At 32.4% G+C, this 56,705-nt stretch overlaps 2 protein-coding genes and 1 long non-coding RNA gene across 3 annotated transcripts; all 3 read right to left on the reverse strand.

Moving 5' to 3' along the window:
• Window positions 1–1,824: 1,824 nt before the first annotated feature.
• Window positions 1,825–4,694, reverse strand: LOC139516570 (uncharacterized). The gene is made up of 2 exons (XR_011662984.1): window positions 4,217–4,694; window positions 1,825–2,400 (listed from the first exon to the last, which is right to left on the reverse strand). It is a non-coding gene; the product is annotated as an uncharacterized lncRNA (long non-coding RNA).
• Window positions 4,695–7,366: 2,672 nt separating this feature from the next.
• On the reverse strand, window positions 7,367–33,955 carry LOC139516576 (uncharacterized). The gene is made up of 30 exons (XM_071306754.1): window positions 33,832–33,955; window positions 32,608–32,649; window positions 32,073–32,233; window positions 31,435–31,683; window positions 31,112–31,264; window positions 30,551–30,746; window positions 30,095–30,341; window positions 29,777–29,942; window positions 29,297–29,470; window positions 28,861–29,010; window positions 27,995–28,570; window positions 27,377–27,720; window positions 26,641–26,823; window positions 26,166–26,427; window positions 25,651–25,795; window positions 24,941–25,198; window positions 24,329–24,586; window positions 23,873–24,107; window positions 23,181–23,397; window positions 13,590–22,499; window positions 12,876–13,208; window positions 12,432–12,594; window positions 12,068–12,252; window positions 11,368–11,618; window positions 11,113–11,206; window positions 10,528–10,615; window positions 9,757–9,959; window positions 9,181–9,508; window positions 8,062–8,261; window positions 7,367–7,776 (listed from the first exon to the last, which is right to left on the reverse strand). Exons 1-30 carry the CDS (start codon window positions 33,881–33,883, stop codon window positions 7,489–7,491), a joined length of 15,111 nt encoding a protein of 5,036 aa, XP_071162855.1. The 5' UTR covers window positions 33,884–33,955; the 3' UTR covers window positions 7,367–7,488.
• Window positions 33,956–45,061: 11,106 nt separating this feature from the next.
• Window positions 45,062–52,208, reverse strand: LOC139516577 (probable basic-leucine zipper transcription factor E). The gene is made up of 4 exons (XM_071306756.1): window positions 51,240–52,208; window positions 50,773–50,848; window positions 47,596–47,678; window positions 45,062–45,417 (listed from the first exon to the last, which is right to left on the reverse strand). The coding sequence occupies exons 1-2, from the start codon at window positions 52,099–52,101 to the stop codon at window positions 50,805–50,807; spliced, it is 906 nt and encodes a 301-aa protein (XP_071162857.1). The 5' UTR covers window positions 52,102–52,208; the 3' UTR covers window positions 45,062–45,417; window positions 47,596–47,678; window positions 50,773–50,804.
• Between the last annotated feature and the right edge of the window lie 4,497 nt (window positions 52,209–56,705).

Here is a 56,705-nt window from a genome sequence, read left to right on the forward strand (position 1 = left end):
CTTATTTTCATATCGTATGGTTAACATAGAAATATGACTAATCTGACAGATGACCCCTTGATTATACAGGGTGTTCAAACAGCTGGATGTATACATACGAAGCCTCGTAGGGTAAAAAGGGGGAATTTTGCCTACACATGCACCAAGCGTAATTGTCCATTCGTTTTTTTTTTATGGCAGTCCATATATCTAGCTCCCGTCTTACTTTGCATAACTTTCATAATTGATACTTATCTGCATGTTCTCATCTGTATTATGCTTGAAATACTTGCCAGTGATCATTCAGTATGCACAACTTTAATTTTCATTATGTGCAGTCATATAAAAAAAACGTAATTTCTGGGACTTTTATTTGTTTGACTATGTGGTATATCAGTTTATAATTATAGTAATTGATTAAGTCCGTACGGGGACATAATTGTTATCTTCTGTGTAAATTGGTCTCTGGTGAAGAGTTTCCTCATAAACAATGACACCCCATCTTCCTATTTTTATACCCTACACAAGGAAGTGGCGCAGGGTATAACATTTTTGACCCGTCCGTCCGTCCATCAGCCAGTCTATCAGTCCTGTTTCTTGTCATCACAACTCCTCTCAAACCGCCCAACAAAATTTCAGGAAACCTTTTTAGATAATAAGGACATACTATGCAGATGTGCATATCGACAGGAAATTATGATTCAAACTTTTTCTAGGAGTTATGCCCCTTTGAACTTATTTGCTTCAATATACTACTGCAAGTTTGTCATCGCATCTCCTCTCAAACCGCACAATAGAATTTTATGAAACCTTTTTAGATAAGGACATACTATTTAGATACACATATTTTTTTTCTAGGAGTAAGGCCCCTTTGAACCTATTTGCTTCAATATACTACTGCAACAGTTTGTCACTGCATCTCCTCTCAAACCGCACAACAGAATTTCATAAAACCTTTTTAGATAATAAGGACATACCATGTAGATGTGCATATCGACAGGAAATTACGAATTATTTTTCTAGGAGTTATGCCCCTTTGAACTTATTTGCTGCAGTATACAACTGCAAACAGCTTGTCATCGAAACTCCTCTGAAACCACACAACAGAATTTCAGGAAACTTTGTAGATAATAAGGACATACTATGTAGATGTGCATATCGACAGGAAATTATCGTGATTTAATTTTATTTTCTTAGTTATTTTATTTCTCTAGTGGCAATGTGGGGACTGACTGCCAAAGCGGGGCTGGCTTCAGTTATTTGCAATATAATCCACCAATGAGCAACCACCCTATGTCGGACTCTGTAACAATCATCCCATCAACCAAATATTTTGAAACATATTTAGAATTCAAGAAACAGACAAGTCCACGAAAATGAGGTTAAGTTCAGATAAACCCTGCAAGACAGACATATTTGTTATTCATTTATTATTTTGTACATAAATCACCCATTAGTTTTCTCATTTTAAATGTTTTAAATTGTTCATTTGTCATTTCGAGACCTTTAAAACCAACTATGCAGAATATGTTTTACTCATTATTGAAGTCCATATGGTGACCTACAGGTATAGTTATTTCTGTGTTATTTGGTCTGTTGTGTCTCATTTACAATCATCACATCCTCTCAATTGATATTTTAATTTGTGATAAGACATTTAATAATCATTTCATACACCAAATATACATGAAGATGACCTATTGATTACACAATATTGACTACTACATGTACCTATTAGTATTTATTATTTTTGAGTATATGTCCGACATGCTGACGACGGACAGTCAATGGTATACCATAATATGTCCTGAAAACTGGTGTTAAAAAAAAGGCTCAACTAAATCAAATTTTTGAAACGTGATTGATTTTATTCCTCTAATATCTATGAGATCAAATTTATAAAACATCTATTAATATAATTAATTTCAATGTACTAGTATACATGTAAGAATTGTTGCCATTTATACATCATGTACGTATACATGTACAATCATTAGCTGATCAGCTCTATATTTTCTTTATTTTTATTCTCCTTCACTGTTTTATTTATAAGAGTAGACTCATATATATGATCTGTATTCATCATTGGGACAGGTAGCTATATATATAGGTGAAGTAGGTCCTTTTGATTTGATTTTTTTAAAGGATTTTGACAGCACTAAAGCATATACATGTAGTTCCAATTTATAGTTGATCTTAGCTCCTTAAGTGGATTGTGGCAACATATATTGCATATATACATGTAGAATGTTGTTCTTAAGTTTCAGCACTTTACGCATAGTTTCCGGTTGCAAGACTAGAATATGATACTGGCTTCTCATGAAATTCTGTCAGTACTTTGCCATTAGTTTCCAAGTAAAGTTGAACATTCCAAGCTCACTCCTTCCATTTGCAATGTACATGTACAAATGTACTTGCAGCCTGAAATTAAATATCAGAGTAATTCTGTCAGAAAATCAACAATTATTGACATTCAAAAGCATATAGATGTAGACTAGTTCATAATGGTAATGTGTCCATGGGACACAGATGAACAGCCGCTTGCATATAAAGGATGAAAAGGGTGACACCACCCAAATTTGTACTTGATCTGAGTGTTGTTGTAGTAAGCATTGCATATAAGTTTCAGAACATTTGGATGAAGCAAACTTGTGTTAAAGAAAGGAACAAAATTTCAGCATTTTTTTAATTTGTAAAGGGGCATAACTCTAGAAAAGTAAAAGCGACCCCACCAAAAATTCAAACTTCATGTGTGTTTGTTGGTACAATGTAGTAAGCATATATATATATATATGCATTAATTGTGTATTAGTTTCATAACGTTGGTAGAGGCAAACTGAAGTTGGAGAACAGAAACCAAATTTGGGAGGTACATGCAAGTTTGATAAGACTGACAATGCAAGGGTAACCTTAAAAGAACTAAAATGGTCTAAATTAATATGTGTTTATTTGATAATAGGTTCGTTTTCATTTATTTTTGTTTTCCCTTGAGAAAACATAAAATATTTTTTTATAATTTAATTTGGTTGAATATACATGTATATCGAATTTCTGAACAGAAAATAATGAAAATGAGACACAAAAAAAATATAACCAAAAAATAAACCTGTGATAATACTGCTTCTATTGGTACCAGGATGCTTAAAATCAATCCAAAATAAAAAAAATTTTGAAAAAATGTATACACCCAGGCTATAGTTGTTTTAATGTCTGTGTCATTTTGGTCTTTTGTGGATAGTTGTCTCATTGGCAATCGTACCACATCTTCTTTTTTATATTATATACAATATATATGAACAGCTAAAAATCTCAAGTGACAAATACTTATGGCCGCATTCTGTACATGTTTAACCCTGATACTTCTATTACTAGACCTTAAGACATTTTTGTATACCTAACAGAATTAACGGGGGGGGGGGTTAATGGTAAACAAATTGTGATTGATAAAGATGAATCCTTAATTTGCCTCCTACTGTAGGGTTTATCATTTACAAATTAGGCCAATTATATCATATTCTCAAGAAAATAAAGAAGTCGATCAAACCCAAGACCTTAATAGAGGGGTGGACAGGGGTAAGGAGACAGGGGAATGAGGGATCAGGGAAAAGGGGGTATCTTTGAAATATATTTTGTCTTGGGGCAAGGAGATGGAAGAATTGAAGTAAAAAGGAGGGGGGGTTTAGAGTAAAATGGGAAGGGAAATATAGTTGGGGTCAAGGAGTAGAAACTGTCCCGATGGAAGTTATGGGGTACCCCACATACATATGACCCTAGTCCGAGATTTCTCTGACGTCCAACGGCTGTTTTGCCAGACAAGCTGGGGCTAATCTCGGACTAATATGAACCTAACTTGGCTACGAAATAAGTTATTAAAAATGATGATTAAAAAAGACTAATTCATTGACACTAACCATTGCTAACGGTAGCGTAAAAATGACAGTAGATGTCATCCCTTCCTCTTCGGCCGTTTGCACACGGATATTTTGCAAAACTGGCCAGACATGTTTACAACTTGTCTGTAAAAGGTAAAATAATCACATAAATAAGATACCAGCTATGACGATCTATAATATTAAACATGGAACAGAAATTGAGCCCGTGCAAGGTTTCAGCCGCAGTGATTTTCAACAGTAGCGAGTATTTTGAGACAACCCCCAAGTTTGTATTTTTCGTTATACTGATAACATTTGGCTGCCTAATATATCGAAATCTATGTTTTCTTATGTAATAACTCTACCTTCATCGTTGTATATTCGCCACAATGTCTGTTATGCATGTACATGGTCGTATTCATCAATATAGTATGCTGCTCGGCAATGGCGACCTTGAAATTCCTCTGGTCCGATAATGGCGCCAAATTAGAGGGAAGCAACTCGCGCCAGACAAAATTACCGTATTTCACCAAAATAATCAAAATTTCACTTTTTGATAACAAACAGTAATACGATAACCACATTTATATTCAGCAATCGTTTATTGATATAATTACAAACATTATTTTATTAAAGCCATCAATAAAGAATTCACAATTAAGTAATTAATGGAGTGCAATGAAATCAGACCTTATGGGGTAGAGGGGTTAAACAAAAGCTCGTAACTTTTTTAAAAGCCTGGTGACCCCCATTTTATTTTACCTTAAAATGTTCGAAAAGTTCATAGCTTTGACATATCTGTTTTTTTAAAAAATCTACCGGGGAAATTTTACGAAAAATCGATTAAACCAATATTTTTTGCCTCAAACTAAAATTAGAAAATGCAAAATTTAGACATTAATCTGAAAATAAAAGGATTTTTAAGTCAAAAACTACCAAGGGAAAGGTTTACATTTCAAATTCTAATGTTTTTTCACATAAAAATCATACTGACTTGGTTTTAAAAGTCTTTGAATTTGATGTAACGGTTATTGTTGGAAGGGTGGGCATGTTTGGAAATAGGGTCAAAATCGCACATTTCGCTTCAATTTGAGGAGAAAACGAGCCTGGTGACCCCCTTTTTTCTTTGCATTTTTGGATTCAGCATAAAAAAATCTACAGAATATGTGAAAATAAAAATGAGGGTGGGGCGTAATTCAAACTTAAATACCAAAAAATCTAACGGTTAAATTTAAAAAAAAAATTGCAAGAACAACCGACTAGTATACCACTCCAAATGCTTAGTTTTATGAAAAAATTAAACGACACATTTTTTTTCAAAATAAAAATTCTTCTTCAAATACTAGAAGCACAGCATTCACTTTTCGGGGCTGATTCTGATACCCCCTATTAAAGTTCTAGCAAAATTTTAAATCCGGAATAAAAAACTTACAAGAAAGGGGTATCAGTGAACTAATATTCACCTCAGCTATCATTATTAGCTATGCTATTGTCAATTTAGGATAAAATTTAATTTTTTTTAACAAATTCAACCCTATACCCATATTTCAGAAACTTCCAAATTTGGCCGATACTAGTATGTAAACGATGCCATATTTGAGTTGCCAAATCTTTTAAACCTATGGTTCAAATCTTTTAAAATTTTAACAAGATGTTTAGGTTGGCCTAGTTTATCAATGAAAAAAAATTAAGAAGAATTAAACGACAGGATTTTTTTGGGGTATAGTGTTGGGTACCCCCTTAAAAAAAAGTAATAAACGGAATCACAATGATAGACAGAAGCCAATAACAATCACTGAATTATAGGCTCCAGACAGAAACATATAGAATTTGGAGGGGTTAAGTTTGTTTGTGAGCGTTCATCTCTGCCATATGGTTATATAACTTTTTTACGGATTTATAAATCCGTCATTCTAGAGTTCCGTTCCTGATGAAGTTAAATCAAGAAGAATGCTTTTAGTGTACGAACTTCATTAAGAGTTGTTTTCATTTTGTAATGGTTGAAGCCGTAAAGGGTTAATCACCACACTTATTTTAAAAAAAAAAATCGTCAGTAATATACAATCATAACCAAAATTCTTTGATAATTAGTTTTTCTCAGAATAATTGAAAAATATCTAAATGAATTTTTCGTCAAATTTTCGTGCTGTACATTTTGTATATTTCTATGCAGAGTTTTGTAAAATTGTTTGTCGTCTTTTTTTTTCTTCATTATATTGTAATCTTCTCTTCGTCGTACCTTGTGGTTTTTTTTAAATATAAATTGACAGAGTCAGTCTCACTTTGTTTCATATATGAAGAATACTCAACATATGTACAAGTATTGTGTGTAAGGAATGAATGAATCGTATTTTGTAAAAAAATTAATGCCTACTATTGATTCAAACAAAATATCTGTGAAAGTGATATTGAAGGCCGTATGGTGACCTTAATAGTTATCAAAGGTACCAGGATTATAATTTAGTACGCCAGACGCGCGTTTCGTCTACCTAAGACTTAAATTACATTATCTACGTCATGTTGTCTCTGATGGATATATGTCTCATTAGCACACCATCTGATTATCAAGATGCTTAATTTTTATTGACAAACTATTTGTTACGTTTGAAGGTTGTGTTGTCCAACAATCAGAATTTCAATGGATATCAAATATACTCTTTTATTTGTCGACTTGTTCTTTTATTCCTATAAGGAAGACTTCATACAAGAGCTTTTCATAAAGAATGAAAAGACGCCAGTATTACATGAATAAAGTGCTTTTTCGGTAAGCATACTACATTAAAAAAAAAGGGAAAGATCAGGTTACTTTGATTCAGAATAAGATGTCCGGGTATACATTTTTTTTTTAGATATAACAGCTTGTCAAAAATTGAATAATTGTAGGATACTTTCGTCGACTTTAATTTGAGTTTTCAGAAAAATATTTTTCAAAATTGGTCCCGTTTAATGCAAAAGTTTTATTTGCTATCGGAGACAACAAATTCCTTGAACAAATTCTAGTAAAGCATAAATAGTTGCCAAATTTTGGTTTTATATAACATATTTTTTCTGTTTTTATTTGAACAATCAGATAATAACTAAGGACAGACAATATCCTGTTAGAATAAAGTTATAAGGTATAGCCAAACCTCCAAACCAAATCTTTGTATCTACGAAGGAATTAAGTAAAGGTTTCTACCAATTTGTGTTACTGAAATACCTAACTTACCAAAACATTGATAATAGATTGAATCCTTTTTTTAGCCGTGTAAAAATGTTCTTAATGTTAAAATTTTCATTTTTTTTTTTTACATATCTTTTTTTTGTTTTTTTTTCCCGATATTATTTGACGAGTTCATGTTTCTATAATTATTCAAACAATCTAAAATTCTACGCCTAGAAGACGACACCCTAAAAGCACAATAAAAACCAACAAGACAATTAGAAATTAATAAACAACCTCCATCTACAATCCATAACAATATTTTTTTGTCATACCTAGATCCATGTTAATTTTAAAAGAGTAAACAAAATACTTTATCAATGCTTAAAATTGTTTTATTTCATTATAAGTTTCACAACAATATCCAAAATATAAATTAAAAGTTAGTAATCACAGTTTGCTTTTTCATGGTATTTCAGAGTTTGAAATGTTCATTCAACATCTATCTTGAACCTGCCATGCGTTTCCTAGAGCGAAAGCGTCGGATGTAATTTGTTTATTTGGCATGATCATATCATCGTAACGTTCATGGTTCAGAGTACCAAGAAGTCCTCCTGTTTTACCAAAGTACCACTTGCTCAAATCAATGTCGACCATATTGACAGTTGGGTCGGATTTAACTTGGAATCCACGTCCTTCAATGAACACCTTACCATCTTCAGAGAAAACTGCAAATTCTGATGATCTGTAAGGTAGATCCATAACTACACCGTCGACACTGACCTACAAGAGAGAATGTATGATACGGTGAATTCTTTTCTTATGTTACAAAATACATTAATGTACATGCAAATAGTAAATATCTGATTGAGTAATACAGACATGCAAAGTTAACTTTAAAGCCATTTTATTATCTTTTCACTTCTCATACATGAATCACATGTTTAACTTTCGCAATGGAGTCTTGCAAAGCATATCCACGATATATATTTGTAGATATACACATACTGTTTCATATCTATGTACATATAGAACTATGAAAATATTCCTGTAAAGAACTATATTTACCTTTCCATTAGGTGATAATTGAACATTTTGTTGGTGAGAAGTCAAGATTAACTTCTTCTTTTGTCTGCCCAAATAATTCATAATGATACTGAAGTTGCCGTCCACATAATCTCGTGCAAGAACGTAGCTACATCGACCACTGAAGTCAAATTCCTGACCATCGAAAGTTGTAAAGTGTCGGCCATGTACTTTTGCACTTGCTGTAAAAATGAAATCAAACATCAAATTATTTTTTATTTATATCATTAAGGAAACATACAATAAAAGGAGTAGGTCCGGTAAGGACCAATTTTGGCCTCAAATTTCAGTCTCATCTGACGAAAGATTTTGGCTACTTTTTAAACACTTCAGTGTCTATTTCATATGATTCAATTAATTTATGTGAAAGATTTTAACTTATTAAGTCACTAAAAACGATCCGATTCAGGCTCAAATATGAAAAATCTACCAAATATGCAAAAGAATGTCACTTTTCAGATGGTTTTTGTCAAAAACGAAAGTGGCCGCATCCGTGTTCATCCTCAATCTTTATGTATGTTATGTATTATCATCAAATACACCTTCCATTTTAATATTTTGGATGAACACGAATGCGGCCACTTTCGTTTTACACGGAAACCGTCTAAAATTTAACTAAAATGCTGGAATTGTGAAGATTTCAGTAATTTAGCATGACTTAATGGTGCTAGTACACAATATATGTGCCTTGTATTGTCAAAAACAGCCCATATTTATGTAGCAGAACCATTCTTCTATCCAATAAATAACTAAAAGTTTACATTTTAACAATTTTGTAAAACTGCTATATTTTGGGGCCAAAAAGAGGTCTTACTGGACCTACTCCTTTAAAAAAAAACACACATGTAATTGTAGTTTTCTACTATAATTTTTTGGCCATGAGTATGATGAATATATAAAATATAACATTCTAAGTAGAAAACAGCACATCATGAACAAAATACGAAAATACAAACTCTGTTCACAAAACGCTGCTCACCAAAATTTAAAGTACATCTACTTTCATGCATTACCGTTACATCCTTGTTTCCCTTTATTGTACTTGTAACAAATCAATCGTGATTCTGAGTACAAAACTTAGAAAAATTTATGTTTACAAACCTGTCCAGGACATGTGTGGTATGTAATCCTCCACAGATCCAAGGAAATTTAGTTTTGGAGTTGGAAAGCTCATATCTGGAATGTATTGTCTCAAAGAAATGTCTTTTAGTGAGCTGAGTGTGTGTACATCAACAGGCAGGTACAAATCTACTTCAATATCTCCATTTAGTATGTCGTATTTAATAACTTTGGATTTGAGTACATTTCCGAAAATCTCTTTTAAAACAGACACCTCCTTTGTAGCATCTTTTTTCAATTCATCAAATATTTTGTCAACTAAAGCATTTACATTCTCTTCAAATTCCCAGTATTTGTATGCAGATGATCCCTTGAAAAGAATATGTAAATCTTATTTCACTTTAAATATTATATACATAAATGTTTTAACTTTAATATATGTTTGTATATTACATATCTTTTTTCATTTTTTCATTTTTGTTTTAACAATTCATAACATTGATGCTAATACATTTTCCGTTTGATTTCATATCGGGTCTACTCCAAACATGTATATATCTTTTGAAACATATTTTTAAAATTAGCCTTACAAATCGATCAACACAAGTTTATACCTACCATGTTGTACATTGGTGTTGGTAACGAGTTAACCAGTCTTTGGTTGATACCCTCTCTGATGTTATATATGCTTGATGTATACTGGTTGGCAACGTTAGACCATTGCTCATTTAATTTCATGTTTTTAAGCTGATCCATATAAGAGTTATATTTTGATTTTAAATTGACAACAGTTTGGTGATTTCCAACAGAGTTTCTGTAATCTGAAATTATTAGATTTTATATAGATATAAATGTATAACAAAAAGAGATTTTGAAGAATTTCTATACTTTCGTTGTAAAATTGTTTTTTAGGGGAACTTATATCAATACATGTTTTTGTTGATTATCATCTGCGTCTAAACAATGTGAAGTGTTTATGATCAAAGAAACAAGACTGATATAGCAGAACGCCACTCCCAGATTTCGTCTGCCTTGATCAAATTATCTGTTGTAAAATTTTGAAATTATTTTACATGAAGGAACTAATCTCTCATGAAAGTCGTCATTCCTTGTTCGAATTTGGCTTTACTTAAGGCCCTTTACGTGTGTAATAAACTTGAAATTTCCGAATATTTAATTTTTGTCATCAAGTCTCACTAAAGAGACATACATTGTCGACCTGTGCATCTGATGCAATGGAATTCATGCCATTTTGGCTATTGTGTAAATGATTTAAACTTCTATATACAGCAATACCTTATACAATTTCCTTTTTTTTTTTTTAATTTAGTTTGTAAGTTGTCCTGGATTTATTTAAACGAACAGAGATATTCAAAGGATAACATTTACCAAGTAATCTCTGATAAGAATTTGTTGAAATGCTGTTCAACTGGTCACCCATGTTGATATAAGTATCTTCTGAGTAGGCATCCAGTCTCTGAAACATACAAATAACAGTGTAAAATAAAACTTCCGACATTCTGCAGGTAAACAAAATAGTTTTCATATAAAAGGTGTTTTGGCGACATTTTCGAGTAATACAAAATTGAATATCAGTCGTACGTAGATACTGTGTTATATAAAGTTATATAAAAGTTAGTGACACATCCCTATTAATAATGCGAAGGAGTGTACACTGATAACACTGTACACTCGCAGCTGCTCCGAACAATTGAGAGATCACGTACATATGTTGATTATTGTTCTTAAACACAGGAAAGAAACATCTGGAGTACGAACAGATTTTAAAGTATTTATTCCTAACTGTGATTAGCCAAGAAATTAACAATTGAAAGTTACTACACATATGTTATCGTTTCTTTATCGTTTATACAAGGTTTTGGATTTTTTTTTAATACTAGTAGCTTAAACACGAGCATCATTGAAGAGAAATTGCCGTGCAGTAAATTTGATACCGTTAAAAATAATAATAACCTTTTGTAGTTGTTCAAGACTGGTAATATATTCATCAATTGTGTGTTTGACTGGGCATCTCCCCCAAGCTTCATTTAAGTCTTCTGCATATTCACTGAAAAAAATATAAATAAATATATCGTTACACATGTGTGAGTCTTTTAGCATATTAGGTTCATATGTTTTCTATTATACTCGCACTGCTGTTCAGTCTTAGAAGTTTTGTTTTCAAGTGAAAAATTAAGATTTAGTGGAAAGATTTTAAAAGAAACGTACCCGATTCTGTTCATGGTAGTATCAACTGAATTACAAATATCTTGAAGATAAAAGGCATTTCCTGCTTTCAATGTTCTGAGTTCAGACAGTTTTTCATTAATGGCATCAGCATAGGACTTGATTTCTTCTGTATAGGCAGCTTGGAATAATCGTCTCTTATATACTATTTCTTTGTTAATTCCATCAGAAGACTCTTCAACGGCCATAGCAGATCGTATTCCATATTCTTCAATTCTTTTTGTTAGTTCAGCCTGAAAGATTAAAGAACATTTATACTTGTTTTGGTCATATGGTGATAACAGCATTAACAGAAAGCAAACCGAAACGAATGTGTATGTGAATGAAACTTAGGTTCGACTGAAACTGAATGCTTAAAACATTCACCTTTGTAAAACAAACTATTCCTATTTTCAATCTGGCATGGTTTGGGTTGCTACTTCTTTTTTGTTCGACATCATGGAATTTTTATCTGTCTTTGTCCTAGGTTGATCGTGTTTTTCTTGTATTGTTCAATGTCTTCTTAATCTTATATTTTAGGTCTACCCTTTGCATTTATTTGGTCTTATTTCTATAAGATATAAACTACTCTGTGGGATGATTTATAAGACATTTGCTCTTAAAGAGATTTTTCTTTTATTCCTTTTCGCTATCTGTATATGACTGATAAATCTCAAATTTGTTGAAAAAGTTACAAATATACCTTGAGATCACTGATAATTGTTGGACGCCAGTGAACACGTGTATGAAGAATCTTAGAAGATTTCAATCGCAGATTTAGCAAGCTGTCTACTGTTTTCTTCTGATTTACATTTCTGAACAGTTCTGCAGATATTCCTTTCTCGTCTGAGAATTTAGCATTCACATGAAATGTTTTATCTGGGTTTTCTGAAAATAGAAAAAGATAATAGGATTAAATAAATTTTCTGTTTTAACGAATATAAGATATCACGTTTAAAAGTTCAACTTAAAACAAAATAATCTTCTAGTATCTATCCATTTTGTAACGCTTGTTTTTTTTATTTTTTCCTTTAGTATGGTATTGGTATTTGATAAGGATGACTTACTGATATCGTAGTTCATGTTAAAATCCAGACTCCCATCATTAGGATCAACTGTCAGCTCTGTATTGATTGGCTTGGTATCATCATAAAGATTTTTGATCGTCAGTTTGAAAGGTGATGTCTCAACACGAGCATCTATTTTCATTGTTTTGATTGGAGAACGAACCTGCGGAATAAAAGTCAAACATAAAGAAACGTTAAAAATTCTTGTCAACTTTTTACTTTGACCATTCGTTTATAGTATATAACAATAGACTTTCAGTCAGGTATTTCACTCTATATACGGAAACACATATTCATTAGAAAATATTTATGAACAAATTAATATACAAATATAAAAAAAAATATATTAATTTTGTTTCTTCCATTATTCAACCAGTATGGAAAAAAATGAACAGAAAAATATTCACACAATAATATGTTTCTTAAGTCTTAGTAAGTCAATACCTGTATATTGAGTTGACGTTTGAGTTTATCAATCTCGGTTATTAAGGCGATGTTCTTTGTTTGACGTCTTGCTGTCAGGTATTGGATATCAAAATCAGCTGAGAGTTTGTCGTTAGATTTTCCGAACATTGCTTTAGTTTGGATGTCCACTGTAGTATATGGATGACTGATACCAAGTAAGAACTTGTAATTCTCCCCACGACCTGATACATCTTCTAATTTTGAACTCAAGGTAAAAGTTTTACGAGAATCTTTTGAGTATCTGAATGCAGTACGGCCATCATAAATAACGTTTCCACTTCCAATTAACATTTTGTAATCAAGTTGAAGATCCTTTAAAATAATAAGGGCACTTCTTTTAAACTGTATGCATGAGAGAATAAAATAAATTAAACTGTAAATGTTTTTAAAAGATTTTTCTGTGCCTTGGAAAATATTTAATGTTGGTTTGTACCTAGAATATTTGTGCTATAAGACTATTGTATAAATAGGAAATATTCATATAACTTATAATACAGATAATTTAATTACTTATAGCATTATATTTACTGCAGTGCAATATATACTGAGATGAAATCTTTAGTTTAAACAAACGAGAATATTCTCTATCAATCACTTGTATTTCAAAAGACATTTATCTAATTGAAAAACATGTATTTTGATAATTTTAATTAATAAATTTCTATATTCTAATAATAAGTATATTTTGATTACCTTTCCGAGACTTGGCATTTCTAAACCCAATGATAGTTCATCTCCATAATATCTGGTCTTAAATACTATTCTTTTGTTTTGGTCTCTCTCTGCATCCCACGACAAATCAAATATTTGACTTGACTTATCATAACCTGATGATACAGTTGACAATACAACTGTCCTAGATGGTAGCTGTAGAGTGTATTTTGCTTGTCCGTTTTTATCGTGTATTGTTTCAATTCCATGTGTTCGGATATCATCTTTTTCTATAAATAGAACAATTTTGGACGATTCATCAGGACGAAGATACGATGCTCCTATGCTGTAAGATTTTGACCCACATATACCTCGATAGCTTGCAATCTGTTTTTTGTCAGACCAATCAGAATTGAATTTCACATCCATTCTGCAACTGCTGTCTCTATCTTGCTTGTTCCAATTTACAAGCATGTATGTTTCTGAGGAAAGCAGTTTATTTAATTCAAACCTCATCTGTCTTGGTTCGTTGACATTAATTATCAATGTTATTTCCTTTCTTTTCTCAGCATCCATTTCAAAATCAACATCGTACAATGTTTGTTTGTTGATTTTCATATTTGTTGCTACTACCAAATGATTTGTTTTGCTACTCCAGTCGAATTTTACATATCCATTAGCTGTTCGGAGTGATTCCCAAGGAGTAGACACTGTTAGTGAACAGTCTGTCTTCGTGAGAGATGCATCTATTGTTATTCCGTTGCGGTCAGTCCAAAATCCTTCAACGTGAGATTTCAATTCTCCAAAAATTTTGTCATTTTTCATGGATATCCGTATATTTCGCAAATTATATAATCCAGTTTTAAGCGTAAGGGATCCATCTAATTCATCGAATCTTTGACCAGTAAGGCGTGCATCAAATTCAATATCAAATAAGTATGATGTCTGTATATTCAGTGCAGCATGGTATGGTTTTCTTGAGGCAGATGCTTTAATTTGTGTTCTCTCATATCCTTTGATTGGTGTATCAAGATTTATGTTGATTGAGGATGGAGTTTTTTCCATGGCAATAGTTATCTTTTTCTCTCCAATTGCAGCATTTCCGGATAGTGAGTAGGTGTCATCTTTCATTTTCATGTCTGCATTGACGGAATATCTGTTTTGTGGTGTATTAAGATTTATGTTGATTGAGGATGGAGTTTTTTCCATGGCAATAGTTATCTTTTTCTCTCCAATTGCAGCATTTCCGGATAGTGAGTAGGTGTCATCTTTCATTTTCATGTCTGCATTGGCGGAATATTTGTTTTGTGGTGTATTCAATGAAATATCGACAATTTCTTGTGTTATCTTGAGATTTCCGTTAATAAGAGGCATATTTCTACTGAGCGCCAAATATGCAGATGAAGTGAGACTGTCTGTTTTGAAATCATGCCGATATCTACCGTTCAAATGAGGAATTACATTGAATGGAGTTTGGAGTTCCACATTTAAGTACATACTTTCTGGTCGATACATTGTGAATCTAGCATTTCCTTCAATCTTTTTGTCGGGTGCATATTGAAAACTTCCGATTGTTGTGAAAGACTTCACAGATCCAGTATGTTCAATCTTGATATTTACATCTCTTAGCTTCTCAAATGGTGTTTGTAAGCTTAGTGAACCCTCGATAGATGGAAGGTGTTTAAAGGATGCATCGGCTTTGATTGTCTTGTCGGCATGTGTTGCCTCAATGCTTGTTTTAAAATTTGAAATGTAACCATCATGTAAAAATCTAAGTTGAGACGATTTTACATTTCCAGATAAAGTGGTTTTAAGTGCTGTGACGAAGTCTATCGACTTTACTCCTAGTCTGACGGTGGTAATTTCTTCAATTCCATTCAATTTACCAATGGATGCCTTTACTGTTGTTCCGAATGAATTTGGATTTCCATTTACGTCATATTCTATTTTGATGTCTTCTAGAATAGGTGTTGATAGCAGCATGTTCCCTTTGATTGCTTCTGAGGACCAATCATGGTTGACTTCTCCTCTAATTTTTTCTTTTCCGTAGCTAACAGACGATTCGTATCTGAATGCATGCAGACCTCCATTTCCGTTTATAATCACCTCAAAGTCTTCAGTTAGTGGTGTTTTTATACACAGTTCGATTTTTAAACCAGTTGATGTATCAATTTTGCCATTAAGTTGAGTTTTATGTTTTCCTATTTTCGCAACTGCCTTTCCAGAAATGAGAGACTGTACATTTGATAATGTTAGTAGAGCCGTATTTCTTTCATATCCAGAGAAAGGTGTCTCCAACGTAAATGTAAGTTCACTAGAACTATCAAAATTTGTTTTTGCGTTGATTTCTTTGTCATTTAGAGTCAGTTTGATGTTTGAACGGAAGTTTTTCAAAGTACCTTTGAGTTCATGTGAAACTGATGCTTTTATGTTTTTGATAGGTGATCGTATGTCAATATCTATTTCTAAACCATTTGGTAAATCTAGATAGAAATTTGATAAAAGTTCATGTTTTTCTTCACCATATTCAAGCAAAGCCTTGGTTTTGAAGTTTTCAATTTCTCCATCGAATGAAACTTCTAGCTGAATATTCTTAGATATTGGCGATTGAAGAGCCACATTTGCAGATAATTTTGAGGTAGTGTCCATATCGACAGTTAAAGCAGATCTTTTATCATTGTATCGAACTTCACCAGATACGTGGAATTGTTTCAATGTACCAGTACGCTTAAGTGTCGAAATAATTTCGTGTTGTTTACTTCCGCTGTAGGTTGCACTAGCTTGTGATATGAGCTCAGATGAAGTGCCTTGATGGTCAAGGAAGATTTCCATATCATCAGTGAATGGTGTTGACATACGTGCCTCTAATTCAATTCCACTAGTAAAGTCGGTTTTAGCTGAAGTGATGAATTTCTTTCCGTTATATGTAGCATCTCCCGATAACTGGAATTTTTGTAGTTTACCAGACCATCCAAATGTTATGACGGCTTCATGATGTTTGGATCCACTATATGAAATGTCAGCTTGTGACTTGAAATTATTAACAGAGCCCTTATGGTCAATTATAATTTCTATGTCGTTGGTAAATGGAGTTTTCAAAGTACCTTTTGTCTTAATACCGTCTGTGGAGTCGAATTGTAGTTCTGATGACACTCTCTTGGTATTATAAGATGCTTCGCCGGAAGTTCTGAAATTTGTCATGTCTCCATTATGCTCAAATGCAGCATAAACTTCATGTTGTTTCTTTCCGCTGATGGTTATTTCTCCCTTCGTTTTAAAGTTCAACATTTCCCCTCTATGGTCTACTTCAAATTCGATATCTTTTGTGTATGGACTTTTTATTTCAATTCTGCCTTTTATTCCTGTAGATTTTTCTAATGTTGCTTCTACTGATGCTACCTTAGTATTGTATGACAATTCTACAAATACTCTCTTGTCACCGTTCTGGAGTACAATATTGGCTTCATGCTGTTTTCTACCGTTGTAACCGATCTCTCCATGACTGATGAAATTATGTAGAGTCCCTTGGTGAGAGACAGAAACTGTTATATCATCAGTAAAAGGTGTTCTTAAAGTTACTGTTCCCTCTGGATCGTTCAAGATATCCAAATTCACATCACTCGAAATTGTTTTTCCGTTGTAAGTAGCTGATCCCGACGACTGGAATTTTTTTAATTCGCCTTCAAATTTGAAATCTGTAGTAACTTCATACATTTTAGATCCTCCATAAGTCACATCAAATTGATTGTTAAAATCGATCAATTTACCATTGTGTGAAAATGATACACGAAGGTCTTTGGTCAGAGGAGTGTTCAATGAAACTGTGGATTGGACTCCATTTGTACTATCAAATGATACTGATCCAGTTACTCTCTCTGTATTGTAAACAATATTGGAGCTGGTGGAAAATTTCTTAAGTAATCCATCGTGACTAAAGGTAACAGAAATGTCATGTTGTTTGCGACCACTGTATGTAAGATCAGCCTGCGTTTTAAAGTTCAAAGGTTGTCCGTTGTGGCCGATAGAAAGAATGATATCATCTGTGAAAGGTGTCTTTACTGTTGCTCTTCCTTCAATTGTTAATTCAGATTCAAGACTGACTTGGACAGATGCTGTCTTTGTGTTGTATGTGATATCAGCAGAGGTTGTAAATGCTTTCAGAGCACCAGTATGTTTGAAGTTAACAAGAACTGCATGTTGTTTGCGACCACTATGTGTAAGCTCAGCCTGAGTTTTAAAGTTCAAAGGATGTCCAGTATGACCGAAAGACAGAATAATGTCGTCCATGAAAGGCGTCTTTAGTGTTGCTTTTCCTTCAATGTTCAAATTTGACTCGAAACTAACTTGAACAGCTGATTTCCCTGTGTTATAAGTCACATCAGTAGAGGTTGTAAATGCTTTCAGTGTGCCAGCGTGTTCAAAATTAGCAAGAACTGTATGTTGTTTGCGACCACTGTATGTTAATTCAGCTTTTGTTTGGAAGCCATATGTGTTTCTTTGTTCTTTGTCACTGCTGAACATAAATGAAAACGATACTGGTTCACTTATTGGCGTTTCAATTTGTCCAGTTGCTTCAGTCCTTTCTTGTATTCCTTTTGGTGCGCTGAACGAGAATTTTCCAGTAATTTTTTTCTTATTGTATGCACCGTCAAAATTTGTTCTCCATGTCTTGATTGATCCTTCAGCATTGAAAGAAATTTCAAGTTCGTGTTGTTTCTGCCCACTGTAAGTAAGCTGGGATACGGATGTAAAGTCCATCAGTTGTCCTGAGGTCTCAGTACTAATGACTACATCACTTGAAAATGGAGATTTCAAAAAGCCGCTTATTCTTATATCTCTTACCACATCCACTGATACCTGGGCAGACCCTGTCTTGTAACCGTAACTCAATTCACCATTAGATAAAAACCGTTTAATTTCTCCTTCATGATTTACCTTAAGAGTGATATCTTTAGAGTATGGCGTTTTCAGGAATGCCCTTGCATTTATACCTCTAGAAGTTCTCAGTGTTAGCTGTCCTTCTGATCTCTTTCCATCTTGTACATATTCACCTGAACATTCAAAATCTCTCAACTGTCCAGAATGTTTAAATGACATTTCTGCACTACGGATAATTTCATATGGAGTAGTAAGTGTGGCTCTTCCTTGAATTCCATTGTTGCTTGAAAATTTGACTATCCCATTGATCTTTTGAGAATTTATGTCTATATCTGCTGTGCTCTCGAAGTCATTTAGTTGTCCTTTATGGTTAATATTGAGTTCACCTGACCTTAAAATATCGAATGGTGTTTTCATGTTCAGTCGAACTGAAAGGTCATCGTCAGTACTAAGATTAAGATCTGCTTGAGCTGATTTTTTTCCATATGCACCTTTGATGTTTGAAACGCATCGTCGAAGGTTCCCGCTGTGTTCAAATGATGCTGACATGTCAGGTGTAAATGAGGATATAAAGTTAGCTTCTCCGTTCATTTTTGGTTCCCTTTGATATGAAATTCTGCTGTTTAAAATATCTTTTCTTCCATATGTTAATGAAACTTGGTTGTTGAGGGATGACTCAAAACTATGCGATAACGACATCCTTACAGGTTCATATTTTGGAGTAAGAAGGGTAAATTTTCCTTCAATTGGACCAAGACTAGAGAATGAAACGTCCAATTGACTTCTTTTCTTCTGGAGAAGAGTTTCTAATCGTGAGGCAAAATTATTGGAAGTTCCTGAGTGTGAAAGTTTGCCTGTCATTTCTTCATATTCCTGGAATGGCGTCTTGATATCAACAGAAACAGTTAATCGGTCATTTGTGCTGACTGATGTATCTAGTGTTATAGTTTTAGAATCAGAGTAAGTTATTTCAGCTTGAGTTCGGAAGTTATTTAGTGGGCCTGCATGACTGAGTAACGCCTTTAGATTGCCATAACTTTTTACCGGTGTTTGAAGAGTTGCAGAAAGGATCAATGGTTGAGATGTAAATTGCAAATCACCAATAATGTCTTTTTTGTTCTTTGAAACTTCCAGATGACATTTAAAGTTAGAAAGTTGACCGTTATGTGTATAGAAGGCTCTCATCTTTTCATATCCGTCATGAGGTGTGTTGATAGTAAGCTCTGTAACTAATTGTGGATCAACCTTTGATTTAACATTGGCTCCCCAAACATTTTTCCCGATTTTCAATTCCGACTGACATTTGAAGTCCCGTAAATTCCCGTCGTGTGTTACAAAAGCGGACATTTTTCTGATGCTCTTGAATGGTGTGGATATTGAAACGTCTGCCTTCAGATTTTTGATAAAGTTGAATGTCAGGTCTCCTTCAATTTCCTCCTTCTTTCCCCATCCAATCTTTGCTTTTGTCTTGAAACTTGTACTTTTGCCTTTGTGTACAAAGAGAACTGTGATATCATCCATGATGGGAGATGCAACCTTTAATGTTCCTTTCATTCTTTTGGCATTTGTCATTTCTATATCTACATTGATTGGCTTATTCTTCCCATATTTTATGAGAATGTTAGAATTAATGCTTTTTCTATTTCCACTGTGAGAGAAGGAAGCAATGGTATCTTCAACAAGAGATGACTTCATAGTGAAGGAACCTTGGAGACTCTTTCCATTATGGTAACTGATATCCAGTTGATGTTTTCCATTTTTGTCATACTGTAAGTAAGCCCCAGATAAGAATTGATTCCATGTACCTTTGTGGCTCAAGGTAGCGGTTACTGGATGGTAATTAGGAAGACGTATTGTGACTGCAGCTTGGTAGTTTTTGTTGTATTCAACAGCAAGCTCAGCATAGTAAGATTTTCCCTCTGGATACTCCATCTCAACTTTCGTAATGCATCCTTTGACGGTAGGTTCGTGTGTTATACCGGCTGTTAAACGTTGTAATTTTTCAAAAGGAGTTGCAATACTGACATCAGCACTTAGCCTTTGTCCATCTAAAAGGGTTCTTGATGTCAATGATACGATCTTTCCTGGTAAGTATTCAACCTTGATATCGGTTCTCGATTTGTCATTCTCAGGGCGGTTTGAGAAGGTTATTTCACTGGCTGGAAGTTGTTGGTATTGAGTTTCGAGTCTTACATTACCAGACACACCACCAATTCTGTTAAATGTAGACTTGAGTTGAATTCTTCTTACAATTGGTTGTAGTTCAAAGCTGGTAGAGGAGGTCATTGCCTTCGTATTTCCTTTAAATTCCATCTCTGTTCTAAGTCTTCTAAATGATTCAAATGGTGTAGATAATGTAACCAAAACATATTTCTGAGATCCGGTTTTCAATCGTCCTTCTATTGCAACCATTTGTTCACCTTTCAGTAAGAGATTCCCGGTAGCAATAAGTTCACCATTTTCAGTTTTAAGATGACCTTCACTTGTAAAAAGGTTTTTGCTATTGTGGCTCATCGAGAGAATGGTGTCCATGGAACTGTCTCTATGTAAATGACTAACCATAAGTTGTCCTTTTCCAAATGGAGTTGTGGAGGTCAATGTATACTGAACGGATGCTTCTTTCCATGCAATATTATGTCTGCCCTTAATGTTAAAACCATAATGCTCTCCATTAATGTTGGTTGTGATCACTGTTGTAATATCGTTGAGTGTATTACTGTGTTGCCATGTAGAATCGTATTGGCTTGTTGGTGAAGAAAGAGCTATTTTACCGCTCTGCTGAATCATAAGACCTGCTCTATCATGTGTGAGTTTACCTTTGTATCTGTATTCATTTCCATTAATATTAAGAACTAGGCTGTTTTCGTTAGTTGTATCCTTACTTTGATGACTAAGATCTAAAGATACGGTTTGGATGGATCGAATGTTAGATTTGACACCAGCATGTCCCAAGTATATGTTGTTTTCTTTCTTTGCAGATGCATCAACCCGTATAGAATTCTTGTTTACCTGAACAGTTACAAGGGACTTCAAGGAGTCTTTAGCATCATGGGAAAATTCTAGGGACGAGGTTTTAAATTCGTTAAATGGTGTCTTGATGTTTAGAGATCCTTGTAATTGACGAATGCTCACTGGTTTTTTCAGGGAAAAGGCAGCCGATATTTGGTTATCTGGTTTCCAGTTGACATTAAAGTTTGTTTCATATTCGCTTGGGTCTGACAAATGGTTCATGCCAAGTTTAACATATCTTAATCCTTTTGCTGCAGTATGTACTGTTAAGCTGCCATCGATTTTGACTTGATCGTTACCATTTTTCTGTTTCAAAGATGCGTCAATAGATAGTTGTTCTTTTCCGTCAGATTTTATGTCAAAATGTGCATTTTCGTTTTTGCGATTTATGTTGATTTTGTTATTTTGCAGTGGACTTCTGAATACAAGGCTTGCATCAATATCTTGAATGTTGTTGTATGTGAGTTGAGTGTCAACAAATATTTGTTTGTCCTTGTCTGCATTAGCATCCCATTGAATGTCCAAATGTCCAACATAGATCGGTCCCTTCTTCTTTGCCTCAAATTCACCTTTGACTTTTCTTGAAGGCACAGACACATCACCAGAAAGTCGTAAAAATGCTGCTTTTTTGTATTGAGAACCAAATTCTACCGAATAGTCATTATTTAGTCGAGATTTGACACGGAAGTTTCTTGGATCTAGGTTGAGCAGTGCTTCAAGATGGACTGGCTTCTGTCCGGACATACTTATATCAGAGCTGACGTCATACTCTTCATCAGAAAGTTTAAGATCACTTACAACTTTTGTTTTGTGTCCAGCAATGTTTGAAATCAACTCATTGGTATATCTCCTTTTGTTCTTCTGTTCAAAATTGTTCGCAATAGAAAAGTCTTTATCATTCCATTTCAGACTTACATCCCCAGTTAAGGATGTAAATTTTTTGGACTTGTTCTTCATTACCAATGCAGCAGATACTGATTGCTTCTTGCCGTATGATAACCCAAAATTAGAATTAATACTCTTTGGATTGTGAGAATGCTTTCCTTTCAGTTTAAGATCTAATCCCTGAAAACAGCAATATGATTATGTCATCATTTCAAAACTTTCTCATACTATCTTTAAATCTTGAAAGCACGTGGTTTTCTACTATTCCATCATTATTAGAATTTTAAAAATGTATATATACAATGTTATGTAACATATCGATTATCAAATAATTTCAATACAGTAAACTCAGGTATAATGAGTAAGTCGCATTTAGAAGTATGGTCCCGTTGGTCCTTTTGGTCTTGGAGGTCCTGCGCTTTACCAATACATTTTTTTTTACATATTTACATAACCGCTATCAGTGAGGCATGACTCTGATTTGTTAACCGGTAAGTAATTGAAGTGTACTCTTAAAGTGTTAGGAAACTGCAATTAAGTTGTTGTCGATTGTAACTGCTGTCTCTCATAACCTTTTTTTTTTTTTTTTCTTAAATTAGACAGTTTTCATTTTTTATTTTCACGCTTTGTCCTGTCAGTTGCTTAAATTCGCTTGATATGGACTCTGATGAATAGTTGTCGCATTTGTAATCATATCGCACCTCCTTATTTTACATTGATATAATATTTTCCATAAAGCATTGCCCTCTTTATTTTTAGACCAACATTACATTAATGAATGTATACTATCTAAATCAAAAAGGATGATAATGGATAGAAAAAATAAACATCTTATGGTATTCTATGTTATGGTTTTCTTACCAGAGCCAGATGTCTAATATCACCAGTTATATCTAATTCAGATTTCTTCCATCCCAGTTCGTGACGTACTAATGACGTAACAAAGATACGCTTGTTTTCATCCTTTGGTTTTGCACCATATCTAAGATCAAAGTTCACTTTTGTCAATCTAGCTTTGTTGTTCATGTCTGTGTTGATAACAACATTGTAGTCACCATTCTTCTTGAAAGTTAAAGATCTGTTAATATAGAAAGCAATATTATTCCATCTTTTTTTCTTCAAGTTTAATAATTGCATTCCTAGAATTGGGTTCTGAGTACCACTGACTGACTATACATCATTTACTAATTGCATTTTTGATGTAAAACATAGAATTATGTATCTCCAACCAAACTAAAACTATAGTTGAAAGGGGCTTTATATTTGCACTCAGTATGTCTGCCTGTTCATTTGTGATTAAAATTTACAAGACATATATAGCTTGTTGAATATTATGTGTTAATTAAACCTTATGGTTTTACTGTGAAGCATATTAATATATTAATTGATAATTGTCAAAATCTTAACAAACATTTCGGACAGACTCACTGCATTTTCCGAATATTCAGCGATATTAGAGAATTCTAAATCGGATAGAATCAGTTACATGGAAGCTAAATAAAATGTACCACTAAAAATGTAAAATTGCATAGTATTTCTAAATGTATACATACCCTTTGCCAGCCAATGACCAGACACTCTTGGTGAAACCATAATTGATTTTACTGTTGACTGTTATTTTGTCCCTGCTGATTCTTGGAATAACGTAATCTAGATTAACTCTGGTAATTACAGCGGTTTTCTGAAGTACAATATTTGAAGTTCCTTTTGCTCTTAGAAGTGGAGTTCTGATGTCAACTTTTGACTGATACCTGGCGTTTGATTTCCTTAAAGTTCTCGTTAGTTTTGCTAAAACAGACATTAAAAAATTCTATGTTAACTACTATTCTATGGGATAGCTACACTATTTTCAATAGTTATTTGTACGATATCTGGGGTTCTTATATTGCACTAAACATAGTATTTTAAAAGATTGATTAAAAATATAAGAAGATATATGCTTGATGTAATTGAGACTTTATTCATATTGGTTTACGTTTTCACTTAAATAAATTATAAAAATAACTTACTAAACACTTTTACGGTTTTATCCAAAAGCCTGTCAAGTGTAATGTCCACCAAAATAAGAGAACCACTTTTATATTCCATTGATCCTCCAAGGGCTGTGACTTCCTCCTTTGGTGTACGGATGGACAAATAAGGCATTAACTTTGTTGCTTTCTTTGTTTGTGTATTCTGCAATCTGCTTTCAAAACTGTAATCCTTCCCAGGTTCAAAGGAGATGGATGTTTTTATAGAAGACATTGCTTTCTTGGAAATCAGGTTTACTGTAAAGAACATGTCAATTTATTCTAATATAACATTGAAAAAAGATATCGAAAATATTAGTAGTGTTCTATTTTATATTTATCAACTTTTATTTTCCATAAGTCATTGATGGTATATTTTGACCCGAACTTGATACATTATATATTGAACAATTTCAGACAATAAACTGACCAACTTGTTATGCTTACTTTGGGAAACGTACCATCATGTATTTAAATATAATCAGGATTATTTTTGAATAGTTTTCTTTAAAGTTTGATTATTGCATTAACTTCAATTTTACAACAGTTGAGGTATAACTGCACACATAATGTTTGGCCAGAATATATATTTACGGTTAACCTATAACCTACCTTTTGACTGAATGGGTTGCTTAGATAGCCCCTTTACGGTCAATTCACCATTGAAACTTTTGCCGACAACATACTCTACAGAACTGCTGAGTCTGATATTTTCCTTATTTGGTATGATGATTTCAATGTATGGATTGTAAGTATAAAGCTGTCCTTTCCTTGTTCTGATCCATTCTCCAGTCACAGAGTATTCATCTTTGTCGTCGATAACAATTCTTCCAGCCACTTGTTTCTGTTGATTGTCACCAACCAATGCTCCTAAACATTTCAATCTTATTTAATGTTTGGTTTGATTTCATAAATATTCATATTATTTGTGTAAAAAATAATGACATTTGTGTAAAAAATAATGACATTTAGGAATATTTCGTCGATATTTATATTACTAAAATACATAGAAAAGCAGACATATATTTTTCAATTCTGAGCACAATGGTCCACAATTATACGTACATTATAATAGTATGAAACTTCTAGTTTAAATTATAAAATTGTCAGCTGTCTTTTCACGTTATACGAATGAAAGCGAGTTATGACTACAAAGTGCAAATCTTTTCATATATATCTTTAAGAAAAATCAGTACTCAGTTTTTTTATAACAGTTCTTCAAAATAGAATAAATTTCTTTACATTGAAGGAAATATTTTTAGCACAAATTTTAAGCAGAAATTAAAACGGTTGATGTCTTTCCTATAATGTCATTTATTTACCTCTAACTGAAACTCTCTTCCATGGTGAGATCATGCTTATTTCAAGCAGAGGGTCAGAACGAACAAGACAATCAAAACTCAATTCACGGTCTACCTTAGAACCTGGGGTGCTAAAGGCTACTCTAGCTCTGGCCTCTTGTTTATCCTGTAATAAAACGTAGAAGTTATATAGTGTATTTAATCATTACATCAGTTCCCTTTATGCACTTGACACAACTAAAATCAAAATATTTGCGTTTTGATTTCTTTATTGTTCACTTGAAAGTTTGAGTCAGAAATTCAGTATTAAAATGATAACACTTTTAGTAAATGCCTCAGACAGACAGACCAGAGCGATGGAAGAAACTCTTCATGCTTTTCAGTTGTTTCTTTGAAGTTTTTAATTAAACCATGTGTTTGCCGATTTTTTTAATGTGTTTGATATCCTCGTTAGGTATAATTACCTCAATTGAATTAAAGAGATAGATCAGTTTTCAAAAACGCAGGTCTTATTTTAAGTATTGTTATGGCATTACCTTTACAAATTTGTATTCCATGTTGTAACTTTCATGTGTGTCACGTTTTAGAAGAGTGAGTCCAGCACTAACTGGTCCTGTCATTGGAAAGTATGGAGCATCGGCTACCAATGATGCGTTTGGATACTGAAGTTCAGCACAGAGTTCCAGTCCGGTAATCTTGGCAAGTTTGTCTCCAGAACATACTTTCTTAGTCTGTCTGTTAGCAGTAATCATTTTCTGTTCTCTCTCGGATTCACGATGGACAGTGAAGAAAGCAGTCCTGTTGATAATAGTCACTTTCTTTAAATTATTATATTTTGAGTTGCATTCCCAACTTATTCCTATTACATCGGGTATCTTTGATGACTATGTATATAGATTTAAGACAAGCACTCTAAGACTATTACTTATTTAGAATTCCAAAATAGGAAAAATAATAATAGAATGTTTTTAAAACTATAAGTTATTATAAAATATTGAAAATAGTACATACTTGACATTGAAAACTTCCATTTTATCAAATGGTGTTTTGATCTGTGCACTTAGTACTTTTCCATTTTTCAGTTCTACGTGTCCTTCGAGGGAAGAGGAGGAGTGCATAGTGGAAACCATCTTTATTCCACTTTTTGTTACAAAGGCATCTACGCTCATCATACTGTTGATCTGGACAGCGCCACTGTGGAAACATTGAAATATCAGCGTTTAGGATCTTCGACATTAAAATGTAAAATCACAAAAATACTGAACTTAAAGGAAAATGCACTATCACTGAATAATATACTTTACTAAAATGAAATAAATCTAACGAAGACTGATTATTTAAATAGTTATTGAAAACACATACTAAAATTGAGAATGGAAATGGGGAATGTGTCAAAGAGACAACAACCCGACCATAGAAAAAACAACAAACAACAGCAGAAGGTCACCAACAGGTCTTATATCAATATACTATATTAGTATACATAAGCACAACAAAAATTATGTTGGGGGTGGTTATGGTAGATTTTTATGGTTATAATATACTTTAAATTGCTCTTAAATATTTGTTGACTACAAGTGTTCAAATTTATATTAACTCTCCCCATAAGCAACACGTTCCAATAGATATGACCAACTGGTTGTGTTTAGTACCGTACAAAACTTTTCCTATTAAACCAAGTTATTTAATTTGATTTCGTCTGCAGATTGTTTCCAATCTTTTAATATTCTAGTAATACTTTACTAACCTTGGTTTCATATATCCATCCAAAGAAAGACTTGGTGATCTATCTGTTATTTTTGTCAAATCCATTTTACCAGAGGCACGTAGATCAACGGTAGCTGATCCATCAATGGTCAAATTTAATGGGAAGCCAGCCATTGTTGGAATGATGATACTGCTATCCAAGAATACGTAGCTCTTTGTGAAGGAGTATTCTTGTTTCTTGGCAAGAGTGGTAAGAATGTCAAGAATATTTATTGATTTACCATCAGTGATATCACTTAGTCCGGTGAATCTTGTAAACAGTAGCTCATTTCCAAAAACTCTCATGTACAGATCTCCTTTTAATGAGTCAGATTCTGTGTCAAACTACAATAGCATATTGATCTTAAGTAATAAGGTAAAACAAACTTATTTGGTCTCTTATGGTAAGTTGTCTCATACCACATCTTCTCCTTTATACTAAATTGATACAAGTCATATCATACAAACCAAACTATACACGATTATAAACTTTGCACTATTTATCTACAAAAGATTTCTTAAATTTGTATCCCAAAACGATATTTGAAATAGGGTTACATTAAATCTGTGGCACATTTTCAGACTAGATATTTAACATTATATTAATGATAAAATTTACCTGTCTGTCAATGTCTTCCATTTTTGTATTACTGATTCCTTTTATGTTCTGTTTTGTGACTTCTTTGACATCATTTTCCTGGAAGTATCCGTTAGGTCCAAAGTAAGATTCAAGAAAATATTCAAGGCCCTCCATTCGTCCACCGATTTCTAATAGGTTGACGGAATGTCCAAAAAGGTCGAATGTTATGTTAGTCATGGCAGATCTTGGTAAGAAAGATTTTGAAGACCACACAACATTGCTGTCAATAGAAGCTCCAGTATTTAGTTTCTCAAGGAAGAAGGAGCCTTCGTAGTTTCTGGAATATTTCAGTTTTTCAAGATCGAATTCTTTCTTCAGCGCCTGGTCGTTGATGATATTCTTTATTTCTTGTTTCAGTGGGCTTGAAGTCTCCATTAAATTTGTTAAATGAGACCATACATAAGAACCAACTTGGTTGACCTCTTCTGATTCAAGTACATTTCTAACACGAGACAGGACATTATCTGAAGGGCATGTCATAAGAGCCTGGTAAGAAGCAATTCTCAATTCGGAATCCTCGTCTTTGTTCCTGAAGATTGCCATGACGTCGTCTCGCTGCAATATAGAACGCAATTTATATATTCATTATTATAGACATTGTAGTTCAAAATGTATGATGCTATACACAAGAATAAATTTTGTCATTTGATTTTGCCATGTTATTATGGACTTTCCGTATCGATTTTCCTCTAAGTTCAGTTTTTTTGTGATTTTACTTTTTTCTGTATTACTATAAGTATTATTGACTTTTATCATTTTATGATTCATTTACACTGAAAATAAAATATAATTTTTTAGGTAGACTCAATATAGACATTTTACAAAATTACAAATTGAACACTTACGCTTATTGCGCATGGCATACGACGGAAGGCTTGTATAGCAGAAAGGCGGACTTCAATGGGATTCTCTCTCTTGGTCATACAGTTAGAGATGGTTCTAATGGAATTACTAACGAATCCAGCATTTCCAAGTGATCTAAGACTACGGATCACCTAAAAAAAAGTTTTAAATTAATCTTAAATGCTACATGAACTTTCTTTAAACCAAAAAAAAAAAAAATACTTTACACTTCTGATTTAATCAACTATAGCATCTTTTTATTATTATAAAGTCATATAAAACTTAAATATTTAACAAAATTATAATTCCCCAAAAATAGAAGATTGTGTTTTTAAGTCAGTATTTGAAATATCAATTTTTAATTCAAAGCAAAAAAAGTTTCATATAGGTAAATCATACATTAAATAAGGTCAGATGTCACCATTATACTTCACATACCTTGCCAAGATTGTTTTTGTCTACGTAACATCCAACACCAATCTTGTCTTCTATAGAAGCAACAATACTTGCGATGTCCACATCATTTTCACATTCATTTGTCTTGCAGTAGGCATATACGAGTGAAGAAACACCCAGCATAGCCTCTTCATTGTCCTCAGATGATATGAGTGGCTGTTCATAAATGAAAAGGAAAACAGGGTAAAAACCTGTTGTAACTAAAACCAGTATGAGCATGTCTACATACTATTATGTTCTTGAGACAAAGTTTTTAATTTTAAAGTGATGAGTTTAATAATGTTGACCTTCAATGATAGAGGTATTTTTTATTAAAATATCACAATATGGTTCTTAATTTTGACAAATTATTTTGTTTATGAAATTCAACTATATTCAAAGTTTGATTGAACGCCGGAAAATTGAATACATTAAGTCACATCTGAAGTAACAGATATTTTTTCAAACAAACATAAGACCTACTTTGACTTCATTCAGCATTTCTTTTGTCGGGTCTTTGATGAATGATAAAGTTGTTAGCCACATATTTGCTTCGATTCCACGAACTTCTTTCTTGTTAATCAAGTTAGTAATCAGTCTCAGTGAAGCTTTTGTTCCAAGCATTGGAACGGCATCAAGGAAGAATTTTCTACAAAGCAAATATTAAAATTTTCATCATTCCAATAAAAATTCATCCTTTCAAAATGTATTTAGAATTCTAAAGCTTCAGATACAAACTTAGTAGCAAGTGTTTCAACTGTATTTAATATTTGACAAGAATAACTGATAAATGCCACTTACTCAACTCTCTTTTGATTCGATGCACAGAACCTGGTTCCTTTTACTTTTCTGTAAATCTGTTCCAGATCATCACTTTCTAAAGCCTTCATCAGTCTAACCAGTCCAGAAAACAAAAGTGGAGTATCTGGTTTCACACTGTCAGATGTGGATACACAAATTTCATTCAGTTTACTCATGACATCCCCGATTGTACCTCTACCATCGTTAGAATGCACAAACGTCAATGGAACGCGGTGTCCAATGGAAACTGTAATACAAGAACACTGGTTCTTATATGAAACTTGGAAATATTTCTGTTGAAATACATTGTAAAAATTCTGTTTACATTTATCTGATTAAAGAAAGTTTAATTTTAATAGTTTGATAAGAGAAATATTTTTTCAAAATTTCCTATTTTCAATTAGAGTCAAATATCAGAAAAAAAATTCAGTGATATATCTTTCAATGTTTTCTTACTTGAGCTAGACGATGATACTCTTTCTGTTACATATTTCAATGTCTGTTTGGTCTTTGTTATAGCACCACTGGATTCCCTTGAGAATGGTCGGAGAACATGTTCTTCTTCACATACACTGCTCTGTAGTATACCAGCCTTGCTGATGTCTTGTGAACACTCATGGGTACCTTTTATCAGTGGCAGAGACTGAATTTCCTAGAAACGTATATCAAAGCCCATTGTGGTATACATATATTTAATAGAGCTGTCTATGCATCAGTTATAAAAAGTTGCGTATTATTAATTCCTTATATCTTTTGTAAGATATAAAATATAAACTCATTTAAAGTAATATCTATGTAAATACTTGTAAAAGAAAACGTCTAAAAAAACTTTTCTGGGTGAATAGGAGTCCTATTCAAAGTCAATTTCTATTCCAGTTTAAAGGAAACTCATTTTCAGTGTTATTAGAAATCGTACCCAAAGCGACCCTCCATACAGAAACAGATGGACAAATTTATTAAAATATACTATAGAATAAGACGTTTTGGCAGAAAGATAAAATAATAATTATAACTTACAGATTGAATTTTGTATGGTGTTCCCTGCATCATTGTATTGTATCCATGTCTGTCTGTACATCCAAGCAAGTCTTTGCTCTTCTTGATTGTTCTGGAGTACCATCCATTGCTAGATACAGTATAGGCTGCTTTGCATTCCCCAGTGATGTCGGTCTGTGAAACAAATCAAAACAATATGAATATAGTAAAAGTGTTGTGTATATACTATTTTTCTCTGTATCTATAAAGATTAATAAACATTTGCTATAATTCCCCTTTAGCTCAAAACATAAAGTTGTTTTTGTTAAGTTACTTGAGTGAAACTATGATATAATTCTGCTTACCTCTTGGACTGTTTGATCCTGTGTCAGGTCATCCATTGAGTTTTGAACTGCTGAGAGGATACCACGTTTGATGTTTAGTACCCATGTTTTCTCAGGTATGGATGTACAAAGTTCTTCAATGCGGCCATCTTGGAAGGAGAATGCCAAAGGAGATTTCTCAAGGTTAGTTCTGAACTCTCCACTTTTGTCGGCATCTATCAGTGTTTCAGGCGCTTTAGGGTCTGATTCCAATAGTCTAACATTGTCAAGCTATAAATTTGAGAAAAGAAATTTCCATATTGAACATGTTCAATTTGTCAAAACAGCACCACAGATAAATTAACATAGAAATTTAGGTATTCGGATACGAGAAAATTACGTCTCGTTAACTTAGGCAAAGTTTAAATAGATGAATTTGGCTATTCGTTTTAAGTAATACGGATATTGTGTTTTTACGTATCAACCTATTCTTGGCTTATGAAATGTTTGACTTTATCCTTCCTAATAATGATAAACTTATGTGGTATTTTCGTGTATTCCCTACCCTTTAAAGTTAATAAATACATGAATATCTTTGATAGTTGGTAATATAACATTGTAATTTTTTGGAGCGTAAAATAAATCAATTCTCATTTGAAAAATAACTTAAAGTATTTTACCCGAAGATTCATTTCACATTTTGAGACGACATCGATGTAAACTTTGGCAGTCAACTGAACTCCGGCTTTTTCCTCGGATGCTCCTTGTACTGTTGTGTCGACGTCGGTTGTGTAGTCATATTCGTAGGTTTTTCCGGTTTCGTATCCAAATTTCTTTGTTTCTGCAATATATGCATGTATGATATGATTAAAATATCTTTGCTATATCTGCATGATTCTTAGATACATAATTAACAAACCTAATAATGAAAACATTATATTTATTTTTACGAGCTTTAAAATTTTTACTGTTTTTGCAGTTTTCCTTTTCTTGACTCAAAGATAAATTCAAAAGGACTCAAAAGGGGATGTCCATATAAAAAAAAAGAAATAACAAAATTATGGTTTTTAAACCAAATGGAACGATTGAAAAGCAACTGTCTTATTTCTGACTTTGAACAGGGATTTTCCGAAAGAAAAAGAAGGATTTTAAAACTGAGAAAACTGTTTTTCCACTAATTTTATGCTTAATTAAAAAAAACAAAAACAAACATACCTGTACAACGTGTTGAACATGATCCTGTGTTAATAATTGGTCCTGGAATTAGAAAAAAATTAAATATCTACTTTGAAAAAATATGATAAAAAAACATCTACCAGACACCAACTAAAATGTTTACAAATGATGATCATGCTAATAATATAAAAAGAGTATACATTAAAAATTAAAGTTTAGCTAATTTATAGACAAAATTCATCAAAATACTACAAAACATTATGTGTTTTTGATGAGCTGTCATTGTAAGGCTGCTGTCCCTGCCTAGTTATTATTCAAAGTCTCCATTTCTTCTCATTCAAAAAAAATGTATTTCACGTAAATATTGTCAAGATCTCATCAACAAAAAAACTCAAAACGTCCGTATAATAAGTAATAAAAATATTTATGAAATAGTTTAACATAAATATTGAACGCCGATCTAATTCAAAAGAGGAATTCCTTAAAACGGAAAAAATCAAAATGTATTAAACAATTAAACGAGTGGAACAAAAGTATTATACTCCTCAGTTGGTATATGCATAATCTGAAGAAAATTGTTGGTAAAAGCTGGTTTTATAGCTATCTAAGCCTCCAACTTTTACGGCAGTTGCTTATAATGACAAAATTGGGTGCTCATCCCAAACAGACATATTAGAATAATAAAGGCAACAATAGTATGTTCAGTGTTCATAGTTCGATTAAGCAAAATCAAATCAGGGAAACACATCAAGCGTACTTTTAGGAGGAAAGAAACGAACGACAATATACATAGAAACGGATTGTAGGTAACAACTGTCATATTCCAGACTTGATGAGTCTTATGTAGACGAAACGCGCGTCTGGCGTATAAAATTATAATCCTGGTACTTTTGATAACTATTGATCCAGGACATTTTAAGAGAAAACGAAGGATTGGACCTTGTTACATTGCTAGCTAACACATTCATAATACTTTAATTATTATAAAAGCCTAGTCGATCAAAACTAAACGCATCTGGGCACAAGATTGATGGGGAAGAACACCAAAGTGACACTTAAAATAATGCAAGTAATACAAGTCATAAATCTTATGACATTTTTTTTTTTGTAAATTCAATACGGATGAAAATGAAAAATATACTATTTGAAATGTACCGCTGTTTAAAAACACATTATTTCTTAGTCATTTTTAAATAAAAAATGTTATCAAATAAAAATAAACACTAAAACGTAAATCACAAAAAAAAAAATATTACAACTTACCCGCCAATGTCGATGCCACTAAGGCAAGCAGTAGGATAAACGTACGCCCCATTATGGAGCTGGCGGATTGTACTCGGTCGCAGTTTTCTAAAGCAATGTGAGGTTTAGTCACTTATATACTACTCCAGAGTACAAAGTGACATTTAACTAATGCATTTTGACCAGTAATTAATGCTGACATATTCGGGACTTTGTAACCGTGTCAGTTATCTTTTATCGAGATGTATTTACGCAATCAACATGTGAATGTTTATTAAAAGTATAGGTCGATGTACTGTTTAATTTTTATATTTACATTTGATTGTTGGGAAATATTTTGATAAATAATCTATAGAAAATAGAAAATATATGACTTTCTGATCATGAGCTGTTCCGATGTTAATGATTATTATTTACAATACATTTTTCAGGGTAATGAAAATCTCCTTAAGATAAAAAAAAAATTCCAGATGAAGTTACTAAGATGGAAATATAATGATATAAATTTGTTTAATAACAGGCCTTAAATAAGAAACCTTAAAAAGGAGGGTCCCTGTTCAATTAACAGTCATAAGATTGTAGTTGTATGATACTTTTTTGTTCTTACGCCTGATGAATACTACTCAACTCATTGTATGTCGTATTGTTTCGTACTTCTTTTTACGTATATACAACAGTGCAAATTGAAATTCGTGAGGATACACGATCCTCATACGAAGTCCAATACGTACAAGTAAAACTTAAAAATTTCAAAAAAAATTACTAAATGAAGTCCAGTTAATATTTATAAGTGAAACTTGGTATATCCAGATTTTTATTTACTGAGGGAATCCTGGATTGGATTAAAGTTATAAAAGGATATATAAAATATTTCTTAAAGCTATAGTTATTATGATTATCAGTAAATTGTACTGGGTTCATTTATTATGATTACTGTACATGATAAGTTGGAAATAACAAAATGAATTAAATAGTAATAAAATATAAATATCAATACTTTATAACGTACAAAATCTGGTAAAAAACAAAAACATGAATTGATTAATATAGTTATTATTGAGAAGCTAAGATTCCGCAGAGTATCTATTTTCAAAAATTAGCTGAAGCACTTCAACTAGTATTTTTCATGGATGGTCGGACCACAGCAGCTGTTTTGAATTGAACCCAATTTTCATGTTTTTTCGATTTTTTATAGATGATTTATTTTGAAAACAGAGGGGAGGGATTATTTTGGTTAACTGTTAAAAACAATATGTCCATCAATCAGTTATACGGGTGGAGATGAAGAAAAATACCTTTAAAATTTGGCTACACCTAATGTTTTTGAAGTCTCCTAAAATCTATTTAGTTTGACAAGGTAAATGATGTCTTTAACACTTTAACTTAAGGTTGTATCTAAATGTTAATTTCAAATACAAATTAAAACAAACTGAAACTGACTTAAACTCTCAAAATTTTGTGGTGATAACTGTTATTTGACCATCAATTAATAATTTCTCATAAAAGAAACTCGTGTATAGGCAAGCACGGTTAACGTGATATTTTCATCCTCATATCCAAAATTAAGGGTCCAGAGAGAAAAGAGAAGCTAGCAAGTGATGAGAGAGAAAATAAGGGGGGGTGGGCGGTTCGGATTTTAAAAACATGTCAAAAGTAGAGGTTGCTGGCAAGTTCATTATATATCATACAATGACATGTGATAGCTTTTGATTTTGATAACATTATTTTGTTGGTTACTGTCCTATTGTTGTTGAACCGAAACATTCCTTTATGCAGGATAAACCAAAAGAAAGCAAACAAACAGATTTCGACCCAATTTGATCAAACCCGATATCGATATAGTCCATGTCAGATTGAACGCACGTAAAAGTTGGATGCTCTCTGCGTAAATCATGAGTCATATCAAATCTCTGCTCGAAAGTACAACTGATATAAACTGTTATCAATATGACATAATTTTACATGATACATTGCATCTTCTATCTTATCAATAATTCATATTAATAAACAATAAATCAACACATATCATAAAATGGGACTTTTACAAACTTTCAGTAAGTTCAATAGTCAATCGAGTTATGAACGAAAGAAGATGAGGGGCATACGTCAAAGACAGCACACAAACGCACCGACTTATAAAATCTACAAATTGTTGTTAAAGAAGTAAAGCACAGTACTTTTTGTCTATTTTCAAGATCAAAGTGGCACTATGATAAGAAGTGGTTTAATCATTTTGTTATAACATTAAATCCGCCGAAATTGCCCGAATACCTTTAATAGTCTTTTGCGTATTGATGTTTGACAGAGGAAATAGTAAGCTGTGGGAGATTTCTTCTTTTATTCATTATTTCAGGTTGGTCATCAGTCATGGATCTTTCTAAATTATCTATGTCATAACTTAAAGGTTTTTTTATTTAGATGTTTTTCCATTTAAGAACATTTATTAAAATAATTTAAAAACGCGAATAAATGTCACAAAACTGCACATGTGTTATAGGTGGTATAATGGTTTGAGCTGTTTAATGCGGACGAATCCTCCGTAAGAAACAAATGCATTAAAGACTAGTATTCGAGATTAGTATTGAAGTATGACTTTTTAAACTTTGACCCAAAATAGTCTTCTCCCCTTTTCTTCTCCTCTGAGACATCATAGATATTGGCATGGACGATTATTTCCTGTTGTTTCAAAAAATAATATTTAGTGCACTTTAAAAGAAATGTGGAAGGACAATAGAAATTAACACTGAAATATTAATAAATTCTAAAAATGTATACTAAGTTTGGAAATAGATAATTTTGTCTTCGGTTGGAATTGGATGCGCCTGTCATAAAAGTGAGAGCATTAGCTATCTACAAAACCAGATTTACTCCACCATTTTTTTACATAAGAAACAGCCTGTACAAAGTCAAGAATTATATAACAGTTGTTATCAATTCGTTTGATGTGTTTGGGCTCTTGATTTTGCCATTTGATTTGGGACTCTCCGTTTTGATTTTTTCTCGGAGTTCAGTATTTATGGATTTACTTTTTTTCTTGTACCTTCTAGAAAACATGTAAATATTTAAATTGTAGCTTGTTGTTCGGTGTAAGCCAAGGCTCCGTGTTGAAGGCCGTACATTGACCTATAATGGTTTCCTTTTTTTAAATTGTTATTTGGATGGAGAGCTGTCTCATTGGCACTCACACCAAATCTTCCTATATCTATTGGTAGGCATTATAAGCAATATTATGGCATGGTTTAAGCAATCAACAAAATGCGTGTTGGGCTGTTAATGTATGTCAGTATATAATATGTATTGTCTTCTATAAAGGAAGATTTCTCGATAAATAAACTCATCATAGATTCCATGATTAAATTATGTGTTTACGCCAGACGTGCGTTTCGTCTACAAAAGAATCATCAGTGACGCTCGAATCTAAATAGTTAAAAATGCCAAATAAAGTACAAGTTGAAGAGCATTGAGGACCAAATTTTTTTAAAAATTTGCCCAAATACAGCTAAGGTAATCTATACCTGAGGTAGAGAAGCCTTATTATTTCAAAAAAATCAAAAGTTTTGTAAACAGTTAATAACAGAAGTGCTGACTACTGGACTGGTGATACCCTCGGGAAATAAAACTCCACCAGCAGTGGCATCGACCCAGTGGTTGTAAATAAACTCATTACAATTACCAGGATTTAATTTTGTGTTTACGCCAGATAAACTATCCTCACTGGAATAATCTTTCGGTCTGCTTTTCAAAATTGTCAGGCAGTTGAATGTACTACTTCAAAATATATTTTGACGACTTAACAATTTTCAAATAATATTTGCAATTCACACTGCCATTATTCTGTGTTGGAACACATGCGCATTTTGAAAGAACGTATTAGGTTGAACTCAGATTTATGACGCGTTTAAACTGTCCCGTCAACGACATTCATTGTGACCACCAGTTTACTTCTGTATGCCTCATTTGTGAAATACATAAAAGAACAGAGTTGTATTGTCCCCCGAGTTGCATGTATTTTAACTATCTAGGTGCAAGCCTTAGGCCAGGGAAATAACTGAGGGTGCATTTCTTTCTAACACAAACGATGCAAACGGCTAAGCGCGCACATGTTTTGGTCATTTCTTTGAAACATACGTTTGCAAAGTTTACATAAACTTTGACAAACTATGCAAACGCTTAAAATGTGTCTGCAGTTTGTCGTTTTTCGTTTGTCGTTTGTTAGTACAAACGCTGCGTTTGCTTCTAACTTCAACCTGATTAAACGAAGTATTTGTTCCTACGTTTGTAAAAAAGTTTGATTACCAACATGTGCATGTTTTATTTAAAGTTCAAACAGGGTCATTAAAGACTTAGCAAACGATGTATTTGTTTCTACTCATGAAGCGTTTAGAAAACGGCAACAAACGCGACACAACGTTTACAAAATTTTGGTTAGAAAGAAATGCGGCCTAAATAGAACACTTTTTTTTCTGTAAAACAATTAACAAATATTTGAGAGAAATGAAGGCTATAGAGTATATCAAATCAATTCCGTTATGATTACTTTTTTCCAAGGGGTATATAACTCATTAAAAATAATTGATCGGCGCTGATTCTCACTATATTTTTTTTTTATTTCTACAGATAAACACAAGCGGATTTTTTAAAACACTATGCAAATCTTTATATAGATATTAACATTTTTATTCATTGAAATGGAAATGTCCCTATATATAACGTACATTTTTATTGAAAATTATTTATTTCTAAAGAATTGTTGTACATATTAAAGAGCATATTTAAGTAAAGGAAATTTTCATAAAAACAGCTTGTGTTAATCTATCAAAATAAAAAAAGTTTGGTGTCTATCCAAAGGATTAAATTGTACAAAAAAAAACGAAATTGTTAGTAAATGTTTAAAATTCAGACCCCTTTTATCTCTTCAAGGAGTATATGCAAGTATATTTTTTATTATATATATATTTGAATTGCTGAGGTGAAAAATAGCATGTGTGCAAATTTTCGTAAAAAAAACATCATGGGATCGAAATTGCATATCATGATGCCCTTGACGTTGAGTGTAGTAAAAGCTTTTGAAATAAATACTAATTACAAAATGATTTAATAAATATTATTGTCTATCTTTAAATTCAGTAGTTCACGTTGCCGCAAGACACGTACGTACAACCTGTAAAAAGGCTTTAAATGAAATAACACAACAAAATGCTTTTAAAATCAATGGTTCGTAAAAGGGGGAATATTTGCAGGCAAACATTGCAACGAAGTCCAACTGACATGCATTTCATGTAAACTGATGCTTAAATCGCACATTAGTTTTATGGATATTTGACGGTGATGAATGATATGAACTTAAATTTCGTTGGAGCATTCATACAATGTAGTATAGTCATGATATCAAAGTTCAAGCATTTTTAACTTGACATAATTTTTTTCCTTTTTTTTTTCTTCATTTTTCAATAACCAGTACATTTCACCAGTATCGTCTTAGTGTGAAGTCCACATTCGGGAGTACATCATCTGATTATTATATCTCAGTATAACATTGTACAGAGCAGTATCTTTGATCACAGTTAAATATAGTATGTTGAAAATTAATCTATATTTAACTAGTATATTTCCGCAGGTTTGACAAATCGAAAACAGTCCACAGTTCAAGTGACATAATTTAGTATCTGTTGAGTTTTTGTTTCATTAGAAATCATAGTACTTTCAGCGTATTTCTTATTTTTTTAATTTAATCTTGATCACTACCAACAAATATTTATTATGTTTCCTTCAAACAAACTCACACTGTGTGTTAGTATTGTGTTTTTAGTGGTGGATCTAGGGTGTAAAGGATATACGAACCCCCCCCCCCCCTTTTTGGTCTCCAATATTAATTTTTATCATTTTGTTCAAGATTTATATGACTTTTAAGCGGTATATATACTAGTCAACAAAAGAAACGATACACCAGTTTGAACTCAAATTTATCATAAAATATAATAAATTAGAAAACTTAAATTAGCAAATGAAAAACATTCATTTGCAAAGAGAATGCTGTATATGATTAAAAGAATCTGACCGAATTGGAAAGTTCATAAATATCATGTTATTGCACACGTGGGGTCAAATTTATTTGCGGAAAATGATGGTCAGCACTGAATTTCTTAAGTGAGAATTAAGTCAAATGTCTGTGGAGGCATTCAAAATTTTAAGCAGACCATGTCAAGATTTTCAGTTTTAAGTACTTGTATCGATTTTTGAACTTTTAGGTTAAACTACAATTTTTGTAATTACATGCATGTGGAAAATGCAAATGTCTTCTATCGTTTCTTTTGTTGACTAGAATGTAATCCGCAATGGCGGTTTCAGAAATTTTCATAAGTGGGGGCCCACTGACTGCCTGAGAGAGGGCCCGCTCCGGTCAAGTTACAGCGATTCCCTATATATAATCAACCAAGATTTTCCAGAAAAGGGGTGCCCAGATTCTCTGACACCCCCCTTTCACCGTCTCTGGTCCGTTTTATTACGCCCAAGCAATGATTTCTGTTTCAATCTGTAACCTTTTAAATTAATCTACTTAAAAACTTACATGGAGTTAGAACCCCCCTTTTTGACGACCAATGCTTTTAATCGAAGGGGCATATGGTATGGAAACCTTCACCCTTAAAAACGGCTGGATCCGCCCTTGATAACACAACTACCTCCGGTTTATCCAACAAAATAATATCGGTATAAAAAGACAGAGGCGGATTAAGAGGACCTGCCTCCTCCCACACCCTTTCTGGTGAAAATTTGGTAGAGTATATAGGGAATCACTGAAGCCTGACCTGAGCGGTTCCCCCGTGAGGCAGTCAGTAGGCCCCCATTTATGAACATTGCTGGATCCGTCATTGGAAGGAGTAGAATGGCAATTTCGAGGATGTTCGGCTAATTTAATGTTGCTGACAAGCCTGTTGATACTCCCCTAAAGATGACTGGCTTGGGTTAACTTTAATTTCGCAATGACATCGAAATCATTATCACAATTGAATGGAGCTCCCATGTGCAAACCTCAATTTCCTTGCTCCGTCTTAGGTTATACTTTTTAGAATTACAAGCATTTCTATGTAAACACCTGTATCAAATTAACCCTCTTTTTCAAGTGGTAGCCTTAATTTCCTACAATTTCTCCTGGTCGAACCCACTATGACGGGACCTTGTTATCGTAATTATTGCTAATTTGTCGTCGTCCTGAACATGCATAAACTTTTCCCCAATTGACGTCAAATCAAAAATGCTAAACTCGACCAATAACGGAAGTGACAATTGTCAAAACAAGCACCTAGTATCGGAATTGATGAATGAACCACTAGGGAATGAAATATACGCACGTTATGTGGTCTTAATCGTATTTGATAAACTTATGCTGCAGTACATCTTGATGGTTTCTGAGAAGGTTTGAAATACAGACGCAAGTATCTATCTGGGAGAGTACGACCTTCATCAGGACCCTTAAGTGCATTTGAAATTACACAAAGCAACAAAGTCTTTCAGATAAAAGTGTAATACATATTTACTCGATATCATCAATGATCCATGTAACTGCAGTTACTGTCTAATGACCTTATTTAGATGGACACGTTCACCGTCTTATCGATTCATTTCATACACCAAATAAATTTTAGTTGTTGCTTATGGTATTTATAAGAAACAAACTTGAACATTAAAACATGACAATGACCAATGAACCATTCAAGTCAATTTCAGATGAACCCCGTCAGACGGTAATATACAATGTACAACACACAACCTTCTATACAAAATATGTTTCAGCTTATTCTCATTGCATTAAACAACCAGATGCTCCACAGGGCGCAGCTTTATACGACCACAGAGGTCTAACCCTGAACAGTTGGGGCAAGTATGGACACAACATTCTGAAGCTTGATACAGCTCTGAATTTTGATTGTGATTAAATAGTTGACACAACCTAGGTTTCTGACACAGAATAAATGTGGTCTAAGAACTTGAACTAAAAATTTTTGAATTGGACATTTACCTTTTATGGTCAGATATCCAAAATCTAAATACCGCACATGGTTGGATTCAGCATATCAAAGAAACCCAAGAATTCAATTTTTGATGAAATCAAATAATTTTCAATTATGGACCCTTAAGACCTCAATGTGGACCAATTTGAAAATCTGAATACATGGTAAGACTCAGCATATTGAAGAACCCCATATATTCAACTTTTGTTGAAATCAAACAAAGTTTAATAGTTGACCCAGATTTGGACTAACTTGAAAACTGGGCCCACAATCAAAAATCTAAGTACATGTTTGGGTTTAGCATATCAAAGAACCCCAAAGATTCAATTTTTGTTAAAATCAAATTAAGTTTAATTTTGAAATCTTTGGACCTTAATGTAGACCAATTTGAAAACCGGACCAAAAAAATAAAATCTAAATACACCGTTAGATTTGGCATATCAAAGACCCCCAATAATTAAATTTTTGATGAAATCAAACAGCTTTTCCGTTAAAAGGTGTTGGTTCACTCGTCACAAACGAAATCAAACAAAGTTTAATTTTGGACCCAAACTCCCCAAACCAATCCCAACCTTCCTTTTGAGGTCATAAACCTTGTGTAAAAATTTCATAGATTTCTTTTTACTTATACTAAAGACAAGTATTAAAGTGCAAAAACCAAATGTCTTGGGACGATGATGAAGACGATGCCAACACCAGCGTTACACCAATATATGACCAAAATATTTTTAATTTTTGCTGTCGTATAAAAAGATCAGACAACATAGAACTAAGGATTAACTATGAAAATTTAATCAGGCAAAGGTGAAACCAGTCTGACAGACATATATCAATGGTGGATCCATAACTTTTTATAAGGGGGTAGCACTGACTACCATAAGAGTGGTCCAAAACAGTCATGCTTCATTGATTCCCTATTAAAATAATCAACCAAAAATTTTCCACAAAAGGACCAAGGCACCCCAGGATGTGCATGTAGCCTTTCTAACAGTGATATTCATAGTTTGTTCTATGTTGTGCGGTTACATCACTGTTCCAGATTAACAGAGGGTTAGGCGCCTGCAAACAGGTTTTACTCCGCCAAATTATGTTTATACATGTCCTAGGTTAAGAGCTTGAAATTCAAAGGTTGTTGTTTGTTGCTGAATATCATATTTTTTTATTGACTCCCACATAAATTAAGCAGTTAGTTTTTCTTGTTTGAATAGTTTTAAATTTGTCATTTTGGGCCTTTTGTAGCTTGCTATGCTGTATGGGTTTCGTTCATTTTTGAAGGCTGTACAGTAAAATAAAGATGTTAACTAAGATGTCAATTGGTCTTTGGTAGAAAATTGTCTCATTTGACAGATAATAGCTAATGCAGTAGGTAGATCACAACATTCTAAACATTTCTGCTCCTTCAGATTTGAACTTTCTAACGCAGTTTTAAAGATAATGGACAAATCTTGCATATTATCCCTATATTATCTTTTAGCTCTGCAATGATGGTTTGCATATACGGTCACTCAGTCAGGGGTACTACTTGTACAAGTTCTTTTTATTTACTTGAAGAGGCAAATAATTTTATACATCTACATATATAAGTAAATTTGTTATATACATATTTTCTTTATAAAATTTGAATAATCTGCCCTCAATTTTCTAAAAAAAATTAAAGTACAAGTTTTATTTGTTGACAAGTTTTTGGGAAGTAAAAACATGCCTTAAACAATTTCTCTCTGGTCAGCACATACTCATTCATTATAGTTCAACTTTTCATCTCAGCACTGGTAATTCAAATGAGATTTTCATTGTCCTTGAATTACACTTGAATGATTAGTAAATACACCTGCAAAGGACAGTTAATTAAAAATTCTATTAAAGCAAACAAGTCCTGAGAAATTCAAGAAAAGATAGTATGACTTTTTTTACTTGTATTTAAGTTAAAAAAAAAACTGGTTGTCTAAGGGACATAACTAAGCCATTAAAATAATTTATCTATACAAGTAAATAAAATGCACTTTTAAAAGTATATTACAAATACTTATATATGTACATGTATATTAATATTTACTTCAAGTAAATAAAAAGAACTTGTACAAGTAGTACCCCTGACTGAGTGACCATATCTGCAAATCATCATTGCAGACATGTGTTGAAGACCGTACTTTGAAATATAATGGTTTACTTTTATAAATTGTGACTTGAATGGAGAGTTGTCTCATTGGCACTTATACCTCATCATCTATGGCTAAAATAGTTCACTTGACGGTCACTAGATTTTTTTAACTAGATTCCTCAATAATGATTGTGGCCAAGGCCCAATGATTTCAGACAAGAAGATTTTCATAGACGCAGACAGATGCCAAGTGAGGAGGAAAGCTCATCTTGCTCTTTGGGCCAGGTGAGCTAAAAAGGGTAAGAGGAATGCCTCCAAAGATTTCACTATATAAAAAAATACCTGAATTTACTGTGAGTTTACAGCATCTTGGAACCATCTTAACTCTGAAGTTCATATATAATGAACAGATGTGTTACACACAGTGTTTCCCAATCTTTCATTGGGCTTCAATCAGCAACTACAAAACCCATGATTGTAAAAATAACTGCCCTGATTTAATATTTGTTTTCAGAGGAAAGATACAAAAAGAAACTTATAAAAAATAAATAGGGAATCCATTGACACAGATGATACCCCCGCTTGCATATCATATAAAGTTATAAAGGGACATAACTGAAGAACGGTAAAAGGGACGCTATCAAAATTTATACTTGATTTGACTTTCATGGTAATAATTTGTATAACGGAAACAAAAAATTCAGCAATTTTTCCATTTGTAAAGGGGCATAACTCTAGAACTGTTAAAGTGACACCCCCAAAATTAAAACTTGTTCTGTATTTGGTGTTAAAAAGCATTGTGTATAAGTTTCACATTTGGTTGAGGGAAACTAAAGTTAGAGAATGAAAAATGAATTCAGCAATTTTTCAATTTGTAAAGGGGCATAACTCTAGAAGAGACACCACCAAAATTCAAACTTGATCTGTGAAAACAGAAACCAACGTTGATATTTACGTACAGACGAACAAGGGTAAAACACGCAAAAGACAGGACTATAATACAATTTAGTTGTTTGTCATTCACACAGCTTTTTAATGATTTGATTCAAAATTTTATTTGTGTGTGCTGTTTCTTTAAATTCATTTGTTCTGTTTTTGTTCCACTTGCAATTCTTATACTTAAATATAAACACTCAATCCCATATTAATTCACAATAAGTTTTCAATCTTATTATCTACAACGGTAGAACATTTACTCTATTGTTTTTTGTGTTAAATATATTTTCAAATAAATTCTGTTAAACAGCTAGTTTCTTTCTCCAGACAGTTGTTCTGAAGGCCTCTGCCACTGTTTGACCTCCAGGTGGGTGTTATGGAGGTCTCTGCCACTGTTTGACCTCCAGGCGGGTGTTATGGAGGTCTCTGCCACTGTTTGACCTCCAGGCGGGTGTTATGGAGGTCTCTGCCACTGTTTGACCTCCAGGCAGGTGTTATGGAGGTCTCTGCCACTGTTAATACTCCAGGAAGATGGCATTAATGCTTTTGCCACTACTCCCCAAACTATGAAAAAAATACAAACTAACAACTATTAAAAGTTCAAATTCAGATAAACTTCCTATTGTAATGTTCACAAAAAAATTAATATACATTTAAATGCTCAACAATAAGTCTCTTTTGGGATTCAATTCATTTCTTTAATTACAATTCATGAGAAAAATTTACCATACATTGAAAAAACAACATGAAAATAAATACATGTAATGGTAAAGTCACATTTCAGACCAACTACATTTGTACAATTGATGTTCTTCACAATACATAAAATACTAAAAATTACAGGATTATTTCACTATTTGATAAATTGTTTCATTCTATATTGAATACTGTAAATGCAGAAATTAATGCAATAGTTTTATTATTGCGAAAAAATGTGAAATGGTTATACAATGTAATCACATTAACTTAAACTCGCATTAGAAATATTTTTGAGTTGAACAGGATCTTTCTCAATATTGCATGAAAGTCTAAAATAATCAAAATCGCAATTATAAATGCACACAATATTTTCTGAATTTACAGTAATATTTGTCTACAACAATTTGATCTACTGCTAGTGTTTCACCTAGAACTTTTTTGAAGGACATGGCCTGTTCTTTAAATTTAAAGCATTATACCGGTAGTACAATTGCTTAAACATACAAGATAATTAATTTTTAAAAGATGTGTTCAAAATATTAATGCATGTTTCATCAACTAGGCATTGCTCCTTTAAAGGAGCTGCATAAAACAATCATGATACAATCTCATTTTCACTAAATGATAAATTTTTAATATTAAGAAAAATTTCAAGCCTTTACTGTTTATAAAAAAAAATCCAAAAAAATCATAAATTCTATCTATAAACATGTCTCACTTTTTGGCAAATATTCCGAAAGGACAAACAAGGCCTTCCAGTACCTCAGAAATTTTCATCTTTTCAAAATTTGGTAAAAATGCATTGAATTAATGTGGCCTTGTTCTTTAAAAATTATTATGGCATTCATGAGGCTTCATCCAGAGGCGGATCCAGGGGCAGGATTCTGTGGATTAGAACCCCCATTTTTTTTTTGGGGGGGGGGGGGGGGGTGTTTGAAACTCCCCCTTCTGAAAATGGCAGGATCTGCCACTGTCCTCATTCAACATAAGGTATAATTTTTAATATTAATCTGCATTATATTTATATAATTAAACTGTTTACTGCAGTAAAAGTAAACTTAACTTTTTTGTTAAATAGATTTTTGGTATGTTCTCTTACAAGTAAAATAAAAATTTCTAGGCATTTATTTGCAATTTAGTTTCATTCAATAATATAATACTGATCAAAAGCTAAAATAAAGCTGTTTCAATGGTCATGATCATAAACATTCTCATTCATAAACATCGTAATATAAAATTAATTCATTGGTCATTTAAACTGTTATAAAAATAAGAATTGAAAGAATTGCTATTACATGTAGACTGTAACATAAAGGAGTAGGTTCAGTAAGACCCCTTTTTTGTCCCAAAATATAGCTGTTTTACAAAATTGTTAAAATGTAAACTTTTAGCAATTTATTGGAAAGTAGAATACTTCTATTACATACATATGGGCTGTTTTTGACAATACAATGCATATATATCGGGTACGAGCATCATTAAGACATGCTAAATTACCAAAATCTTCACAATTTTAGCATTTGCGTTAAATTTGGGACGATTTTCGTCTTAAATAGAAGTGACCGCATCTCTGATCATTCTTAATATTTAAATCTAACTTTTAAGTTGTATTTGATGATAACACATAACATATATAAAGATTGAGGGTGAACACGGATGTGACCACTTTCATTTTTGACAAAAACCATCTGAAAAGTGGCATATTACATGTTTTAAGGCATATTTGATAGATTTTTCATATTTAAGCTTGAATATGAGCGTCTGAAATGACTAAATCAGTTCAAATCTTTCTTACAAACTAATTGAATCGACGGAAGTAGACACTCAAGTGTTTAAAAAGTGTACAAAATCTTTCATCAGATAAACCTGAAATTTGAAGCCAAAATGGGCCCTTACCAGACCTACTCCTTTTTGAATCAAGGTTTTAACAGTCAATCAGTAAATATTTTTTAATGATCACTGAAAATTACCCCCCAATATATACACACTATGGACATCTACATAAATGTATATAAAGAATTGTCACTATATACTGAAACCTACCATTTGTATCAATCTTATATATAATGTAATCGCTTCTCTATTTAAGATATCGCTTCTCAAATCACCTGAGTTATGGTCATCAACTGAAATAAAAACAAGAAAAATCATATTAATTTTTAGTCTAAAAATTTGTAAATTTTCTGTTTGCAGGATTTTTATATTTGGCATTTTTGCCTTTTCATTTTGCCCCTAATGTAACATGGGCTTGCACATTGCACATTATAACTGTAAGAAGGAAGAGATTGTTTTTGTGTTCAATAAATACTGTACTGTAAGGTTGGGCATTCCAATATTTTTATGTATAATCATTGTTATTATCAGATATGATGTATAAAGTTCAAGCTTAGAACTTCCAATGTACTTTGAAATTATGTTTTCATTTTGGTCATATTTCAATTTTTATTTCATCATGTTTTGGAAATTTTCCACCCAAGATTTTTTTTTTTTTATTAATATTGTGGACTGACATGATCTGGTTGTACAAGATGAACAAACACAACATGTTATATCTATACTACTAAACGAGAAGACCTCATTTTGTGTGTCGCTTCTCTTCCTCCCAAAATAAATTAATCATCATGCTTCTGTGTCCCATAGGTACCCTGCATAGTCGCATTTGTTATCCATTCTACTGACTATTCAGTTTGGGTTATTTTGGGAGAAAAACGAAAATAAAGGCATCCGGATATTGATTCCGTATTCAAACCGACTTTTAAGTCAGATATGACTTTTTTTAACATTGAGAACCAATCGTATGATAGATAACAAAAGTAAAAAATAAATTAGCCAATCAGGGCGTTGTTCATATCATGGTTTTTAGATCTTAAGAACCTACTATTATACCTCGGTTTAAACTTGCACATAATTTTCATAAGTACTCGGACAGGGACAAGACAATTATTTTCGCCTTTATCTGCATGTATACTATGATTAATATACTACTATAATATATAGAGACTGTCTATATAATATAGCAGTGATGGCCATGGAGAAGAAACTTAGAATTAATAGTTAATAGAAAATTAAATACACTTTCATATTCATAATATAGAAACTTATGTTCATAGTATACAGAAACGCGAAAAAAATGGAATATAACAGAAAACAAAATATTAACGGACTTTGAAAAAAAGAGAGAGAGCTTAAAAATATTGTCCTGTCTCCATGCACCTAATATCATTTCTTAAATTCTCCAGACATAAAATCTTTTACAAAAATTCATCCCAACATAAGTACTTTCAACCAAGCTTAAAATGCCAGCAATTTTGCTTACAAGTCAAACAGGACTTCCGGATTTAAACTTGCACATAAATTTCTGGTTTGAAATAGTCTGGAACATTTTTTCATTGATCAGCTATTTAAAAATTAATCAATCAATTATAGTCCAGACTCCAGATACATTTTTACATGTACTGCCACATTCTATCATGGAAGTTGTACAACTGACTTCCATTAATCTGGTCTTATCTTGGTCTGGTTATGGTTGTTATTTTCTATTGTTGAAATGCTTTTATTTTAATGTTTATGTCAAATTTTTCTTGCAGTTTGAAGAAGTTTTTTTTTATCAATGCCAGTTCTGACTGAACAAATAAAATGCATTTTTTTGGAAGGAGAGTTAAATTGTACAATGTGCAACCCCTTTTATTTGCTTCTCGGCACTGTTGGAAGTGTCCTTTCATTTTTTTTTACTTTCCTTATTCATATATGTAAAAAAAACATTTGAAATTATAAGCATGATAAGAGTAAACGATTAAAACTGTGAGGTCATTACAAAAATATATCCTGCAATCAGAGTTCATAATTATAATCTATTACAAAGGGCTATGCTGAGCACAGCAAAATATAACTTCTGTCACCCCCATTCATGGACTTAGGAATAGTTTGTTAGGGTATAAGACATGTAAGAAAAGTAACTAGCTAGTATGTAGATATAGGAAGATATGGTATGAGTGCCAATGAGACAACTTAAAAAATATTTTTCCAAATAAAAGTATTTTAAAACCTATATCTACATGTACCTAACCTCTTTTTTTCTGAAAGGAGGCAAGAAACAGAAAGATAATATGATATAGAGTGGGGTGTGCATATTCGCCGGGGACACAATTTCGCCGTTTTACTATTTTGAGGTGTAAATACTTCAAAAGATGACTGAAATGGAAGAAATATGCCGGTGACTTAGATTTTTATAACAAATATGGTTATTTTTTAAACTACGACAAAATTGCGGCACTTACCACAAAGGACTGAAAAACGGACAACAATTTTCAGCCATTTTCCTGAATAAAAAACACAATTTAAAAAAAGTATTTCTTAGTAAATTTTTTACTGATTGCCCTAAATTTCAGTTCTGTACAACTTTAAAATGTCTGCTATTGCTATCTATAATGAAGTTGATTTGAAAAATATTGTTTAAAGCTGCAGTTATTTGGGTTTAAATAGAAATATAAAAACGGCGAATATGTGTCCCCCATTGACAAAACATCAGGCAATTTCAAACATCCTTAAATCTAACTTTTCAGATGATTATTTTCAAACAAACACGTTTTCAAGCTTAAGAATATTTTGCATTTGAAGTAATCTTCATATAGAAATATTAGTATACTTCAAAAACATATAGACCTGAACATAAACTGTAGAAAACATGGAAAGATACGGCGAAAATGAGCACTCCACTCTAAATATATAATATTCTCATAATATTTTTTTTATACACTTTACTACAATTTGTACAGGGAGTTTAAGTTAAACAGTTGAAACCACTATTCCTAGATTATCTCTTACATGTAATTTTATACAGGTCAGTATAGGAAAATTTAAGGGACAATCATGACAAAAGTCGATACATCAGAAAAAAAAGATATCTACAATATCTACAACGCTGGATGGCATTTTGTATCAAGTTCAAATTAGTTTTTGGTAAGAAAGGAGAACAGAAACACAGACACCATTTTTTTTCAGATCAGATGTCAAAAAGAAAAAAAAATGTTTACAGAAGGATTAGACACACTTGAATATCAGTCAATAAAATTTTCAATTGCAAAATGGTCTTCCCAATTATGATATCCCAGTAACAATATCTATCATGTCTATACATTGTAAATAGTATATATACCCTGTTTTTAAAAAATAAAAGCATAAAATCTAAAAACACTGAAAATAAAATTAAATGACACAGACCATTTGATTAATACTCCACCGTTTTGAGAAATTCATTTCTTTCTTTTCCGAACTTTTTCTCTCAGTACATGTGAAGCTGTAAATGCAAAACAAATTGTTTAACTTAAATTCTTAAAGGTGCAACATGTACAATGTACAATGTATGTCATCTATCAAAGACATGTACACGTATGTACAACAAAATATACATGTTACATTTCTTATTTACATAAAATGGACTGATCCATATCATTCAAAAATCAATATGTTAACTTATTTACATATAAATGTTCATTTTCACAAGAGAAATTACATACACTGTCAACATTAAAGTACATTTTATGTTAATATAACATAATTTGTGCATAAAGATCGTAATAATATTCCAGCACTGAAGTCAAAAAAGTAATGAAATAAAAAACAGAAACTGAAACAGACCAAATTGCTGCATTAATTGGGATCAGTTATTCTACCATAAGTGTGATCACCTGACACATTTGCTGCTTTCTTTGTGTTTGTAGCCATTTTTGAACAGGTCGCACAGAACTCTAATGACACTGCATCTCCCGCAACATGAAGGCAAATTCCATTCATTAGATTTTCAGAGTTGATAATTGTTTTATTTTCCTGATTTTCAGTGTTTTCTTTTGATGTTTTTTCCTGCGTTTCAGAATTGCTAACACTAATACTACAACTTATATTTCTTGTTGATCTTCGTACAACTTTCTTCACAGTAGGAGATTCTACGTTTTCCTGATTTTCACGGGACCCATCAAAAACTGAACTTTTACGTTTTCTTAGATTTGTATTGTCATTTTCATCCTTGCTTACATTTGTGGGACAATTATTGTTAACATTAAATGAGGAATAAAACCGAACACCAGGGGTGGAACAAACTGATCCAATTAGTTTTGAAAGAGTGCTCTGATTAGCAATTACACCTTTGAGATATTCAACCTCAGCCACTAAATCTGACATTTCTGATTCCATTGTCCCCATCTTTGACATCAAGTTGGAATTTTGGACATGCAATTTTTCAACACTTGCTTCCAAATTTGTGACATATTCCTTCTTCTTTTGTCGATTTTCTCGTGCAAGAATTGCATTTTTTGACATACATGTAGTTTCTGATTTTAAGTATTGTACAGAATGTTTCGTTGTGTTCGGTTCTGAGTGGTGTAATGAGCCTGTCAAATGTGTAATTAATTGTTCGTCTGATGTACTTTCACGTGTTCCGTCGTTCACAAGGGTGAAATCGCCTAAAATGCCGTCAAATAAATCATCACTTGAGCAAGATTTGGAATCAGTTGTGATATTGTCATTGATACCAAAAGAATCTATATATGACATGATTGAGGCAAACCAGGGAGCTTAACAATTTACTGCAGTTAAGGTTAATTTAAAACCCTTTGTTTCTTTCCCGTGTCTGCATGAAAATGGCGTACCTCGTGGATGTGCTCGATTCACTGATTTGTATAAACTGGAATATGTTCTGGACGCACCAGCATCAAGAGTTTTTTAAAAGAGCCATAATGGCATTTATAGATTGGAAATAGTTCTCCTCAATAGGCTCAACTATCCAAATTGCTTTATTAAATGTTTTCATCTAAACTGTAACCTTAATAAAAACCGTGGTGTTTAATCAACATTTTTTTTACACATTTAGGAAAACATGTACAGAATACTTCAAAAATAGCAAACAAACACAACTTTTATTATAACTATCACTAATGACCAGCTGCGAACGTCTTGCTAGGGCGCACAGTGTAAAAAAAACTCTTTAGTTTTCAACTTTACGTTCGACGTTTGTCCAATACTTGATAATTTGACTAAACTTCATTAAAGATTAGCGGTCCTCAAGGAATAGCATGTTGACACTTACATGTAATTCACTTGTTTCAGATACTTACATGATTTTGTATTTCATGTATATATATAGTGAATATTATGAATTTATTTTTCTCTTGTTCTACAGACAATTTATAGTTAGCATGAATATTGCATCAACATATGTTAAAAATTGTAAACTTTGTAATATTTGTACTGTTTGTTCTGAATAAGGGCCTCAAGGTAGATCAGCGAAAGCTTATTGAGTCACCCTCTTTAAATTAAAAAAGTTGTTTCAAACTTAAAAAATGGCAAAGCTTCAGGTAGTGATGAAATTTTAAATGAGTATATAAAGAATACAATTGACGATTTAATGCCAATTTATGTTAAGCTATTCAATTTGATTTTAGATACTGGAATTGTTCCAGACAGTTGGTCTAATGGAATCATGATTACTATATTTAAAAATAAAGGATCAAGATCTGATCCCGAAATGTACAGAGGAATCACTTTGAATTCATGCTTTAGTAAAACTTTTTCTGCTATGTTGAATTACAGGTTAAATAATTATGCAGATCACGTAGACCTGATTTCAAAGTCATAAGCAGGTTTTCGTAGAGGATTCTCTACTGTTGACAATATATTTGTATTGTATTCGTTAATTACTATATATTTTTCATTTGGTAAGAAGCTATTTTGCACTTTTATAGACTTTAAAAGCGCTTTTGACACTGTATGGAGGTCAGGATTGTGGCAAAAAATGCAAAAATCAAACATTAAAGGTAAACTATTTAATGTGATATATAATATGTATCAAAATATAAAAACATGTGTCAAGAAAGGAAATGAATTTTCCGAATTTTTTATATCTCATACAGGAGTAAAACAAGGTGAAAATCTATCACCTTTTTTATTTTCTTTGTTTCTAAATGATTTAGAAAGTTATTTTGTGGAAAATAATATAGAAAGTCTAAATAATATTTCAAAGCTGTGCTTGGAATCATTAGAAATGTATGTTAAATTGTTTATTATACTGTACGCAGATGATACTGCGCTATTGTCTGAAAGTGCAGAAGAATTACAAAAAACCCTTGTATGTTTTGAAGAATATTGTAAAAAATGGAAGCTTAAGATTAACACAAGCAAAACCAAAGCAGTGATTTTTAGTAAAAGGAAAGTAAAAAGAAATCAGAATTTTATGATATATGGTGAAAAAATTGAAATAGTTGATTCCTACTGCTACCTTGGTGTACTTTTCAATTACAACGGTAGCTTTTGTACAGCACGAAAAAAACTTCTTGTTCAAGCACAGAAGTCTTTGTATGCTCTATACCGAAAAATAAAAAATATATGTATTCCCGTCGATTTGCAGCTAAAACTTTTTGACTCATTGGTTAGTCCTGTTTTATTATATGCTTCAGAGGTATGGGGATTTGAAAATAAAGAAAGCATTGAGAAAATACACCTTCAATTTTGCAAAAACATTTTGAAATTAAGAAGCAGTACACCAAATTATATGGTGTATGGGGAACTCGGAAGATTCCCTTTGGAAACCATTATTAAACGTAAAATGGTGTTGTTTTGGAATAACTTGTTATCGGAAAATAACAAGTTATCTTCCATTATGTATAAATTAATGCTCAAATTACATTTTCAAAACCCCGCAAAATTTAAATGGATTACGTACGTTAAATCCATATTTGACGAAAATGGAATTAGTTTTATTTGGCAAAATCAACTTCCATTGGATAAACTGGGATTAAAGAACATTATTTCACAAAAACTGAATGATCAATTCATCCAACATTGGTTTTCACAAATGAATAACTCTTCAAGAGGTGCATTTTATTCATTTTATAAAGAGGAATTTCGTTTGGAAACCTATTTGATAAAGTTGAAGCTGTGTGACAGGATTTATATGGCAAAACTCAGATGTTCAAATTTAAAAATTCCTGTAGAAACGGGAAGATGGTCCGGAATTCCAAAAAATGCACGAATTTGTCATCTTTGTGGAAATGGAATAGGAGATGAATTTCATTATCTTTTTAAATGTCAAAAACAGGAAATAAAACTGCTTAGAAATAAATATATTCCACAATATTATACTGCAAATCCAACGGAGTACAAATTGAAACAGCTTTTAACATTTTGTCATGTAGAACTTTACAAAAACTTAGCAATATTTTTAAAAATTCTTACACGATACTTGTGATTTATGTTGGTTTTTAGTTGAAAGTTATGGTAGTTTGTAAATTGACATTTGCTATATTTTCCCATGTATGTAGCATTATTATGTTTAGTGTGAATGTATTGAGTATAAACATGTGTATACGTGTATATATGATGTCCTCTTGTACACCTATGTGTCTGAGGTTTATTAATAAAGTATTGTCTATTGTCTATTAAATAAAGTCATTATACTTATTTACTTACTTATATGATATTAAATACATTGTAAAAACTTGGGTTCAATTTGGTTTTAAGATATAAATTAATTAAATCGTTTGTAAAACATATTCATTTTTTATAATAATTGTTTTTTTCATATGATACATGTTTGGTTATTTAAAATATAACCAGAACATGTTACGTAAGCATTTTTACTCGTGTATAGAATTTTAATATATTTATTTTGAATAGTTTCTCAATCTTTTACTGAAAGTCAAAGGGTTTCCCAGCCCAGGATAAAATGGGATTGGGGTCCAACTATATGTTCCTATTCAAATGCATAGGTCGTTAACATGAGGGTCCAATCTCCGGAACCCCCCTTTTAGGTCAGCCACACTGTGGTTACTATTATCACAGATGTAGAATATTTAGATTTCTTAAAAATTCTTACGTGACAAATAGAGATTGATTAAGTACCTTTGTCGGGGACTATTATGCTAATAGAATCCCAGGTTTTTGTTAATACTTTATTAAAATGTAAAAGATATTCCTTTTTACAATAATTTCATGATTTTGTTAACTAAAAATGGTAAATGACAGGTAAAAATCAAGATTAAAGTAACACGAGTAATCAAGAGGACCCTCTTATTCTCAATAAAGCGGTCTTTTTCACCAATATGGCATTTCATTTTCAACCTTGACTACCATCGGATTGCTGGTCTCTCACATTCGGTAAATAGTGAGTTTACATTTTATTGGCCAAATTATAGAGGAAAATGTAAAATCATGTGCAAAAATACTGAACTCCGAGGGAAATTCAAAACGAACTTGAAGTCCATAATCAAATCATGGAAAAATCAAAAGCTTAAACACATCAAACGAATGGATAACAACTGTTATATTCCTGACTTGGTACAGACATTTTCTTATGTAGAAAATGGTGGATTAAACCTGCATGGTTTTATAGCTCTCTAAACCACTCACTTGTATGACAGTCGTATCTGTATTACAATATTTTACAATAATTATATTTCATTATATTTTGCAACCATAAGTGTCGTTTTCGGTTATATCTATCACCACATACCGTAATCAGTGTACTATAAAGGGAATTCTTACATCGAAAATACAATTATTGCGCTCTCTTTTTGTGGTTGAAATATATTTCTTAGAATATATATTTATAACGAAAGCATAGAATATGTCAGTAATTTTCTGGTGTACGTATATATAGGAGCTAGCGGATCAATGAATTTTTTTTAAAGTGAAAGGGGGATATTTGTTGCATATTGTGCAGTAGGTCGTATGTTCGAACCCCGACGAGGTCAAATCAAATCAAAGATTTTAAGGATGTTCTTAGGTCAGGTGATCTCATGTTTAGGATTTTTTTTTGTCAAACGTTCAGATTTCTTGTGATTTTTCCTACGATACAAGGTAAAATATTCCCCCAATAAGACCCGTTTTTTTCTTTCATATAAGACTTCACAGCTCCTTGAAGGTTACTTATCAAAATAAAAGTTGATTATAGATTTCTTTTCTTTCGATTTGAGACCCAAATAATGTCCATGCAAATCACAGGTATTTGGGGCATGCCCTTTTGTGGGCTCCACTGTAAAAAAAAAGTCTTTTTGTTTCAATACTTTAAATGTTCTACAATACATATAGACATATAAAAAGTCTCAACAACCCATTACTAGTCGATTACAATACCCTTTTAACTTTCCACACGAACCTGCTTT

The sequence above is a fragment of the Mytilus edulis genome, chromosome 3 (assembly GCF_963676685.1).
Source record: "Mytilus edulis chromosome 3, xbMytEdul2.2, whole genome shotgun sequence".
NCBI lineage: Eukaryota > Metazoa > Mollusca > Bivalvia > Mytilida > Mytilidae > Mytilus > Mytilus edulis.

Excerpts from the sequence above, each read along its gene's own strand:
- LOC139516576 (XM_071306754.1), bottom strand. The coding sequence starts at position 33,883 with ATGGGGCGTACGTTTATCCTACTGCTTGCCTTAGTGGCATCGACATTG. Across the intron at positions 13,209-13,589 it reads AAATGCCAAGTCTCGGAAAG|GATCTTCAACTTGATTACAA; the intron begins GTAATCAAAATA and ends ATTATTTTAAAG. Across the intron at positions 7,777-8,061 it reads AATTATCACCTAATGGAAAG|GTCAGTGTCGACGGTGTAGT; the intron begins GTAAATATAGTT and ends TCTCTCTTGTAG.
- LOC139516577 (XM_071306756.1), bottom strand. The coding sequence starts at position 52,101 with ATGTCATATATAGATTCTTTTGGTATCAATGACAATATCACAACTGAT. Across the intron at positions 50,849-51,239 it reads GAAAGCAGCAAATGTGTCAG|CTTCACATGTACTGAGAGAA; the intron begins GTGATCACACTT and ends TTGCATTTACAG.